The sequence below is a fragment of the Aquila chrysaetos genome, chromosome 15 (assembly GCF_900496995.4).
Source record: "Aquila chrysaetos chrysaetos chromosome 15, bAquChr1.4, whole genome shotgun sequence".
NCBI lineage: Eukaryota > Metazoa > Chordata > Aves > Accipitriformes > Accipitridae > Aquila > Aquila chrysaetos.
Window position 1 is genome coordinate 16117915 of NC_044018.1, and position 72089 is coordinate 16190003.

At 38.8% G+C, this 72089-nt stretch overlaps 1 protein-coding gene across 2 annotated transcripts; it reads left to right on the plus strand.

Annotated features, from left to right (window-relative positions):
* Positions 1 to 959: 959 nt before the first annotated feature.
* On the plus strand, positions 960 to 55544 carry NOL10 (nucleolar protein 10). Of its 2 annotated transcripts, XM_030037472.2 has the most exons (21): positions 960 to 1084; positions 1565 to 1610; positions 2370 to 2468; positions 3268 to 3345; positions 5207 to 5244; positions 9046 to 9182; positions 9926 to 9991; positions 11439 to 11499; positions 12026 to 12111; positions 12458 to 12536; positions 13801 to 13950; positions 16272 to 16338; positions 22539 to 22591; positions 40934 to 41060; positions 42722 to 42801; positions 42972 to 43070; positions 43710 to 43799; positions 45551 to 45724; positions 46115 to 46362; positions 51670 to 51772; positions 55121 to 55544. In XM_030037472.2, the coding sequence occupies exons 1-21, from the start codon at positions 1019 to 1021 to the stop codon at positions 55238 to 55240; spliced, it is 2067 nt and encodes a 688-aa protein (XP_029893332.1). In that variant the 5' UTR covers positions 960 to 1018; the 3' UTR covers positions 55241 to 55544. The 2 variants fall into 2 exon arrangements, with proteins under 2 accessions (XP_029893332.1, XP_029893333.1); XM_030037473.2 differs by lacking the exon at positions 3268 to 3345.
* The last annotated feature ends 16545 nt before the right edge of the window (positions 55545 to 72089 follow it).

Consider the following 72089-nt stretch of genomic DNA (forward strand, 5'->3'; position numbering starts at 1 on the left):
TCTAGCACCCTCACAGGCACCTATATTTAGGTGTGTTGATCTCCCATGAATCTCAGCTATAACGACCTCTAATACAAACTAGAATAGAGTCCTTTCTAGTCACGATATTGCTATCGTCGTTGTTGAGATGCATCGTCCAGGGAATACTGTACGTTAGACTTGTTTGAAACAGCTTCAGTTTGCATCTTGTACCAGAGTTATGTATCGTTGTGATTAAGAATTCAGTTGTGATTTTCATTGTTTCTTGAAGATGTATATGGATCGGATATACATTTTTTCAGTCCTTGTTGTTGCTCTTCTAAGTTAGAATAGGAATGGTCAGAACTTTGTGTGTCCATTCTTTTTTAAATGGTGGTGCTACAAAGCAATACAAATGGGTCTTTTTACATTTGCCGGCAAGGTGCTAATCAACCAAATCCTGGATTCGTTGTTTTCCACAGATAATGGAGATGGTTTGCTGTAGGGCAAGAAAATCAACCTCCTCCACCAGGCCTGCCAAAGCAACTCCTGCCTTTGTGATTTAACCGTAAGGCTGGCCAGAACGGCACCACGGCCTGCCTCACGGCCGGCCGGCTGGCCGGCCGGTGCTCTCCGGGGGTTACCAGACGGGGCCTCGCCTGCCAAGGAGGAGAGCCGCAGGCCTGTTCCCTGCCGCCTCCAAGGACTTCGACGCCCGGCAGCGTCTTGCCCAGCGGCTTTTTGAACATGAGAAACAGCCGCCTGGGGAAACTGGTGGCAGCCGAGTTGTTTGGCTACGCGCGCTGGCGCCGGCAAAGCTCGCTTTCCCAGGGACCGGCTTCTTCCCCATGAGAGGGAGGCAGGGGGCCAGAGCCGCCATCACCCGGGCTGCCCCTTGCCGGCTACCCCCCGCCCCGCCGACGAGCGCGGCCGGCCCCGCTCCGGCCCACCGGCAGGCCTCCGCCGCCGGCGGCGGGTGGAAGCAGCCGCGAGGCGGAAGCGAGCCGCCTTCCGCTTCCGCTTCCGCTCCGCCCGGGAAGAGGCGGGCAGGGCCGCGGCCATGCAGGTCTCCAGCCTCAACGAGGTGAAGATCTACAGCCTCAGCGCCGGCAGGAGCCTCCCGGAGGTGAGGGAGCGGCGAGGCGAGGGCCGCCGAGCCGAACCGGGCCGGGCTGGGCTGAGCCGAGCCGGCGGGGCAGCCCGGCGGGTCCTGCAGCAGCAGTCGCCGGCTTTGAGGGCGGGCTGTGCGGCCTGGGCCGGAGCTCCGGGCCGGGCCCGAGCGGCTGGCTGAGCTGCCCCTCCGCCACATGCGCTTGTGTGGAGGGTGGGGGTCGTTAACTACAACCAGCTCTAAGGAGTTTTTAAGCTCAAACTGCGGCTTGAACGCGCGCATCTCTAACCGTAGGTCTGTCATTCTGCAGGCCCTTAAAAAACGCGACTTTGTAACTTTTCTTGGTGTGGAGCGGCTAAACTTCGCAGTGGAAATTTTAAAATAATGGAGAAAAAAAGTTAGCGGCCTAAATGTCTTATTCTTCCAAACTTCAGGCAATTCTCTAGTTCCTTTATGAATAATGAGCTCAAGACTGATTTGTACGTTTCCTTTCAGTGGCTCTCAGACAGGAAGAAAAGAGCTTTACAGAAGAAAGATGTGGGTGAGTTTTCCCATCACAGGGCCCTCGCTGATAGTCGGCTACACGTATACAACGTGCGGGTCCAGAGGGAGACACTGTGCTAACCGATATGAGGAAGTTACGCATAGCTCGCATTTTAAAAACTACAAAGTCAAAGCTAGAAATAGTTACTTCAACAGCCTGTGTAGCTTTATGTGAACAGAATATTACCAATTTTGTTTTAAATTTCAGACATTAAATATTGGGGTTGTAGATTGTACAGAAACGTGATGGATGGACTCCATCTATAGCTTATGATAAAGTCCAACTATAAACTCCTCTATGGTATTATGCTAATCTTAGAGTGCAGGAACACCATTGTTTTAGCCTAAACTTGTTATACAAAATAAAAATGGCTATTTACGTACTATAGGAAGTGTTGTATAAGAAACTCAACCAACAGAAAAATGCATAGAGTTAACAGGAGGGTGGAATACATTATACAACATGTTAGTTGTGTAAAATATATTTGCTACTACGTTATATAATAATTTGTTACTTAGTTACCTCAGAACAGACATTTATTTTGCATGGAGGTAGCCTGCTTTTCAGGGTTAACAGACTGTATTAATCTGCTTGTAATGTGTTAATTATAGTTAAAAGATCTTTATACTTTAAAAGATCTTAAAAGATATTCCCTATATTCAATTAACTCAGCATGCTTCCATAAGAAACCATTACAGTTTTTTGGACTGATAGAATTACGCTACCTTTACAAAAAAATTTTTTTTTTCTTTATAGATATCCGTAGAAGAATTGAACTTATTCAAGACTTTGAAATGCCCACGGTTAGCACAAAGATTAAGGTATCAAGAGATGGACAGTATGTTATGGCAGTTGGTGAGTTAACAAAGTGTCTCTCTGTAGCAGAAGCCAAAAGTGCTAGAAAATCTTGATTGCGGAATGACTTAGTATTTCAGGTAGAACTGATAAGAGATCATTTTTAAATGCAGCATTGAACAGAGCATTGGAAACTTAGTCTTAAGATGTGATTGAGTGGCTGTCTTGGTAGGGGTATTGTGAAACACTTCTTTTTGGAATACCGATGTTCTTAGAATCATAGAATGGTTTGGGTTGGAAGAGACCTTTGAAGATCATCTAGTCCCAACACCCCTGCCACCGGGGGTTTATAATACAATTAAAAACTGAACTGTTTATAGTACAGTTAAAAACTAAGTTCCTAATTAACTTTATTCTATGTACATAAATTTGCTTTAAATAGCTTCTGAACATCATTGTTTGAGTATTGTTTTAAAGGATGGAGGATAATGCTACGTTTTGTAACTGTCAAAGCAGGATCCAAACATGAATACTTTAGTAGGTGTTAATAGTGTAAGGAGACTTGGTCTTTCAGACTTGCTGGAAGGTATTATTAAATTCTGTATGATGTATCTGGTAATCAGAAGAACCTACATACAGGTAGGGTGCTTTCAGGCGCCAGAGACAAAAAACAGGCTGTAAGGTTATGTTACTAAGAGGCGTGTTTTTCCAGTCACAGAGACTTTGGTAAGATCAGAATGCTTACAGTTGAAATGCAGTAAAGCCTATATATGTAAGACATTATATTTAAAAAAAAAAAAAAGCTTTAATGTTATCTTTTTGTTTAATTTTTTTATTAAAGATCAAATTATTCTTTCAGGAACTTACAAGCCAAGGGTCCGCTGTTTTGATACCTATCAGTTATCCCAGAAATTTGAAAGATGCTTAGATTCTGAAGGTTAGTATAAGCTATGGCTGTTAGTGCAAGACACCTTTCATATACAATTCAGGTTGGACTTGAGTAGAAATTTCTGTGCCTGTGCTGAGGGGACAGGATGTACTTTGGGGGAGCACAAGAATCTAGAGTAAAATGTCACTTAGTCTTTATCTCTGTATTTTTCCCTTTTCCTCCTCCTTCAAAGTTCCTTCCTCTCTTGGAGTGGTGTGAGGAATGTAAGATTTACCTTGAGCCAGTAAGTGTGGGGCTCAGAGAGTAAATGTGGCTAAAGTCTGCACTCTGTTTGGGGAATGTGAGGCAGGTACGATGGCTGGGTAGTGGCCTTATCTCCTTTCTTTCCCCTTCTGTGAAGCAGTAAGGTAGGAGAATGCACTGTGGTTGCGCGATCATTACTGAAATGAGTTCTCACTGGAGCCCGAGCTCAGTAGGTGAGTGACAGGGTAAAGAGAATTCCCTGAGAGTGGGATGGTTTGTTCGTTTGGTTTGGTTTTTTGTTTGTTTTCTTGGGAACAAGGTACTTAGGGATAGATGGTAGCATGGCCAAGGCCCTAATTACACCTTGTGTGCTACTAATTTGGAGGGAGAACCGCTATGGTGAGGAAAGCAAGGAGCCATCTAGACAACAGGAAAGGGAGAATCTGCAGGCAGTTAGACTAGGGGAGGAGGTCAGAGCTGCTGTGGCTCTTGAGTTTTAGGGTGCATAGATTTGGTGAATGGTGTGGTGGGGTTTTTTTTGTTTGGTTTGGTTTTTGTTAGAAGTCTGATGGCTGAAAACTGGAATACAGGGCTGACCGAAGCAATGAGGGGATGAGCATAGAGTGGCAGAAGTCCTAAATCATTACAGAAGAATGAAACTGGTCTAACTGTGATGTGTGTGAAAGTGATGTGAAAAATTAAATTTGAGAACTGCTGCATTAGGTCAGGAAAAGGGGAGTAGAGCGTGGTGGTGTTTCTTTACCCTGTGCCTCAGGACTACAAGGAGCCGTGTAGGGTGAAGGGACGGTGCTACAACATAGTGAGAAGGGAGGTGGTAGGGGCAGGGGTTCAGAGAGGCTGGGGAGAGGAAGGTATGGCAAGAGTGAGACCTGCTTTAAAAGAGTAGGAGTCATTGTAATAGTAAATGCTTGCTGGTAATTAGAGCTTAAAAGTAAAATTTTTTTCAACTGGCATCTTACTAGACTGCAAAAGTATGTTTAATTTGAAATGTAGCATAGAGTCACTTCAGGTAACTTTAAATGAGCTACCTCATTTAAATGGAACAATTTAGCTGAAGCAGCTACTCCCTAATGTTCCCAACCCAGCTCATTTAAAACTAGGCAAAGTTCAATATGTTGCAGTGTTCAGCATGGATAGTAGCTTTCAAATTTGTGATTTTTTTTTTTTTTTTTTTTTTGAGCCTTAAAACTTTTTCTGTGGAAGTGCTGACCCCTTAGAAGGATCACATGTCCAGGTTTGTTTGTAGTATGTCTGAACTCATGTTACTTTTTATCATCCTTGATGGATTACCAAAGGTCCATGGACCACACACTCACTGAAAACCATTTGATTAGACCTTCCCCAAGCCAATAAATACATGGTTGAGCATTGTGCTGAGGAACGTGTCAAGTACACAAGAATGATAAAAAGATTACAAGAGGCTTCATATGTTTCTAAATTTTTAGAAAACTACTTACTATTTTGCAAATAAAGTTATATAATTAAAGATTTTATCACAATGCCTGCATTATGCATTGACACCTGTGGGGAATACTTACATGACTAAAGGTTAGCATGAGTGTAAACGTTTTCAGGATTTATGCCAATGTTTGCAAATAAGTTTGCTTACTTAGTTGACTTAAAATTCTCTTGCTCTCTCCTCTAGTGGTTACGTTTGAGATTTTATCAGATGATTACTCAAAGGTATGTTTAATGTTTTCAATGTATAAATGAAAAAATTGTTTAATAAGTATATTAAAATGCATTTTCATATATAGCAAAGGCAGTCAATCAACACAACTTTTGGAACAGAAAAGTTTTTTTAAAAAAGCAAACAGGATAAACATTTTTTTGTAGCTTCAAAATGTTGTTTGTTTTCTTTGCCTCTTTATTATAATTTGCCTTACCACTTTTAAAGTCTTGTCTGTAGTAGAGAAAAACTTCAAATAATTATCTATCCTACAAACAAAATAATGTGAAAAACGGAATTAGTTATTCTTTCTAGAATGACATTTAGTCATAATCCCTTGTCACAAGTGATACACAGATACACCATTTTTGAGAGGTGGGATAGCTATAGGTAAGTTAATAGCCTGATTTTTCGGTGATGTTGTAGCCATGATGATTAAAGCATATGAATGATGCCAAAATTGTGGAGAGAAGTAATGTCTTTTTTTTTTTTTTTTTTTTCCTTTTCTTTTTTATGAAGTGCTGTACCTGGAGGAAATAGTTGAGTTCTTGGGACCATCAGCCCTTTTTCAGGCCCAATACCGTTAGCACTTCTAATTCTGTTTCACACCTGGCTGTTTTCTTCAGCTACAGCAGTTGGTGTGATAAAAGGATGTTACCTCTTTCTGTAAACTTTGCTGATTCATGAAGGTGTTATGTTCCAAATTAAATATGAAATTTAAGCATACAATTTTGATAATTTCATTAGGACAAGCTTTTTTTTTTTTTTTTTTAATTTTTTTTGTTAAGTGGTTATTTTAATACTTGTTTTCTGAGAAGAGACCTTAGCATTTCTGGTACAGGTTGGTTTTAATAAATATTTCTATTCGATCAGGGATGTTATCATCTAGCCTTCTAGCTTTAGTCTTTTCAAAATTTATCCCCTCTGAGATTTCCAAGAATGTGCATGAATTCAAGTAGCAGAAGAGGGTGACTGATACAGTATAGTAGCCTCCCATTTGTCTGTCTGTGGGAGAATGTCTCTGGTTGTACAGACCAAACAGTTATTTGGGAGGCTGAGGAACACACTGTGTTCTCAAATGTGTTTCTGACTGCTTATGAATAGTATGGTTTGTGTGTGTTTTCCAGCTGAAATTGGTACTATATTTCAGACTGAAGCCCTACTTTCACAACTTAATACAAAGTTGTTTTCAATTTTATTTTCCTAAAACTTACCAAATCATTAGAAAGAAAACTAATTGCAGGTAGCTGTCATAATGTTTTGAACATGTTAGAAAGAGGGAACAATATTTGAGAAATTACACTTGAAATGCTTAGAATCATAAAAATACTGATTGGAAGGGGGCCTTCAGATGTCATTTAATGCTTGAACAGGACTGTCAAAAACTGCAAGCATGGCAGTTTCACAAATTCACTGAATAAATTGCTGCAATGCTGCACTACCTCATCGTAAAGAATTTTTCCTGCCTGTCCAACCTGCCCAGGAGAATCTGAAATTTTCACTGTTGCTACTGCAAAGAGTTTGACTCTTCAGTTGCTGGCTGCTATTAGGTTGTCCTGCAGGGTGCTCTTTGCCCGACTAAACAAGCTAAGATTCTTCCAACCCTTCTTTGTACGTTTTGTGTTCTGCCCCTTGTCTGTCTTGGTAGTCCTCTTGATGCTCTCAACATCCCTCTTGAATTGGGTGGCCCAACACTAGACACACTGCCTCATGCTTTAGTAGTGCAGGGAAAATAGCTTCTCCCCAGTCTGCTCCCACTATCCTCAGAAGGTTGCCTTTTGAGGCTTATTTGCATTTTCACAGTGAGAGCATGCTGTTGGCTTTCATTCATATTGGTATCCATAAGGCCAGTTACACTTCTGTGCTTTCCTAAGTTTTAGACTTAAAAGTTCTAGACTTGGACTAAGTTTCAGACTTAGGAGAGAGCGATACCTCTTTTTCCACAGCCTTTTGCAAAAAGACATGTATTTCTGCTTAGTATTTTTGCCACGCATCGGTGACTATACTTTTGCTACCCTGAGGTAGTTTTCTGAGAGTGACCAAAATTAGTTTAGTATGAAGGAAAGACAAACATGATTTACAGTGAGTTGTATCCACTGCTAATGAAAGAGGATACAAATATCTTCAATATTGTAGAAATTTATCTTAAAACAGAAAATTATTAGAGGTAAGGCAGTTATTAGCAGAATATTTGATTGCTTTTGGCAACCTTCAAAAACTTTCTAAAATCTTTTTGGAGGTAGAGTGGGTGAGAAGAAAATTCGCTTTTCCCATTGAAACCAAACAGCATCTTTTCCTGGTAACAGGTTTTTGATGGCTTACTGGTAGTGAACTAAGAGAATGTGATATTGATATTTTTAAATTAAATATGGTTTAAATTTGTGTTCTCAAAGTTCACGTAGTTTATGCATGAAGATGCAGACATTTCTTGTTTTGCAATGATGATAGAGAAAAGATTTGATCTGGGCATTGCTTCAAACAGATTAATAAAGAGCTTTGCTTGTTGTAAACCTCCAGTTAAAAGTGTAAAGGCATTAGGCACACAAGGGATTGATTGGGATATATATGAAAAAAATCATTCTATAACATCAACTGTGCACCTGCATCTGTAATCTTGTATGAAATCGTAGTTTCGCTTCTGAAAGAAGATACTCAGTCTTAGATGAAGATGAGCGAGTCCATGAATAAAAGTTGAAACACTAGGGTTTCTCATATCAGAAAAAGTGTAAGTAAGGGGGGACTTAATGATAAATAGGCATGAAGTATTAGCCTAGGTCAGTGCTTTATCTATGTCTCGTAAGGGAAGAATACACAGATATATAAATAAAGATGACAGATTCAGAATAACTTTTGTACCTCACCTTTCCTGAGCTTTGCATCCTTATATGCATTGCTAACAATGTAGTCCAGCAGTAGGAAATTTAAAATCTTCCTTATCTACTACTTTTAGAAGATGCATGGACTATACATATTCCAAACTAAACTAGCACTTTTCTAATCTAAGCTAAATAGGGATGAGGCTCAGAGTCAATAGTTAGCCTGTGATTATCCATATCATTTAATTGTTTGCATGTATTGTGGCATAAGTTTGGGCCAGGCCAACTGTTCCTCCATCCGACACTGCCCGGGCATGGTTTGAGGTACAGCATCAGTGTAATGGATGGTGTGGATGATACTGTCTCTGTTTGGAGTGCGAAGAATTCCTTCATGTGGATATGAGTTGTGCCATGTTAACTTGCCATCAGGACTACAGGGGCAGGTTCTGGCCTATTTTGTTTACTAGTATAGGTCTAGCCTTCCAGGACTGCGATGTTTGTCTAAGTTTCAGAAAGAAACAACGTGCTTATTCAATTGACAAACAACAAAAAAATGCACAAAGGTCATTGGTGTCATTTATTGGGATGCTGCTCTACATCAGGATGTGGAGTTCATGTGCGTAGAACTATGAATGTATTGGTGTCTGCGCGACATTGTACCTGGAAGAAATGATTAACTCTGGTGTCTGAAAGAAGTACAGGTGTTAATTTTGGTGCAGCACAACACTGAGATGACTGTACTGCTTCTGTTTGCAGAGTCACTTTCAGGGTGTCACATATACTCTTGTGAATATTAATTTAATGTTTATTAATAAAGCTCTTTGCTGTGGCTAGTGAGAATGATGCACTAGTTGATTCTGTCATTTTAATGGAAATTATTTAAATGCATTGTGATAGATCTGTGTGAGCTTGAAAAAAATAGCTGCAGTTTGTGCTGTAAGACAAGTTGAGGAGATTGTCTGCTTCTGTATGTTTCAGTGCTTTCTATTTTATTTTCAGATTGTCTTCTTGCAGTGCGACAGGTTTGTGGAGTTTCATTCGCAACATGGCCATTACTACAGAACAAGAATACCAAAATTTGGTAGAGATTTCTCTTATCACTATCCATCGTGTGACCTGTATTTTGTAGGCGCAAGGTACTGATTAAGTGGGTTATTTTGTTTCACTTTTGTTAGCAATGTTTTCCAAGAATAAAATGAACATTAAAATACCAGAAAAGTTAAAAATTGGAAGAAGTGGCAATTCCGTCCAAATTAATAATGGAGACTGTTTGTGAAGAGTGGAAAATGTAGGAAGACTAAGATTAATTCAGTTTCCTGTACTGTTTAAAGACTTTTATACTTTGATTCTTAAACCAGGTACATGATGTATTTGCAAATTTGTTATAAAAATTGCAATTCAATGTACTGTTTTAAAAAGTGATTGGCATCTAAGTAAGGAAAATTAAATAACTTTTTCTATCCTGGTTGGTGTTTTGTTGCTGTTAAAGTGTGAGTCAAATCACATAAAATAATTAATTGAATTTGTGAGAAGATGTAGTAAAAATAAAATTAGGTCTTTAGGGTTTCAAACAAAATAAGTAGCAATTCAAGATGTAACATAAATCATAGGAAATTAAAAGATCTTAAGAAAGGAATTAATGCATCTTTTCCCTGGAAAAAAGAATAATTGGTAGGATATTGCAGTGTAATAAATATCTTTGGTGAACATGCACATTTTTCTCTGTATTTTTAACACTGAAGGATAGATTTGTCTTATGTTTTAGATTGTGAACTCTGAAAATTGTATATGTGGTAAAATTAGGCTGTCAGCAAGAATTTTTATAACTCCTTCTAACTTAGAACAGTATTTTCAGTAATTTTGGATTTTTCCTTTGTAGTTCTGAAGTATACAGGCTAAATTTGGAACAAGGAAGGTTTCTGAACTCCCTGCAAACTGATGCTTCGTAAGTTATCTGCAATGCGTGATGTCTGTCTTCTTTCCACCAGGTGGAAGCAAACTACTAGCATGCTCACCGTCAGTACTGTATCTGAATACTGCCCAAACACATTGTAGAGTTGAAAAGGAACATATGCCGACTCTGAGACTCATTTTATTTTATGTTCTGTAATTCTTTGTTCTAGTTTTTACATTTTAATTGAGTTTCTTCTGTGTATATTTTAAAATTGCTTAATATAGACTTGTAATAAGTATTATATAACTTGATCTTAACAGCATTTCATTAAAACTTTGCCATTATTGCTCAATTTAGCCATCATATAGAGATACACCCACAGGCTATGTACTTTCCCAGACATGTCTTTGTCCTTCTGCTCCTGGAGTAGCCCAAAGAGAATTTTTCTATCTCCAGCATGTGTCTGATTCTTTTGAAAACACTACCAGAGCAGGAGCTGGGCTTCTTTTATGTGGGGAGAAGCAGATGAGAAGAGACTTGACTAGATAAAGTGGCTAGTTGGTGGGCAACAGCTGGTGCTCAGTGGGTAGGATAGCTTAATGGTTGAAGCAGTATTTGGGAAGGCACAATACAGAAACTGAGCAGCAGGAAAAAAAGGGGGAAAATCCTGCAGTGGGAGAGCTGTAAGGGTGTAGTGTAAAATCTGAATTGGAGAGATGACACTTGAAGTTGTGAGAAGGTTGTGAGGTGGGGGAGTTGGATGAGTTACAGAATTAGAGGTGGAGGGCTTTGAATAGAAGAAGTTGGACAGCGCCGGGATGAGTGGTGTAAGGAGAAATATTTGTACTTTCGAAAAATTGTTGGAGAAATACAGGGCTCTTGGGTGCCCTGTTGAGAAGTAGGATACTTGGGTGAGAGAAACGAAGATAGGCCATTCATCAGAATATGTTGGTGATGTAAAGCTTCAGAACATAAGTAATCAGGAAGACCTTTTGACATAATTGAGTTGTTTAAGAATGTAGTGGAGCCGAGTGGTATGGCAAGGCTTGGTGGTAGGTGGTGGTTGTGGGCAGAGAAACACAGAATCATTCAGGGTGGAGAGAACCTCAGAGCCCACCCTCCTGCTCAAGGCATGGTCACACTGAATTCAGATGAATTTTCCCAGGGGGTCTTGAAAACTCTGAGGATGGGAATTCCACAGCCTCTATGGGCAACCCGTTCCAGTGCTTAATTATCTGCATAGTGTAAAAATATCCTTACAACCAGTTGGGACCTTACCTGTTCAAAATAATCAGCGCTGTCTCTGATGGCTCCAAATTCTTGGTGAGCTCCTCTTATGTATGTATGGGAAGCTGCTATTACATGGCTATCCATCTCTCCCCTCCAGCTTTTGCTTTTCCAGGCTGAGCAATAGTGTACATGATTACAGAAATCTTTCTAGTTGTTCATGTGTTAAATTATTCTGAGGTCATTAAACTTGCTCCTTTTTCTCTTTTAGAGAGAGTAATGTCTGTGACATAAATCCTGTACACTTCTTGTTTGCTATGGGGACGGCTGAGGTAAATGTTTACATTCCTTTTATAAGAAGGGCAGTAGTGCTTGATTCTTTTTTTATATTAGTTTGCATGAGGCTAAGAAGAAATCATGACAGGAACCTAATTAATTAATTTGATCTCATTTGCTATGTTAAGTATGGATCTGTTAAACAAGATGACTTCTTAGACAAGAATACTTCTTAGAGGTATTTCTGAGCTACCTTGGTTTCTGAAATGCTCGAGATTTTGCAGATGGGAGAGAAAATAATGTTATCTTGCTTTACAGTATAGCCATCTGTAGAAATTAGCTAGCATGTGTACCCTCTTAATCTTTGGAAATTTAGTGTTAATGATTTTGATTCAGATCACATTTTTAAAGAATATAAATGAAATGTGTGGAGCTTGTATGGCATTATTAGAACAACTCATGTCAGCCTAGGAAATTTGATTAATTATTCATAGATTAAATAATTCATAATTTTATTTAAACGTTTTCAGAATACCAGACATCTGTTGCATATGCTTGAAACCTGTTTTCTAAACTGTTTAGGGTAAAGTGGAATGCTGGGATCCTAGAACTAGAAATCGAGTTGGGCTGTTGGACTGTGCTTTAAGCAGTGTGACAGCAGACACAGAGTGAGTAAAGGCTACCTATTTTAAAGTGTGTTCTGGGTTTTTTTAGAAATAAATCCCACTTTGCATTAAAATGACCTGCCCATGGTCTTCTCTTCTCATTGCTAGTGTGAATAAGGGGTTTTCTTAGTCATACAGGAGTCTCTTAGTTATTGATCTCAGTAGTAGTGGCTAATTTTCTATACAACCACAAGTTTTGAATGTAAACAATGCAGCTTTTTGAAGTAGTATTTCTGAGCGATATCTGTAAATTAATTTCCATTAATTATCTTAGCTATTTTTAACATTTAAAAAGTTATTTGCAGCCTTTCTTGAAAGAATGTCTAACTCTGAGCATTGTGCTTTGCAGGATAGATGGTCTACCATCCATTTCAGCACTGAAATTTGATGGAGCTTTGAATATGGCTGTTGGAACATCTACTGGGCAGGTAGACTTAACTTCATCTACAACAGTTCTTAGGAGATCCTCTTCTTGCAGTTGCCAGTCCAAGTCTATCATACATTGAGTGTACTTCTTGTAATGTAAATAGATATTAATGCAAGTATTTAGAAGAGCGTAAATTAAAAAAATAGAGAGTAGTAATAGTCATTCTTAAACTGCAGATTAATTTTGTCAAATGATCTTCTCTTCAGACTACTGTAGGGACCACTTAAAATCTTCACAACCTACATACTGTATATATAACTTCAAATTCTACAGTTTTCTTAGGACCTAAGAGTCAAGTATGCAGGGAAGTTGCTGCTTTTTGAGACTGTATCAGTACCTTCTCAATGCAACATATGTGCTCTTCCCTTATCTTGATGGGGCTAAAGAAGCAGAAGTGATTGTCTTTCAGCTATTGTTTTTACTGTCTTATCTTTCTATAAAGGATCATTTTGATTCATTTATTCATTATTGCCATCATATTTTTAAAGTGGAGTATGGGGATTTTATTCTGCCTTCATCAGTCTTTTCATGGGTTTAGAAAACTGTAGCTTGCTCAAGAGCAGATATGTATGTAAGAGTTGTATTTGTGATAATGTTAGTATACATGCCAGGCAAGTTTTATTGGAGATTATATGTTAGTATACATGCCAGGCAAGTTTTATTGGAGATTATATTTTTTTATTACACAAACTGATAATGTTTTTTCCCCCCAAATTATTAGTATTCACACTTTGCGTGTGAAAGGTTTAAGGTCTTTCTCGAATTCCGCAGAAAACTTTGGAGATAAAAATGTGGGTTTCTGTACTCTCTACTTTCCTTAACAAAAAATTACATTCTGTGGTGTTTTACTGAGTAAAAGTCATACTCACTGAATGTGGAAGGGAGTCTGAAAATTTAAATCTTGTAAGAACAGCACAAGAATCTGAAAGTGAAATATCAGTTATTAAGAAATACTAAGAGCCTTGAAAACAGTTTGTTTTTTCAATAGAAATTAAAAAGACTGTAGAAAGATGGTGAGCTCTTAAATTTGCTCTTATTTTTTCTAGACTGAAGCATGCTGAGGTTAAAATATATTGCCAGAATAAACTGGGCTCACTTAATAAGCTGTTTTCAGAATTTAAAATTATTTATTTTACATAAATCCTGTCCATGTATTTAAGTAAAAAAATCTCAAGTTTAGTTAAATCTTTAGTGAAGATACGGTGTGCATGACTTCCTCTTGATCTTGCAATATTGTAAGTTTAATCTGTCTCTTATTCTTAAAGGTTTTGTTATATGATCTCCGGTCTAGTAATCCATTAATAGTCAAAGATCACCACTATGGCCTGCCAATTAAGTCAATTCAGTTTCAGTGTCAGTTGGATTTAATTATCTCTGCAGATTCTCGAATCATAAAAATGTGGAACAAAGATACAGTAAGTGTTTTTATGTTGCTGCACTCAGATTTTTTTTTAAATTTTTACTTTCTTTTTGTTTTTTCATGCAGCTTGAATAATAAAGCTGAAATTCAGTGTAGGAAGTTGGGTTTTTAATGTGTCCTAATTTACATAGCATTTTGTCCTGTCTGACTAAATAAACCAACATCTGGGAAGTTATTCAACAGCCTGTCAGGTATAAAGATATAGTCTTAGGTATTTTTTAGCTGTTCGTACATGTCTGCCTAAGATGCTTCTTTCAGTAGAAGGATTTAAACATAAAAAGTAGTATCTTAGCTATTGCCCTGGTTTCTGTATTTCTCACAGTGTGCTTGAACACATCCAGTTACAATTTTTCATCAGAGAAAACATGGTCTTTCGAATTCCCTGCTTAAAGAAGGGCTAACTTCAAAGGTAGATCCGTTAGTTTATGACCTATTTAAGTCAGGTGCTGCTTATTTTCACAGAAACCTATTTGGGTATTGAAGCAGATACTATGCCTAGATCCAGATAACAATGTGCATTATGCTGTATTAATGGATTATGTTGCAGCAGGCAACGTCTTTATCCCTGCCTTTTGCAACTCTAACTGAAATTGAAATCTAATTTTCATAACACTTTCTTTCATTATATTATGCTGTTCTTTTTCTTACCTTTCCATCAATGAAGCTTGCACAAAATATGTTACCCCACAGATTCATAGTAATACTACTGTAACTTGGTTCAGTTTGAGGGACTATCTTTAGTCATTGTATTCCTTCTAAAAAACATGCTTCATCTATGCTTTTCTAGCTTTATAGTGAAACATATCAAGGGCAGTTGTGGTAGTTTAGAGGCACTCTTTTCTGACTATTCACGCAGTCATTTCTCTATTGTTGTACTACTTCATGAACTTTCAACAGCCTCTTTTATTTTTTCTGTGATCGCAAGCATTTTCTTGTAAGCTCCTCTGCAGTTATTTTTTTATTGTTTAAAAGAGCAAATACATTATTGGTTATTATTTAAAACATCTGCAGTGGCCTCTCTCCATTTTTCCTAGGTATGTGTATTTCCCTCACTGAGAATGAAACACTGTAGGTTTGTCAGGTGGCCTCTACAGCGGGAAAAGGGAGGGTTTCTTACTGCTGGAAGGCAAGGATAGCTTTGGACTCTTTCCTAGAGTATGTTCCAGCTGGCTCCACCTCTCCCAGATGTTGGTTCCTGACTATCTCTGGCTGGAAACCAACTGCAGAGGCAGACTGTGGGGTGGAGAGCATATGGCTTTGATACCAGAATAGCCCCATGCTGAGACGTGCCTTGGGGTGGGGAGCATGAGGCTTTTGTCTGCTAAGACCGGGGTGGGGGAGGACTCTTATTAATCATCCGGGAGAGACCAGAGGTGGGTGGGGTAACAGCATGTAACTGGGAGGGAAAGGAAGGGCCCAGAAAGGTAGGTGGGATTGCTGCAGGGAAAGAAAAAAGAGGAATAGGATCAAAATTTGCTGTGTTCCTGTCCCTCATTTAGAACCGTGTAGGCATGTACTCTCATGCTTCAGATTCTGTGGCCCAGTTCTTAGAGACTCTTCCTTTACTGGCTGTCTTGTGTGTTGGCTTGTAAGAGCACCTGTATTTTGTCTGGGTTTTTCAGACTCTGTTCCAATTCTAATTTTTTTGAATGTTGTTTCCTGCTTTTACCTCTTTCTTAAATAACTTTTATAACTTCAATTCTGATCTAAGCTAAATACCACTGGATGCTTTTACTACTTTTATTTTATATTTAGACCTCTTTAATACTGAGTTTATAAATTATAAATAAAGTGCTGAGCTATATTTTATTTCATGTAGACGTGAGCAGGGTAGACGAGCCAAGCTCCAGAATCAAATTCCACTCCCGATCCGTCATTTCAGCTAATGATACTTACCAAAATAAAATGCTTTAAAACTACTACGGAGTTGAACAAAATGAGGGTTACACTGAGAATGTGCCAGGAACTTAGGGACCTCACCCCTGCCCTTTGCAAGAGATAAAATAAAGTAAATCTGACACATGTATTTTCAACACAGAAGTGTGAGCTGAGAAATTAGAGATGCCACTGTACGTTGTTGTGTCTCCAGTAACCAGTGAGCTACATTCCTTGTAAAAGATCAGAGACAAAATGCAATATTGAGTTCCTTGTGTTACGTTCAGATACTTCAGTAATGTTTTATTGCTCTGCAAAATCTGTTCCATCTTTATTCCATCATATTTCTTAGCTTCTGTGATGGCTATCCTTAATGTTTAGATTTACTAAATTTAATTATGTTTGGAGTTCTTTGTAATATTTTTCTTCCTACAATTTCAGGGGAAGATATTTACTTCAATGGAGCCAGAATATGATATCAATGATGTCTGCCTGTATCCAAATTCAGGTACGTTAAATATATTAATGTCTTGCTAAGTTCAAAAGGGAGAGCTCATGTTAACCCAAGCTGTGGTCTTTTTTCTGTTTAGGTGATGCAATTGGGTCTACTTTCCTCCTTCTGACAGAGCTAGGAAAAAATGGTTACTGGTTAGTCAGTGTCGTTGTTTCCTCTGCATCTGTATTGAATTGGAGCATCTTTGCAGTTAGAAGCTGCTGTGCTGTCAGTTGAGTGATTGACCTCTTTTGCTCTTTCAGATATCTGAGGTGTTTTATAGGAATAGGAATTTTGGCCTTTTGTCTCTTGGCTAAGTCCCAGATGAGTTAGAGCTTGCTTTCTAGAGCTAGGAAAAATCTCTTTACAGCAAGTTTACAAATTTTTACAAGTGTTTACAACTACTTGTGCCCTCCCTTAGATTGAATACTTTGGTTTTAAGTGTAGATTCCCAAGTGCACAGATTTGCATGCTTTTTGTGACTCTCTTGAAATTTGTTGTGTCTCATAACATTATGTTTAGAGGTCAAAACTGAGGGTCACTTTTAACCAAAGTTTCCAGATCCTACCTTATAAGTAAAAGTATTTTACAAAATGGTAGTTGCATGTGCACGTGTGCTTTGATTGTACCTCAGATTGCAACTGACCTTAATTTTCCCTGCTTGATCTGAGTTGCTTGGTTCTTAACTACTATGTGATACCTGCTTCCTTTTTAGAAAGCAGTACTGAACAAGATGAAATAAAAACTAGGGCCACTAGCACGGCACAGGGCAAAATTCTTGATCCCCAGAATGCCTATGTTGCAAACTCTTCTATTATCTTAATTTTAGAGAGAGGTAGCAGTGAAAATAGAGCGACTTAGACTTTGGTTCATACTAGCAGCTCAAATTCAAGATTGTAGATAAGTGAGTTTGAGATTTCTAACGAGTTAAAACTTATCTTGTCTTTTCTGCCAGCTTCAGTTAAGAATGTCTCTCTTTTTTTTTTTTTTTTTTTTTTTTTTTGTAAGATGAGCACTTAAATACTGATCCCTGCTGAGATGCTGGGCATTTTTGACCTTATGCAGCAGCAAAACTGTAATGGTCTGCAGGACCCTTCTGATGAAAATATTAACTTATTTCCATGCTGCTCAGGTTTAGCCCCCCTCTGAAGCAGAATGGTGTTTTACTACTTAGAAATTGGGCTAGGTTTTTCTGAGCCCTCAAAAAGACATTGATACCATTTTTATTTGTGTTCCATATATTTGTTTTTCCCAGATTAAAGTGCCAGAAATAACATAAGCAAAGAATCGAAGCCTGCCAAAACAGGGGCTTTATGGCATGGTGCTGAGGGTACATCTCGTGTGCACTGGTTTTGTGTATGAATTCATTTGGGTGTATTTGAGAATAAATATGTGGTACCAGTGTGGACTGTGCAACATGGAGGCAGATAAAATTGATCTCCTCTCATCTGTGGTAGCTACAGAGAGAGGTAATTGGAGTGAATTATCATTAGCATTTTGTCCAGGTTTTACGTTTGATGAGTTTATTGATTTGATCCAAAAGAGAACCCAGGAGTGAATTAACATCCATGCAGCATTGATAATGAAGGGCTCGTGACAGGGAGTGTAACAGAAGTTAGTTACTTGACTATGTAGAATCTTAGCATAATTCAGGTTGGAAGGGACCTCTGGGGGTCATATATTTCCTGCTCAAAGCAGGGCCAAACTTGAAGTTAGACCCAACTTCAAAGTCTGATCGTGTTGCTGAGGTCATAACCAGTCAAGTTTGAGTATCTACAAGGATGGACATTACTCAACTATGGACGCTCTGTAGCCTCTGTGGTAGGTAGACACGCCTCAAGTGCTTTTGCAGAAACTATTTTCATGATACTCTACAGGAAGAATCTTGTAGCGCAAAGAATTGAATGCACCTATCTCCCTAATGTTCCTTATTGGACGTTACTTTTTCATGTGTCTGTGCTATAGATCAGTGATCTAGATTGTGCGTTCCAGTCCTGTCCCATGTCTCTTCCTTGAGTCAGTTCTGCTTTTCTTATTGTTCTTTCTTTGACCATGTCTGTAGGGGGACAGGCTGATGTCTTTTGGTGAGAACTGTTGTCGGATGAAAACTAGGTTGTATTTTATAATCATATGGAGACAGAGGGAAAAAACTAGCACATGTTGCAGTGGAAATTAAGATATTTAAGATAAGAGGTGGTGCATTGCATGTTTGTCATAAATACTCTTGCTCCAGAATTTAAGATGCCTAGCACCACCTCATGCTTTTTCAGAATTTAAAGAATAATAATGATTGAACTTCTGAAAATGAGGAAATACTTTCAGTAATATGAGCTTGCAGTTGTGGAAAGCTGGAAATATAATATCATTTAAGTACCAGTACAGCTGTGGCTCAGTGCTCTCATTGGTGCCCCAGCATTCTGAGCACCACTGGATGTTTGCGAAGCCAGCATGGCACAGGAAACCCAGGACATCTTTGCCTAGTTTATGTTTTAACAGTTCATGTGAAACTGCTGCTCAGAAAGCCCCTAACCTAATCTCTCCCTTATGAAATAGTTTTCACACTGCATTGTCACAATTAAAAAAAAAAAAAAAATTAAAGAATTGAAAAAGTGAAACTACATTGTAACATAAAACATTCTGAAATATTTCTGAAATAGTGACTATATCAGTGGATAAGGGAAGAGCTATGGATGTCATCTGTCTGGACTTCTGTAAGGCCTTTGACACGGTCGCCCACAACATCCTTCTCTCTAAATTGGAGAGAGATGGATTTGATGGGTGGACTGTTCAGTGGATGAGGAATTGGTTGGATAGTCATATCCAAAGGGTAGTGGTCAATGGCTCAATGTCCAAATGGAGATCAGTGACAAGTGGCGTCCCTCAGGGGTCTGTATTGGGACCAGTACTGTTTAATATCTTCATCAATGACATCGACAGTGGGATTGAGTGCACCCTCAGCAGGTTTGCAGATGACACCAAGCTGAGTGGTGCAGTTGACACGCCTGAGGGATGGGATGTCATCCAGAGGCACCTGGACAAGCTAAAGAACTGGGCCCACGTGAACCTCATGAGGTTCAACAAGGCCAAGTGCAAGGTCCTGCACATGGGTCGGGGCAACCTCCGGTATCAATACAGGCTGGGGGATGAAGGGATTGAGAGCAGCCCTGCGGAGAAGGGCTTGGGGGTACTGGTGGATGAGCTGGGTGGACATGAACTGGCAATGTGAGCTTGCAGCCCAGAAAGCCAACTGCATCCAGCAGGTTGAGGGATGTGATTCTGCCCCTCTGCTCTGCTCTGGTGAGACCCCCCCTGCAGTCCTGCGTTCAGCTCTGGGGTCCTCAGCACAGGAAGGACAGGGACCTGTTGGAGCGGGTCCAGAGGAGGGCCACAAATATGATCAAAGGGCTGGAACATCTCTCCTATGAAGACAGGCTGAGAGAGTTGGGGTTGTTCAGCCTGGAGAAGAGAAGGCTTCAGGGAGACCTCATAGCAGCCTTCTAGTATATAAAGGGGGCTTGTAAGAATGATGGAGAGGGACTTTTTATCAAGGTCTGTAGCAATAGGACAAGAGGCATAGGTTTTAAACGGGAAGAGGGTAGATTTAGATTAGATATAAGGAAGCGATTCTTTAAAATGAGGGTGGTGAGACACTGGAACAGGTTGCCCAGAGAGGCTGTGGATGCCCCATTCCTGGAAGTGTTCAAGGCCAGGTTGGCTTTGAGCAACCTGTTCTAGTTGAAGATGTCCCTGCTCGCTGCAGGGGGGTTGAACTAGATGACCTTTAAAGGTCCCTTCCAACCCAAACTATTCTGTGATTCTAAGATTTATGGTAAACTGTGGATCAATATAATGTGAATTATTTTTTTTCAGTAGTTTTGTAGGAGTTTTGTTGTAGCTGTTGTTTTTGGTTTTTTTTTTTTTAAATTAAATTATTTTACCAACCAGCTTCAGTATTATTACCTTTCATGGGAAGCAAATCCTTGTGTAGCTTTGACCAAACTACTTGATGACAAACTTTAGTGGATCTCTTAAACTAGTTATGAATCTCTTTTCTGTGATCACACATGCACAAAGTGGGGTTAGGGGAAAAAAGGTTTACCACTTGCTGAGTAGCCATGACTCAGCTTCAGTTAAGTTGTAGAATATAAATGAAACGTAACAGCATCTTCAGTGTGTAGAAATCTGTGCCTCAATTGTTTCAATTACTGTAAAAATTTTTTTAAGTTACAAATATGCATTTTTTAAAACTGCTTCTCCCATTTACTACCACTTCATACTCGTGTTTTCATTCCTTTAAATTGATGATACTGTATTGCAGATCACTTTCCAAAGATGGTCTTATTAAAATCTCCTCTCTGAAAAAAAGAGTTCTCATTTATTTCCCTTTTAAAGTGATCAAACTAGGCTGCTGTGTAGTTTGTTAGGGTGTGGTCTCTCTCCCCATAAAAACTGGTTAAAACTAACAAGCTGAAGCAATGAAAATGTGTGGAATAGACTTCTCCTTTCACAGAGTTGTTCCTTTTTTTTATTCTTTTATTTCCCTTGTATTATACGCCCATGTACTGTTCCGAAGTCTGTTTTTCCCTCCTTTAATTGTTGGTGGAAGACTCTCAAAGAGGAGGTTTTCCTTTTACTGTCATCTTTGAAGCACCTGCAGAATTAATTTCTGTCCTTTTATCTCTAGTGATTCATATTCAGTCAATGGAGAAATACTTTGTCTCTTGAAATAGTAGTGAGCATGCTGGTATGTTAAGGGAGCATGTAATCTATATACTATAGTACGTTGTGTGTGTTTATATGTATAAACTATAAATTCTTGATTTTTCCTTAAATTGCCTGGAAACCTTTCAGGGTATGGCTTTTAGCCTCAGTTTGCTGACTAAGCTTTCACAAATTTCTTGCTTTGCCAGGAAAGCAAGCCCCCTTTTTCTTCTGACATTTTAAGTCCAGCTGCATTGTGTATTTTTAATAAAAGGATTAGGTAGGAAGGATTACTCCACCCATGTTAATTGCGTTCCTCTAGTTGGGTGTAAATTATATTTCTACCCTCTGGGTGTATAGTAATTGACCCAATTATTCATAGTTTCAGTGGCATATGTTACAGTACTTTTAGATCAGAATGTTATCTAACTTGATTGCTCTTTTCTTCTCCATATTCCATCTCTTGTATTACCTGGTGATCAGCTACATTGGAGAGACAAAATTGAGATAAACGTAAAAGTATGTGCCAAATGTCCTTCTTACTTTCTTATGTAGAAGGAAATTGAGTGTATTTTTCATTTTGAACTTAACATGAAGTCTTGTGGCAGTTGGAGATTTTCCATGGGTTTTAATATTTCTACAGTAGTTTTTTATAATCAGAGTATTTACAACTGTTATTCATGATGTTTCTTAGGTGTATTCATAGATATTTCAAATTTTACATTTGCCCTGTTTGGCTAGTATCACTAAGATTACTGCGTTTGAAGCCACAATATCCTGTCTCTCATTTTGTGTTGAGAAGCTACTGTTGTGTTGATTTCCCAAGATGAAATATGAAGAAAGGTGTAAACCATGTTATGAATTATGACTTTGTTTAGAATATAGGTGTGTGTTTAAAAATAAAACAAAAACCCCAACCCCCTTGTATTAATAATACAAGTTTATGCCCAAGGTAGGTTTTAAGTGCAATACTAACTGGATTTGTTCTGAACAGTATTATGGGATGAACTATTTAAATTTGTTACGAAAATTGGCAGCTCACAGTTGTCAGGACTTAGGCTTGCTTGAACAGTTAAGATAGAGAGCAAAAGGGGATAAATATGTAGGAAACAAAGCTTCATTAATTGTGCTGCTATCAGGCCTTTCTTTCCTTGGCATTTGATGCAACAATTTATTATGGGTCCCAATTAGCTGTTCCATTGCAGGCCAAGGATATGTACTGTATGAGAGACATACAGGTAATGTGATTTCACCCCTCCTCTAACCCATGAAGGGTTTTTTCCCTACAAATACTCGGGTTGCCATTCTAATGTTTTTTGGTGGTTTGTTTTTTTTTTTCGGTGCCAGCAAATTTTCCATTTTTTCTGTTTCTTTTCCTGGAAAGATATTTTAAGTCCTATGTACAAATCTACTTCATGTGAATTAACTGCCTCAAGTATATACATTTTTTTTTTAAAAAAAGTAGTGTTATCTTCTTGTGACCAATATTTTTAAATGTGGAAATCTCTTTTTAGGAATGCTAATGACTGCCAATGAAGCCCCTAAAATGAATATCTATTATATACCAGTAAGTAATACACATTGTTGCTGATATTGCTCTTTAAAAACTCAGTTGTTTGGTGCCATTCAAGTATTCATGTTGGAAAATGACTTCTGCAAATTCATGTCTACATTCTTTGACTTTTCATGATAAAGGAAATTCAAGCTAACCATAATTAATTAATGTAACATATTGAATTACTGAAAAAACAGCCAGTAATTTGCCTTTTGCTACTAGTTCCAAAACTGGCTGGTGGCAGTAGGAAATTCAAGTGGAGCTTTGCCAGAAAAAGTAGTTTTTTGATAGCTGATCAGAAAAGAATTCTTCAATAGGGACTATATAGCTTACTTTCAAGATAATAATTTTGCTTTGTTGTGAAATAGTTCATTACTGTCTTTAAAATGTGATATATAGCGACAGAGTCATGACAGTAAATATTCTCCGTTCTGGCAAAGAAATGTTGTTGTGTGGCTTCAAGTATGGCTCTTGGCTGTAGCTTCTGCTCAGTGCCCTACTTGAATTGCAGCTTTTCACTTGAGAAGCTCTTCACTTGAAGGGCTTAACTGTAGGTTGACTCTATGTTATATCTCTGCAGGTTGGTTTTAGGGAGACTTAACAGCAAGCCTTCTGGTGTTAGGCTATGGTACAGAAAACTACACCTGCATTTCACTCTTTTGTTTTTGATTTTACAGTGCATTCACTAGGGGGTTTTTGGCCTGGTAGGAGATAAATAGTAGGATATATATGCGAATGTTATGTGCAGAATAGCTGACCAGACTCTAAAAATGTGCACAGTTCTTAAGTCATTTCATTCACATTCTGGACAAACTATAAGAGTTGTTAATTTTGAACTATTTTTTTAACTGTTTTTTAAATCAGCCAAGAAGTCTTCATTCAGATCATAAGTTTTAAATTAATTGTAAGGTAATTTTCTTTAGTTTATTTCTGGGTTGTTGTCATCCGCCTGCCCCCTCCCTGCCCCTGTATGATCTTGATTACGTTTAAGGCATTACAGTGACCACACCAAGCTGTGTGGTGCGGTCAACACACTGGAGGGAAGGGATGCCATCCAGAGAGACCTTGACAGGCTTGAGAGGTAGGCCTGTGCGAACATCATGAAGTTCAACACGGTGAAGTGCAAGGTCCTGCACGTGGGTCACGGCAATCCCAAGCACAAATACAGGCTGGGTGATGAGTGGATTGAGAGCAGCCCTGAGGAGAAGGACTTGGGGGTATTGGGTATTGGTGGATGAAAAACTGAATGAGCCAGCTGTATGCACTCACAGCCCAGAAAGCCAGTCGCATCCTGGGCCGCATCAAGGGAAGTGTGGTCAGCAAGTCGAGAGAGGTGATTCTGCCCCTCTGCTCTGTTCTCATGAGACCCCACATGGAGTACTGTGTTCAGGTCTGGGGCCCCCAGCATAAGAAGGACATGGACCTGTTGGAGCGAGTCCAGAGGAGGGCCACAAAGATGATCAGAGGGCTGGGGCACCTCTCCTGTGAGGACAGGCTGAGAGAGTTGGGGTTGTTCAGCCAGGAGAAGAGAAGGCTCTGGGGAGACCTTACTGCAGCCTTCCAGTACCTAAAGGGGGCCCACAAGAAAGCCAGAGAAGGACTTTTTACAAGGGCATGTAGTGATAGGACAAGGGGTAACGGCTTTAAACTGAAAGAAGGTAGATTTAGATTAGATGTAAGGAAGAAGTTCTTCACTGTGGGGGTGGTGAGGCACTGGAACAGGCTGCCCAGAGAGGCTGTGGATGCCCCATCCCTGGAAGTGTTCAAGGCCAGGTTGGACAGGGATCTGAGCAACCTGGTCTAGTGGAAAGTGTCCCTGCCCATGGCAGGGGGGTTGGAACTAGATGATTTTTCTTTGTGGCATAGACAGTATATATATACAGTATATATATAGAACATATATAGTATATATGTTGTATGTACATGTCTAAACACAACAGTATACCCCTCTGAACAATTCTGTAGTCTGGTTATGTTTACTTGTATTATTAGATTTTTGCATTTAAAGAAAGGTAAAATTTTATACACGAGTTCTTTGTGTGTCATTTGTGTTGGGTTGTTCTTCAGATGTAAATTATCTGTTTCTCTAATTCAGCTCTAACCAGCTTATATTTTGTTAACTGGAGCTGTTCCATACTTTGGATAACAAAGGGCAGGGGGACAACAAATATTTTTGTATTTAAGACGAAGTATTAGCTGTAGTTAGAAGCTGAACACTGTTTCTATTTACCTTGTTCTTTTTAAGGCTTAAAGAATAGCTCTCCAAGCATTTTTTAGTCTGTCGTCTTTTTAATTAATGGATTGGGTAAGACAAACTCCCAGATTTTCAAAGTCTGATGAGTTTTTAAAACTTGAATGGACTAGTTACTCAATTTAAGTAATTCAGACGGAAAAAGCATTCCTTCTGTCACTAAGGGTAAGGTTCAGCTTCTCTCTGAAAATTGTGCACTGAGATTTTTTTCATGCAGGTGTGCGATACGCGAACTTTACAGCTATAGTACTTTATAGGTGCATATTCAACATTGCCACTGAGCCAAAAAATTATTTCATTGTCTTGATTGTCACCAGCAATGAATGTTTGTTAGAACTTGTAGCCAGTAGTATTTTGAGTATTCTTGCATATACTGTAAACCAAAATGAAAAATACTTTTTTTTACTCTCTGAAAAATCTCACTCTCGTAGAATCCTTTGTGAATACTGAATTTATGTTTCTGAAGTCAGATAAGTAATTTTTAGCTAAGAGATATAAATGCTCCATATTAGATTTCAGATCACTTAACAGGCACTATTGCAAACCTAAATATTGACTAATACTATCTAGTAATTTTGTAGCATGCAGGCTATTCTAATGAAAATTAACACAAATCTTTTCTTAAACCATCTTTCTTTGTCACTGTTCTCTGATTATTGGTACCTGAATCTGCCTGAACTTGTTTGGATCATACCTTTTTATGGGTTTTACATTCACAGTGACACATGAGTATACAAATGGACCCAAATGATGAATGTTGAAGCATAAATGCAGATATGAGTTCTATTTTTTAAATACTGTTGTGTATAAGAAAATTACTAAATTTGCTTTTTGAATAAGCTAAACTCCTGTTCACATCAATGGCTTTGAGTTTGAAGGCTGCTGAAGATACGTATCTTAAATACTGTCATGACTTTTTTTTTTTTTAGTCAACAATCTATAGTTCATTTCAAAACATGGATTGCTTATTTTAAACAATAGAAAAGTTAAAGGTAAAAGTGGATAGGTGAGAAGTTACTCTGAAACAAAGAAGTCTCATGCTCTAGTAAGTGGCTTTTTTTATCCTGTCTGCCTTTTTATGGGCAAGACTGAAGGGGCTGGCACAGATAGCTTTGTATAATTGAATGGTTTCTTACTGCATTTCCGAAAAATCAAGTATGTCGCTCACTAAATCTGTTTTGGTTGGCTGTTTTGTTTTTTTTAATCTCCTTTTTAAATTAAGAAAATATAAAATGGAGAGGTTGTGTCAGCCTTAAGCTGCTCCAGGGCATTTGTTATTAAGGAAAACTCAATGTTATTAACGTGTTCATGCTACAGTTTTATTCCTTGATCTTTTGGGCTAGTTATTTGAGCTCAAAGATGCACACCTGTCCTTTGGTTTCTGTGTCAGTAGATTAGTAAGACATGGGTTTTTTCCATCCTTGGAACACAGTAATTCCTTGCACAGGCGAAGATGAGTTTAGTTGCATGTGTCTTTGGAGCAAAACTTTAAAGAACTAGTGATTTGCTGTATTACCTGATCTCTTTTCATAGTCTCATTTTCTGGCTTTTTCTAAGAACTAGGATTCACTGTTTTTCCAATGAATAGCTTAATTTTCTGTTTGTTTGTTTACTTTGAGATAGACGTGAATACTACTTAAAATGCATCCTCTGTTTTTGAGATGTTGACAAGAACTGAGTTATAATTCTTGAATTCCACAACAGAATAAATGCCTGGGGGAAATGCTACTACTATAAAGGACAGTTGTGTTTCAGAGTTCTTGGAAGTACTTTTGTGTAAATAGAATCCATTCGATTGCCCTAGACCCTCATTGCCCTGTAGTGCTAGTAATTATTCTCTCTCTCTCTCTTTTTTTTTTTTTTTTTTTTTTTTTTTTTTTTTTTTTTAAGTCTTCACTGGAACAGCTACAAGGAATTAACCATGGCTATGGTCAAGGAGGATACTTAAAATCTCAAATGTATGGTGCTGTGCACTAGCCCTCTAGTTTACAACCTAAGAAAAAAATCTTCAGGAGAAGAGATGCACAGAAGTCGGAGTCTTACAGAGCAGGAGTGCATATGTACGTGGATGGGTGCAGACAGACTCAGCATCCTCTGTCCTTGATTGAAGTTGGCCAGACAGTGTAGGACTGTGCCCAGCCTAATATACCCTGCCTCTCAGCAGGTTTTATTAGTGTGGGCACAGTGCTGTGCTAACACAGCTACATGAATTGTGAACTAGAGCTGGCTCATGTCCGGCCAGCTTGGAGTACGGTCTGACTGAGCTCATGTCTGACTGAATTATCTGTGTACATGTGCCCATTCTCTCCATTGTTAATGCCAAAGCTAAATTTCCATTGCAAAACCAAAAAATGACTCTTGAACTTCAGGATTATAAAAGAGTTGACAACGGATATCATAATATTGTCTGTAAATGAAATGGCATGCATCAGCTTTTCCTGCAGAATTTTCAACAAGATAGGTATGACATTTGAGACTAGGAATGTCTGAGAGAACTATGCGTTTCTTAAAAAAAAATTTAAAAAAATCACCCCAGTTATTTCTTTTGTGTGCAAAGCTGTTAGTAGAGGGGAAAGAAGGTGATCAGGTGATTTTTGGTTTATTAGAAAGGGCAGGCAGGTTTGCTTTTAAATGGCAAGAAGATGCCTTATGCAGGTACACAGTGCAGAGAGTGAGTAAAAGCCAAATTGAATCTGACCGTTAAAATGAAATGTTTGTTTTACATAGGTAACATCTTGAGTGGCTTAGCTTAGAGACTTTGTTTTTGTTTTATTTTGTTGGGCTTTAATGAGGGCAAGTGCCTCTGACTGGAATTGGGCTGTTTGCCAGTAGTTTAATAGTTAACTTGCAGTTTATGCAAACATTTGGAACCTACTTCTTGCCAGCTGGCTTCCTGGTCTATCACTTTGATGTGTGCCTCGGGAAGGTTGAAATGAAAGTTGTGTGTGCCTTGGGATACTTTTCAGTCTACTGACTCAGAAATGTAAGTTGAGTCAATAGTGCAACCAGGTCCTGGCCAAAGAAGTGAAGAGAGGAAGAAGCTCCACTGACACATGGTGGTCTACTGGCCTGGGATCTAAGATGTGTCAGATTCTCTTAAGTTTAATTGAAGCTGTCAGCTTCCATGGCATATAATGTTCTCTTTTCAGGTTGTACAGAAAACCCCCTACATGTTAGCTCCTGGATGCTCAGGGTGGAAAGCAAGGGCCATAGGTGTTATTTATTCTGAGTGTTTACTACTGGTTACATGAACATGTCTGATCTTAGCACAGACATTTCAAATCAGTCCTGTCTCCTTTATTGGACTTGAAACTTTGGGCTACATATACATACTGAAACTGAAACTTGCTCTATTCATTAGGCTGTTAAAAGAAGAGAGCAATTAAGCGTGTAATTAATTGAGTGTAATATTCTGTGTTCTGGATTTTTTTTACTTTCCTGCAGTCTTGGCAGAAAACTCCCTGTTGAGGCTAGAAGCAATGTACTTTTGGTGTAGAGAAGATATTAAGCTCCTTAAGAAAAAATAAATCCTGGAGCGTCTCTGGCTTCTTTTCAGGTGGTTTTGGAAAAATCATTTGATATCCTAGCACTGTCCTAGTTCAGGGTTGTTGGAGTTATAAACTGGAAATGTTTCAAGGGCAAGTATTTCTTGCCTACTCAATGATTCAGTTTCTCCAAGAATATCTTTATAATGGGTCTGGTTTCTAATACAATACCTGCTTTGGATATGTGGATCTCTTTATAGCTAGAAATATTTATGAATTTTCAAATTGGGTGGCTTTTCAACTTAACCAGCCATTCCTGGTATTTCTTTCCTTTCATACATGCTATTTTAAATTATTTTGTTTATCCTTTTTTTAGGTCCTCTACTTGCCTGGTTTAATTACTATTTATCACCATCTTTTTGTTTTGAATATGCCTCAAAAATGCTCATTCCTCAAAAAAACCCATGTTTTTTCCTTAGATTTAGGAAAGAAAGTTTTAGAAAAACTGTAGAAAAAGCTAGTTTTTCCTTAGTAGTTAATCCTCAGATAACATAATCACAGATTAAGGCACCAAATTCTACGAACTTGTACTGAAGGAGATACAAGTGAAGGCAGTTTTTTAATACCTTAGTTCACCCCCTTTATTTCTTTCTTGATACTAGTTTGGAACAATTCTGGATTGTAAATTAAGGATGAACATACTTTGGTTCGATTGTAGGTTTCCAGGTTAGCTGTTTCTAAACCTACTTGTGACTGAATTGACCAAAAAGTTGTGTTCAGTTCAGTCACAGACAGAAAAAGCATTTATCTGAAATAGATTAGTATTTTGTCTCAGCCTGGTGACAGAGTGCTCTCACTAGTTCTGTACAAGGGGTTATGATCATCAGATATCTACCCTTACAGTCTGTCATTTTTCACTTTAAAAGATGTGGGAGGTTTCTCATGTGTGGCACGCTCCACACTTACCTCTATGGTCATAGCCTTTCAGAACAATTTTATCACTCTAAGTCTTAACTTTCTCATCCTTTCATTATTTTTGGGTCTACTGATTGTCTTTTTTCTCCCTTGTGTCTTTATATGGTAGGGATAGAATTAGAAAGAAACACCTATCCACAGCTTGTACTTCATGCCCTTAAGACCAGTTAGCTGTTGTTTAAATGGTTTATGGGTGCTGTGAAGAGTTACAGAAAGATATTCTGAACTGATTTCTGGCTTCTGCATGGCAAAAGCTATGACGCAAATGATGCAGTTCTTTGTATATTTGTAGCTGTCGTTTTGACATTAATAGAATGGATTAGGACTAGAGTGTGAGATTTTGATTTCTTTTAGGACATTTTCATGTCTTTTGATTGGCAGTATTAGGCCATTCTGGATTACTGCTGCCTCATGTCTTGAAGTTCATATGATGAGGCTGTATTTTTTAGGAGACTGTTGTTAATCGCCTTCAATACAGCCCTTACCTAAGAAGTTTTAGGTAAAGTGGAAAGCAGCCATGAAACTCAATTGTGCTAAGAGATTTTTTTTTCTATCCTGAAACAATATATAGTGTAGAAAAACGTTTCATTCCCTGGGAAAAAATGTTGTAAAATAGAAATATAGTAGTCATGACATAGAATGGGAAATGTTGGTCTTTAACCTTAGCTTGCTCATTTTGAGAACTGTGAAATGACTGGAAAGCAGGATTGTTATGAAGTAGCATATACAGTTGTGCTTTGGGGCTGCCAAGTTTAAAAGAAAAAACTTTCCATTAATAAAAAGACACTTGAGTGCATCTTTGGCCTTTAAGCTAATTTTGAGTTTTGGTATATCAGTCTTTTAGAACTGTGTGTTCCATCCAGAACAGTCTAATCCTTTACACAGAAAATTGTGCAAACAATATAAAAAGAATGCCTGGTGAATGATATATTACCTATCTCTCAGTATTTACAAGCATAGGAAAAAAGTTGTTTATCTTCACAAACAGAAATGTGAGCTTCCTACTTTTAACCTAAACACTTTCAAACTGAAAAGTAACATGCTGGGCTTATTCCCAACAAAGGATATCCTCCATTTCCCATGCACTGGCTGAGAGACACTGTACCACTTATCACGCATATATAGAAGGAAAACACCAACGTGCAATAATCAGGAAACAATTTCTGATCTTCCTGTAAAACTTGTTTGAGATGTTTTTGGTGCTGATGATGTACTAGTTCAACATCATGTATAGATTATGAAGGTGTATGATCCCTGCTTACTGCTGTTGTGGATGATAGTACGATAGGCAGTATGTCTTCATTATTTTTTAATAGATAGCAGCATGCTGACTGTTAAGTCCATATACTTTCTTATAGTTTACATCATACCCTTCATAGAGCAGGGGAGAAAACCCTGCAAAGTAGTTTTACTGAATTACGGTGATTGCTCTGCCAGTTGATAGACTCACAAGTTTTTTAGTGTTGTGACTGTTTCACAAGCAATTGGTAGTGTGGGACCGTCTGTTCTTGAGTTCCTATTTTAAGAAAACAGGTTTCGAGGGGGAAGTGTGCTCCCCTTTTTGAGTGGTAGAAAATTTAAGCCTTGAGTATCTGAAAGGTATTTTTTATTTCTTAAGTTGCACTTGTTCCTTCCTTTGGGCCATCTATTCTTCACCTGGTTTCTGAAAACTTAGAGGTACAGTTGCTCAGCTTCAGTCAGTGAAGAGAGAAGCAGTCACAGATAATGAAAAGATGTAATTGCTGAAAGGAATTTTTACACTATACTATGGTCTATCAGTGTGTAATAAGAATTACTGTCTTTTTTTTTTAGCTTTTGGATCAGGAAAGACAAAGCATGTGAGAATTTTCTCTGTGATAATTTCAACTAAGTCTTTATTTCATTATATTTGAAAGCAGAGGCAAGTGACTCGTGGCTTATCTGTATTGTAATCTGTGCTGCACTCAGTAGTGAACCAAATGTGTTGTGAGTTATGACTATTTTATACAAAAATACTAACAAAGTTGTGAGGACTTAAGACTTCTATCACACAAACCTGAGAGAGAAATAAAACCATCAAATACATGAAAGTTTTCAAATATATATTTGAAAGATGTTTCCTACTCAAAGAAAATTATTTCATATATTATATGAAATTTCCTCTCTCTAGCATTATGCTCTGTAAAGAGTAGGTTGGTTTATGCTGAGGTTATCTTCATTATCTGTCTGGAGGAGTTGCACATTCCCAACAGGTAGTTGCCTTTCCTTCCCTTTGTGTTGTCTGGCAGTAGTTGTATAAACTCACAGAGCAGCCTTCCTCCCAGGTTTGCAAAGAGCAATTAAGCTGCCATGATAGGGAGTTATTAGAAGCTCACACGTTCCTAGATTTCTAGTAGTTTGTCAGTTATGTAAGGTAGACGTACAGCTGGAGTTGCCGTTACCTTTATATCCGTAGCATCCTTCAAATTTCTCTAAAATGCAGGTCATGCTCTGAACTCCAGTACAGTAAGTTTTGTTTTCATGACTGTAAAGATATATATGCTGCAACATTCCTTGGCATCTGGCTTGTACTGTAAGAGCCCTGTTGTTCCTGTCCACTTAAAAGCATGAGGGGCAAGTCCCCACACAGTGTGACGGTTGGGAATTTTCCTGTCCCATCAGAGAAGTGGAGAAGGGGACTTGGCAGGATTTTGCATTTCTGGCTTATTCTTGGTTCTTCTTACCTGTTAATTTAGATTGCAATTAGAGGCTATTATTTACATACTAAAATCAATGAATGTGTTACTCTCATCTCTATTAGTAGTGCAAGTTTTTGTCCATCGATGGCCCATACCTTTAGTATTGCAAGAAGTGCTATTATATTTTGAGAAACAAATTTCTGACCGTGTTGGAACAGGTGAAAGCTGTGTAGAAGTTCTCTCCTTGTGTAAGAAAAAGGCCACAGCAGTTACGAAGTCTCCCAGTTGCCATTGCCTTTTCTGCCTCCCCTGCAGTCACAATTGTAAATGCAGGGGGAGAGCTTTGTGAGGGATTTATTCTTCAAAGAGTATCGTGATAGGGTGGTTTTTTTTTTTGTTAGACTTCATATAAAATGTGGAGGTGTGTGTGTTTGTGAGGAGGGGGTTGTGCTGGTTCAGTGCCATTGAGTCACTGAACAGTAAATTGGCTTCATGAAGGGTCTAACGAATGCCAGAACCTATGCAAAGGAATTGGTAAGAGCACGTAGTCAGATGTGGTAGGGAACGGGATGTGTGGATGGCCAAACTAAAATGTGGTTGCTGCCTTTTATCATCAGCAAGACATTAAATCAGCTGATCATACCTGATCTGCACCTTTTTTTTTCATGGATAAAGAAACAGACTATCAGCAGATGTTCATAGCTAAATAAATCCTGTGAAGTGAGTCTCAGCTGAACTTATTGCACAGTATTTAAGTGTCTATTATTACAGCAGATATGCTATAGAAGCTGCTGTATTAGAATAAGAGCAGACTTTCAGGAACTTTTAATTCATTTCCAGCTGATATTTATGGGAAAGTGCTTGAAGCAGGTCGTGCTTGTAACATCCTTTGAGAAGTCACTCTCTCCTTACCGCTTGAGCTTCATTTGATAAGTTGACTTAATGAGAAAGTAGTGCATTCTTGTACTTCAAGTTTTTATCTATTTTTCTGACCTCAAATTGTCTCGGCTCCAGTTGTCTAAAGACCTAAAATGTGCAGGGAGTCTGATAAAAAGTTCCATGGCAATAGTGACGAGTGTTTTATCTTTTGTGTATGTCAGCATGTCAGAACATGACAGGGACATTGGTGAGAGCATCAGACTCCTTACTCTTAATGCCATGGCTGGTAAGTTACAGATGGCTTGTGAGAAGTGTCCCTTTTTCTTCCTGTCTTGTGAGGAAGAAAACTATTCTGCTAAATTTATTTACAATTTTAAGGAGTAACTTTCTTTGCTGAAATATTATTTGTTGCTCCTGTCTTGGAGGGCATTTTCTTCCCCAACAATATGACCAATAGGACTGTTGCCTCCTTTGAAAGATGATGGCTTCACCAAGAAGACCCTTACAGTGAGAGCAGACCTGTGACTGGTTAACTGACTGTAATACCTGTCAGACCAGAGAATATGAGATTTAAAAAAAAAAAAAAAAACAAACACAACACTATAAAACCAAACTGCTTAGGATTAGAAAAAGAAGTACTTACTATCTGATAACTACCAGGGCAGAAAGATTTAGTATCTCATTCCTAGAAGATGTGTGCAAGTTCCTGCAGCAGTTTTTGTTTAACACTGGGAAGATCTTAAAAGCAACGTTTCCTTGAACATGCTCTCTAAGGAGTAAAACCTCTAAATTGTTGATTTGGCAGCTTCCATAGCATAGTGAAAGGTACGAAAACCAACCTCTCTGATTAATGAATCTGCCAAAAATGTCTGGATGCGCTGGAGTTAGGATGAGAGAAAGAGCCAATTCGTTGTATAGTTCAGTAAAATTTATGAGTGTGTGGGCTTAAAACCAAATGCAATGCTGTTGTCAGTAGTATGCCGAAAAAGAAAAATGTGCTGTTCAGTCTCTCTTGGTCATAGCTGTACTCCAGTGAGCTACTTGATGGCCATAAAAGCATGAAATCTACACCGTATAATGTAGGGTGAATGAAGGCATGAAATTATGAAAAATGAAAATATATGGGAGATTTGTTTGGAGTTTATTCCCAAAACTCATTTAATTTAGAGAATTAAAGAATTTTATTCAGTACACTAAATGGGATTACTCATGAGATTAACAGGGCACAATTGGAGTTGATTGTAGACCGTTCATAGGGAGAAAGTAGATTAGAAAGGAATGGCAGAATAAAATTCAAAATCACAAATTGTTTGGAGCATGTTGGTTGCTAAGGGAAACACTGTATATGGAAATGTAGATAAAAACATAACAAGGTAACGTGATCCCAAGGCTCCTTTCTAACACAAGCAAATTTCCTGGGCTCTCTGAATCTCTTGGGCTGGGTATGACTGAAGCCCAAAAGCACAGAAACAAGAATGGAGAGCCACAACTTTTCATGCCTACAAGCTAGAAATAATCCATCTGATTTTTGAGAGTTACCAATTGCAATTGATGTAACCTTGACTGCTAATGAGGTACAAAAAGGTGTTCTTTCTTCTCTTGCCTTTTCAATGCATATAGATGGAAACTTTTCAAAGTTATTACATATTGAGATCGGTCTAATTCTTAAAATGAGAGAACAAAACACTGAAAACAGTACTCTTAAAATGAATAGTAATTAATTACTCATGTAATTGCATTAATTAAACTTGGCTATGCAATTAGGGAGCTAATTATGTTTAAAACACAATTGCACATTTCAATCACTGCCCACACCCTGGGGATCACCCATTTTTTCCTCCTCCCTCATTAGACCTTCTGTAATCTCCTTCTCCTGTTAAATGGTGTGATTGAAGCTGAGAACATGTATGCATAGATGTGCATTTGCTTTCTGCAGCAAATGTGTCCTGTTAAAAGCTTAAAATGCTTTTATTGTGCCATTTTATTAAAAAAAAAAACCACCAAAATTAATATTTTATTATTATTATTCTTTGTCGCCTCCAAAGAATAATTTTTGTCTCCTACAGGTAAATATGTACATGAAGTCATTGAGTCATATGTATAAAATATATTTAATTTAAAGAAATTATAAACTAGAAAAGAATCTCTGTTAAAGTGCTTTAAGTTTGGGTTTGTTTTGGTTTTTTTTGTTGGGTTTTTTTTGTTTGTTTGGTTGGTTTTTTTAATGGGAATAGAGGAATGGAGGAGCTTGCTTGGATCATGGGAGTCTAGTCCCATCGTGTCACAAGCAATCAGATTGTATAATCTTTTCCATGAATATGTCAGATTTGATCTGAAAATTAGTTGTTTGTTTCTTCCTCATTATCTCTGTTAACAGGCTGTTCAAGAGTCACATTCCTTTGATGCTTAGCTAACTTTTCTAATTTACAGTGTCACTGTGATAACTTTGCATGTATTTACTCTTGTGCAAGCGTTACTGTTCCAGAAATCATCCTAGCAGCCTTTCACTGTACTTGCTACAGTTTGCATTCACGTATGCTGAATATTATTGCCTGGAGTTGTACAAGATCTCTCCACTGAGTCATTCCTATCCTATGCTAATACAATGGCTTTATATGAGTATTTTATTGTCGTGTGATCAGTTGGTATCATTTTTTCCTATTCTGTTCTTCACAGCTGATAGCGATTGGCTATCCATTTCCTCCAATTTCCAGCATCTTAGTTGTCAAGGTAGCTTTTTTCCCTGAGAGATTTTGACCCTTCTTTTGTGCTGTGTCATCAGCAGATTTTACTGGCATTTTCCTACTATATGTGGCAGTCATTACTGAAAATATTTAACAGGATAGTCCTTGGAGCTTCACTTGCAACCTACTTCCTGTGCAGTAACACCCCTTTCAGCATAAACTATTTCTCATTAGCCGGTTCCTATCTTGCCTTACAGTCATTAAAATTCTTGTCTTACTATTTTGCACAATACACTGTACCCAGAGCTCTGTTGAAGGCCTTAAAAATATGCTATTTTTGTTCTAATTGACATTATTCAAATAATATGGCAGTGAATGATTTAACTAGTACATTTTTGCTACCTGATAAAGGTCTTAGAGTCTAACTTAAAATCCATAGGAGGTACCACAACAAACAATTTGAAGATTTTTGAAAGAAGGTTTTACTTCCAAAATAAGTTACGAAAGAGCAATGTTGTGATGTATTTTCATACTTATTTGTTATTAACCGTATTATTATGGTATGGCATGATACGGCATTAACGTTAATTCTTGTGAAACTGGAGTTTCTCTGATGCTGGCTGTTGCTGTCTTGTACAGCCACGGCAGCTTATACTTCTGCTTTCCAAAGTCTTTGGAAGTGTCTCGTTGAATGATGTCCACATACATTAAGTTAGTCTTCTAGAGGGAATTCAGGCAGTGTAAACTTTGCAAGTCTAGTTAATTATTTTCAAACCTGATTTATACTGTCTGTGAACATTTTGCATATTTTTGATTGCTAAAATACATCAGTGAAAGTTGGGAGGAGTTTCTGCTGGTTGAGTCTTAATATATTTTGGCATCTTATTTACAGCTGACGAGTTTATCACTGCCTTGTAGGAAATCCTCCAGGGACTTACTATTTAATAACCTGAAGAATAGATTTTGGAACCTGTTTTGACTCCCTGAGAAAAGAGCAACTGTTCACTTCACTGGTGTAGAACTGGTCCCTGAAACCTTCAAACACATACTTAACATATGTCTGTATGTGCGTTCAAAGTCGTTTAATTTAAATCTCGTGACATCTGACTCTGGAATCTCCTACACATCCTGGGCTTCTTTTAAGTCGTTGAGCATGTTTAATACTAGTTAGGATTAGACTCAGTTTTTCTGTGGCTCTAAGGGCTCTGCGGTGCTGGCTGTTCCAGATTCAAGATAAGGAATATCTCTTGTGGGTTGGGAGCAATACCTACTCTGTCCTAGGGTTCATTAATTTCAGGGGAATTACGGGCCGATGACGGGATGATACTTTTTACAGAATTTCTCAGGAGTTAGGCATGGCTGTAAGTGCAGGGCATTGCAGAGCTGTGCCGCATAAGATTTGTGCTGCTACAGGACTATTAAGTTAAACGTCTTATAAAATAGAATACAAAGAACTGTGGTTTTTGCAGTTATTTTACAATATTTAAAAAATATTTTTCTGTGAACATTTTTCTCTCCCTTTTCTTGAACAGTTTGGCCTTGCACTTGTCTCTGCTCAGTTGCATGCTTGATTACTCATCATATTTTGTGTTTTCTGCATCTAAAGTTAAAGAAGAAAAGACATTCTAATGTGTACTAACAAAACTTTGGCATTAGAAGGCACAAAACTAATAATTATAAAGTCCACATCTTTGCTTCTCATGCCTTGGTATGAGGCAGGAAAGGCAATGGCGAGGTGTCCGCGTTGGCTGTGTGCCGCGGCGGGAAGGCCCCTGTCCTAAGTCCGGCCGCGTGGCTTGCCCGTGGGGAGGAGGGGGCCGCGCTGCCTGGCTGCTCCTCGTCTCCGGCCCGGCGTGACCCAGCCGCCACTCCGTCTTGCAGCGTGGTGGTGGGACACGATGTGGGATAACCGTGTTCTGATCACCTCATGGGTGCAGTTCCCGGTCGGTTGAGGAGAGCGCCGGGAGGGGAGGAGAGGAGGAGCAGCCCACCCAGCTTGCTGCCAGCGGAGCCCAGCCTGCAGGCGAGGCTGCTCTGTTCTTAGGCAAAAATATTTTCAAAGGCAGTCGTCTTGACTTTCACCAGCAGTTGGAGGAAATTGTCTCGAGAAGTGGTTATCCTACTAAAAATAGAATAATAATGAAAATAGCAAAAATATAGGTTTGGTCACTGTTGGTGATGATGTCTGGTTTTCCTGTCCTAAGAAATACTTGAGTAAAAGCCGAGTGTAGATGTGCACTCATTTAATAATGATTTTCCCATTAGCTGTGTGCAACTTTTCTAAAACTTGCAGGGAAACCTATTTGGTATATCATAAATATTTTAAAAATGAGATCTGTCAGTTTGATTGCATGTGATTACCTACCTCAATAACATTTTCTTATTCTTGCTGTGAATTCCAGTGCTTTTTTCTCCCTTAGATGCGGTAGAATTGTACGTTCCCAATCAAAATCGACAAGTATATTAATTAGCCTACCCAAACTCCACACCTTTGTGGCTGTTTTGCTGGTTTTGGCGGGTACTGCACAGCAGGCTGAGGTGGTGGCAGGGGTCCCGAGGGGTCCCACCTGTGCTGCTGCGCACCCGCTGTATGGAAACCTGGGAGCTGGGGGGGGGAGGCAGGATTCACCACCCATCCGCCCCGTCCTTGGTGGCCAGGTGCAGGCCAGCCCTCTGAACTGTCGCATTTGTACCTGGGCACAGGGATGGCGGAGCCTGCCATTTCAGACTGCTCTCGGCACCGTCCTGGGACGTCTGTTGGTTGACAGTGGGTGAGAGAGGAGCATTAAACTCGCAGTTAAAATGCAGTGGCAATTAAATTCTGTGAAGAATTACTATTGCGAGAGAAGGACACTTCTTGTTTATGTTTTTGTCATTGTGGCTGGTATTGTTTGCCTTTACTATCTTTAAATTTCTTCCTAAGCTTTAAAAAGTGTTCTGTTTTAACATACAAAGCAAAGCTCCTAACGTGTCTTAGAATAGGTAGGCAAGTGGTTTCAGTAGGGTGGGAGAGAGGGAAATAAGGCAATAAAACATACACAGACATCTCTGTAGGGTTTTCCTTTCTGTCAGTTTACATGTGAAATTTGAATAATGGTTGGACTTTCTATTTTTTCCTGGTATTCTGTCGCTGCTTTTTTCCGTTAATTATCTTATCCCCCCCCCCCCCCCCCCCCGCCTTGTTTTCTATGATCTGATCATCCAACTCACTCCACAGATTATAACAAATAATCGGGTCTTTTGGTTTTATGTGTTTTTTGTGTTTTTCATGGCACAAGTTACGTGCTATGAAAGGTCTTACTCTCAGTATCAGGTTTTGAGTACAGGGATACTTGGAACAGTGAGTGGAGCTACAGCTGAAGAGCAGGTTAACTGTTTTCCCCTCATTTGTGAGACTTCTGCTTTATTTATACATTCAAAGATTTACACCAGTAAGGATCCCATGGGGGGATTACCCTAACTGCTTGGAATGGCCTGAATTCTAATGAGTAATGTGCACTTTGTAAGGCTTGAGCAGGTAGTGTCATAGACGTGGAAGTGATGAAAAAGGTTTATTGAAGTGATAGAGATCTTTACATCATGTGTCAGCAAGATGGAATGAAGGGGAACTTTTTATTTAATGGGAATGGACGTGAGTCAAGGATTCTCTAATCTCATTTCTAATAATCTTCAGCAGAGAAACTTGTACTTAAATTTTGTTACAAGCGAAGTTTTGTTTAGTTAGTAAGCAACTTCTTTTTTGTAAGAAGGACAAACGGTTTCATCCAAAACAAAACTATAGGTAAACTTCAGAGAAGATTCCTCCACCCCAGTCATGCTTTGATGTTCTGGTAATGAAGCACAGATAACTGATTTCTTGAATGTCATGAAAACCAGTGGTACATTTAATATATCTAGACTGCTTTCTTATTAATATGAAAGTTTGGCATTTAGATTTGAAGAAGTGGGTTTGAGGGAAATGACTGAAAAGTTTAAAATCTGGATGGAGAGAAAAGCTTCTGCAATGTTGGTAAGAAGTCAGTATGAATGTTTTGTAGTGTTTAAGCTGAGTATTACTGGAGCAGACACAGGGATTTGATTAATTCATTAAGTAGGTAAAGTCTTTCCTGTTAGTGACATCCTGGGTCTTTCCTTAGAAGCTCTTACTAATTGGAATAAACTATGCAGCACTGTAAAAAAGTGCAGTTTTTCATTTGGCATGTTGTGGTTCTCAGCTAGTTCTGAAATCTTACCAAGATAAATTGTACTTGATACAGAGACAATAGTGGTGTAGAATACTGGAATGTTACAGTCTAGAATATTATGGTCTAGAATACAATTTTTACAATTTTTTGTGGATAGTTGTCTTCAAAAGAAGACTTTTGAATGAGTATTAACACACTTTAAATGAACAGCATTATCTCATACTGTTACCACACTATCATGTCAAGCTATATGTATTTTATATACATAAAATCACTTCTGCTTGTTTCCATAACCAAATAGGATCTTAAAATGATGTCGTTGAATCACAACCATTCTTGTAGTTGTGTTGACTGCAGAGTTTTTAACATAAATTTTTAGCAAACAAATCAGAAGCCTCATCCGAAGTCCCACTCTAGGAGTTAACTGGCCACTTTACGTTCTAAAATGTCAGATGATTTGCTCTAGAGAAAAAAATGTAGCGTTGGATTTTTCCATTCGGCTAACTCACCTACTAAAATAATAGTACTGGAACAGTTGAGTATGGCTGCATGCATCAGGATAGAGAGGAATTTCAATCAGAACAGTGGGAGGGAAAAGTGAAGGGAGCTAATTGTTAACTTGGGAAATTGGAGGAAGCTTATATGGAAAAGTACATTGATAGTGCAACATAATATTGTTCAAATAAATTCTTTGCCTCATGGTGGAAATATGCAAGCTTTTTAGTATTTCCTATTTTCTGTTCATACAGTCTGGGTTTATCGTTGAATAAAAATACATGAAATATACCTGTGGTGGTTTAATTAAAATAAATAGGGCAGAATAGCATTTAACATGATTGCATAGTGAACCTAATGAGTTCAAGATCCAACAGTGCTTTACAGATTAGTTACTATCTAATGCAATTAGTTCATAATTTTATCTATAATGTTTGGCTCTGAGCTTTTAATAAATTAATCAGACTGGGACCACTTGAAACAGTTAAACCTGAAACCTCTAGATCATTGGTCTCAAATAAATGACCTAAATTAAAATAACACTTGCATAATCTATAGTACTCCTTATTGGTAATGCAAGCAATAGGTTTAATTGTGTTCTCTGACTGCTGTTGCTTTTAAGGTCTGTTTTAATTTCAGAGGGAATCATTCTCTATTCCATTACAACACAGTAGGTTGAAAGCCTAACTGTAGGTTTTTTTCTCTAAGAATATACAATGTTACAGCTTTCTATAATATCCACAGGTTTTAGGACCTGCCCCAAAATGGTGTTCCTTCTTGGACAGCTTGACTGAAGAACTGGAAGAGAATCCAGAGAGCACAGTTTATGATGATTACAAATTCGTTACCAGAAAAGACCTTGAAAATTTAGGTAAAACAGTTGAATATCCTCTTTAGCTGACTTCTTTGTTCAGTTTTTGATTATTTACACATATAAGTGTTATAATTTTGATGTGACATATGAGGACTGTTAGAAAGTCACTGGCAGTAGTTTCCTCCAGTCTTCTTGGTTATTAATATACCAGACTGATGGCTGTATGTTCCCAACCAGTGCAACACTGGGTATTTGTGTTTCTCAGATTTTTATCCCGTGAAGATGATTGATATTTGCTGATTTGTCCAGGAATCTGTTGTGTGTGCTTTCAGACACTAAATGAAAGGCATAGGAAGAGAAGTTGGTTTAGTTATCAAAATATTTTTGAGGTGCTCAAACAGTGTGGTGGAACTCACAGCAAAATCTGCCAAAGGCTATCCTATTTGAATGTAGTGATTTCCAGAAAACACAAATCATTCTGGGGCTAATAGAAACAGAGTTTCAAGGAATTAGAATGCTGAAAGTTATATAGCAGAGAAGGTAGGCGTGCTTCTCCCAAGGTAGTTAGTCCTTTTCTGTCTGCTGCGTGTTTTGATTGCAGTGCTTTGCTCCAGTTTAATTAACCTCTGAATATGGGAGTTGGGTTTGGCCTGGCAGGACGCCATACAAGGAGGAGGTCATCCAAAGCACCTGCATCTTCAGCTTTACGAGTTCTAGAGTAGATGGTCTGAATGTAGCTCACAGACCCCTATCCCAATTGTAAGGGAATAAGGTAATGTAGTGTTATCTACACAGAGACTTGACTGGGAATACTTATTCTGCTTTAAATTCACTATAGCTTAATCAAATTCATTTCCCTATAGATGCAGGCTTTCAAATGAAGAACCAGCTTAAGGGATATTCTATATTGCATATGTTAGGGTTTCTTTGTATTACTCACCATTAGCTGGAGGTACTCTCATTTTGAAATATGCAGGAAGATTGTTTCCTGCAAACAGTTAACAAAATTTTTAGAAACAACTTTGCTTTCTGAGATGCGGAGCAGTTTCTCACTTCTGTATTTTTGCAATTAGTTCTAGAAGAATTTTATTAATTCTTAATTTCTAAAGATTCAGGGTCTGTAGAGGATACTTTGCTATAAAAAGCTTTTCCTTTTCTCAGTCCTGGAATTTCGTGAAGATACATGGAAGGAAAATCAGAGAACTGTTAAGTATTTTCATTTTTACTTAGGTTAGGGCCTAGGGTGACAGTTTTATCACCTGATGTGGTACTGTATTTTTTTCCAACATGTTGATTCTTCAAAGATAGTGACCCAAGGCAAAACTCTTTAATTAAAAACATCTCTATACCACACTAAAAAAGTGATTGTCAAACACCTATGGACTTCCAAAAAAATCCTCTCGGAATTTTTCTTCATGAACTTTTAAGGAGCGTAGTACATGTGGGTGTTTTTAAAAAGCGCACAGTAACATGTGTTATGACAAGAAAAATGGATTTTCTTGTTCTGAAGAAGCTTGAATTTCTTGCTGGCCAAACTGATTTTTTTTTTTTTTTTAATGTTTTTACTTAGTCTTTACGTAATGGATGTGACTGTTAGATTGATGTGTTGCATTAGCAGTGCTTGTTTGTCTTGAATCAGGTAAGTGAAGTGGCTAGCTTGGAATAGGAATTCTTTGTATATGAAAGCTCTTTGAATTCCTCTGTAACTTTTTTCCCAGGCCTTTCTCATCTCATTGGATCATCATTGCTCAGAGCATATATGCATGGCTTTTTCATGGACATAAGACTTTATCATAAGGTAAATAAGGCTGATCTTTGTCAATTTTTACTCTTAACAATAAAATATGTGTGTTGGGTTTTTGGTGGGGGGGTGGTGGTTTTTGTTTTGTGGGGGTTTTTTCCTCCAAAAAACGGACTGTCTCTTGTATTTATGGTATTTTCTTTTTACTTCCTCCTGCTTGTTCAAAGGCAAAAATGATGGCCAACCCCTTTGCCTATGAAGAATACAGAAGAGAGAAAATAAGGCAGAAGATAGAAGAAACACGTGCACAGAGAGTTCAACTAAAGGTAAATCCTGTAAACAATGAGTATAGTTCTGGGAAAACTATTCACAAAGAGTAATATATTCTTAAGTGTATCTCAGAGATGTAATGACTTAGGACTTGATTCTGTTTATCATCAGAGACACAAAGTAATTTATAGAACTTTTTGAATGGAACCATAAAATTCCCATGCATGTGATCCCCACAGATGAGAAAGCTGTAAAAGAGCAGCTCACATTTGCCACTTGAGTGAGTAACCCACTGGTAAAACTTGCAGTTTCTACTTCTTTCATTGAACTAAATGATTTAAGCCATTAAAACACTGGATAACTCTGGAAAGAGAATATAAAAATAGTATTGCGTTTGTAACTAGTAGCTTTCTAGATTGAATTTGTTCAACATACAAGGAAAAATAATTGCTTTTAAAGTACTAAAGCTGATGCATTACAAGGAAAAAATGATACAGAAGTTCTGGTTAAATTTTCTTCAAGTGCTGTTGCTTAACTAATACCTAGAAATATTTGGAACCAGTCAAGGAGCTTTTCAGCAAGAGTTAGAAGAATGAATAAGAATACTCTCTTCACCACACTTAAGAATGTAATGCATATAGGGGTTTGCGTGTGTAAAAGAGTAATTTACTGATTAGTTGCTTTCCTCTCTTTAGAAACTTCCAAAAGTCAATAAGGAGCTTGCACTCAAACTGATTGAAGAAGAAGGAGAAGAGCAACAGGTTACTAAAAAAAGGAAACAGAAGGTGAGCTTTTGTTTTGGAGACTTCTCTAACTGGGATCACAGAAATAGTAATGCTTACAGTATTGATTTTTTTTTTGTTGTTGGGGCTTTTTTTGTTATCTGGCCAAACAGATTCAAAGTTCCATTGTTTCTGTTTCTCATAAATAACTTATTCTAGTAGGTGGCTTTAAGGTGTACTTCACTGTAGCTGCAGTACCAAAAAGGCCATGTAGTAACTTAAAGCTTAAAATGATGAAATATTCACTGTGAAGTGATATGGGCTTCACAGGACTCCAGAAGCTAGCTAAATGCAGAGTCAATACCAAAGTTGTTCAAAAAAGACCTGTTGTTTGCATTTGTTGGTATCTTGGTGGTGACCATGACAAGATAGATGTTATCTGTAAAACTGAAGATACAATTGCCTGTCTTTGTACGCACAGTTGACTACATTTTATAAAATAGCCAAAATGGTTTGCTCTTATGCAACCGGAATTCTTCCTGATGTTCAAAATAATCAATCTTTATCCTAAGCGAAGTCTAAATGACCAAATGAGTTAATGTTTAGTATCGGGGTGTGGGGGAGGGTTCTGTAGGTAGCACTTCATAGGTGATCATTCTCACAGGCCTGTAGCATTCGTGAAAGGCAGGCATTATCTTCCTGTGGCATCTAATGAAATCCTGTGTGTTACAGTTACTAGGAAGCATGAACTACTGGAAAAGTAGGTGGTGGTAAAACCTTAAATGCAGACTAAGCCAGTGTTAGGATGGAAATACAAGTTCAATAAATGGGGGCTGATTTGTCTAGGAGTGCATATAAATTGTATTATTAAGTGGACTAAAAAGAGTATGTGTAAAAATGCATATTCTGGTTATTTTCCTGAAATGGCATTAGAGTCTTATGAAAAGCAATTTATTTTAGGCTTTGGGATTTAGTTTTTGGCTGTGTGACTACAAGTCACACATTTGCAACAGTTTCTGTGTTTGAAATCTACATTTGTTTTCTGTATCTTCCCTGCCCCCTCCCCCCCCCCTTAGGTAACAATGAAAATTCAATGCTAGGGTGGGATAAATGTGCTGGTGTAATTTTGGCAATGTTGAAAGATCAGCTTTTTATATTAAAAAGCTATGTACTTAATAATTTTAAAAAGATGACAACAGGTATTTGCAGAAGCTGAAATTGTAGCTTGAACTGTTCCTAATTCAACAGTAGCATAATTTAAACTGAATTCATTTTACTTTGACATGAATGAAACTGCCTTTTTCGTTCCGTATGCGAGGGCAGTGAAGAAAAAGTGTGTAAGGTGTATAGAAACACTCTTATGTATTTACAGTAAAACAGTAGTAGCATTGCATAAAGACATGTTTACCTTGATAATTTGTTGTACATGTTGTACAATCATCCCCGTCAGGCAGGGTATTTGCCTTGGAGGTACTGCTGATTAGTCAATAGATATCAACACGTCTCCAGACTAGCTGGCTTGAATGTATGAGAAACATTAATTCAAAAATATTAGTAATTGTGTATTTAAGGTGTCTATAGTATGCATAAAGAAAACCAACCTGTCTTGCTTACAGGTAACTTAGAATGATGTTTATTTGATCTTTGTGAAAGTAATAAAATATAATAAGCATAAATCTTGATTTTATATGACCTGGAAGGAACTGGCATTTCACATGCTGCTTTTGAATTTTGTTTAATTAAAAGGTGTTACTTACTTTACCAATGTCCGTTTCAGAATTTTATAACTCACTCATGCTTTGCTTCTTTTCCAGAATCTGCCTAGCCTTCTCAAAGATGATCGTTTTAAGGTCATGTTTGAGAATCCAGATTACCAGGTGGATGAGCAGAGTGAAGAATTTAGGCTACTTAACCCACTTGTTTCTAAAATAAGCGAGAAAAGAAAGAGGAAACTAAAGATCTTAGAGGAACTGGAAGCACAAGAACAGGTAAAATATTTTCCACTTGGATTAGGACAAATCCATAGTTTTCTTTGTTTCAAGCATTCAGATTTTTCACCCTAGAAAGAAGGAAAGATGGAGGCAATGCAAGAATGTCTTATCAGCTACAGTAATTAAGTGCAATTTATAATGTTATTCTAGTTTTTAGATGTGAACAATATTGTGTCTACATTAATGTAGGTTTGAAAAGCGTAAAACATGTAGGTGGAAAAAATTTTATAATATATCTTCTGCTTCATTTGCTGTTACTGCTTTTGTTCAAATTTTAGTTCTCTTCAACTGTGTCTATGTAAAAGCTGTCACGTACTCTCATTGCAGGAATGGTTTGAAAAGAAAATTAGTTGATGATTTCTTATTTTGTACTATTTTTGTCTGCAGGAAGAGGAGGAAGAACCAGAAGGAAAAGCAAGTGATGCAGAAAGTTCTGAGAGTTCAGATGATGAAAAAGGCTGGGTTGAAGAGGTCAGGAAACAGCGCAAGCTTCTACGCCAAGAGGAAAAAGTAAAGCGGCAGGAAAGGTTCAAGGAGGATCAGCAAACATTACTGAAACCTCATTTTTTTGAGATTAAAGAAGGAGAGGAATTCAGAAGCTTCAAAGACTCTGCCAAAAAACAAAAATTAATGAAGTAAGACTAATGTTCCTGTTTTAATAGCTGGGGGTGGGCAATTCTCAAGTATTTCTCTACAACGCAGGCCAGTGGCATTTTGGCTCAGAAGCACTTACTAGTAAAGCCACATCTGGCGACACAGGGATATAACTTAAAGCGACGTAGTTGTTCAAAGCTTTGTTTTGTAGTTAAACAAATATGATGTTTAAAGTATGGCAGAGATACAACACAAATGAGATGAGTAAGAGATTAATATTCTGATCCAGGTTTGGGGATCCATTAATCAGTGCTGGTGAAGTGCTGCTCTCACAAATAACAACACTGATGTCTGTGAGACTGGTTATATTTGTCCACCAGTGTCAGTATGAGGTTGACAGGCTGGATGTTTTTCATCTGACCCTCTAAAAAGATGTAGAATACTGCATGACTAGACACTGTTTTGGAGGAAGGATCAAGGTGGTAAAAAAGAAAATACTGTTTTGTCTGGGAATTTTTATGGCATCCAGAAACTTTCAAAAAACTGTGCTGTCCTGATATTACCAGGTTTTACTATTTCTGGTTTTCTTTTTGCAATATAAAATAATCAGACTTTTTTTTTTTTTTTAATTTGGATTTCCTTAAATTGATGATCAGCCGGAGTAGTTGGGTACTGTATAAAGAGCACGTCAAACTAAAGGACTTGCTTTTGAGGTGCTTAATGCCTGCAAATCTCACTTTTTTTTTTTTTTTTTTCCCTTCAAAGATGAGATTTAATAGCCTTTTATTATTTGGAGCACAGATGCTAATATTGAAACATTGAAAGACAATAGCTTCAAAGTTCTTGCAGCACAATGGATACAGAGCAGAATTTTGACTAATGTTGGAAACAAGTTGCTGGGCTAGATGGATCTCGTAATAGCCATTATGTCTTTACTTAGAATGAAATGATACAGTCAAAGAAAAGGAAATGAATAATACATATAATGGGGCTGTTTCTTTATGTCACTAATGACTGACTCTACAATCTAGTTGTTTCATGATGGAAATTTTCTGGAGATATGTAAAGAAACATTTGATAAAAAATTTAGCCTGTCCCTTTAAATGAGCAAGTTTTTAACTGGAATTATCATGTAAAATGGTCTTCAAGTATTACTGAGACAGTATTTCTAGATAGTCTAGTAGTCTATTTTTTCCATGCTGTACCTGTAAGACCTCTTTAAATAGAAGTAGTAGTTTTTATAAATTGGCATTTATAGCAGTTCTGCAGAACTGATTCCCATGTTTTCCTTAGCTGTTTTTTATCAGCAAGTGTTTTCACACAGGGATTTTTCTTTGTTCTTAATATTGAGTATATCCATTCATTCTGGACTCTAACGTTATTAGATTTCTCCATCAACTTGCTTCTGATTATTTTTCTTTCTTTCTTCCAGAAGATGAAACAACTTCTTGCTTTTGTCAGGTTTTCTTCTTTGTCAGGAGAAAATCCACTCTGGACACTCTGACAGAGTATTGTAGGTTAAGGATATTTTTTACATTGTACTTAGATTTATAGTCATGTTAACAAGTGACTTGAAAGGAGCCTGAGATACTGGTCAAATGGCCCTGTATTCTCATTGCCATTGAAATGCTTCACTAAAAGGCAGTATGGCTGCAGCCTACTCATGTACTGTTCTTTTACACAAATTCGGCTGCTGACCTCTAAAGGAAATTCTCAAGGACACTCAACTTGAAGTATTAAGATTTCATTTTGTTCAAAACATGGAAGGCTTAAATGTGAACAAGGATACTGACAGTTAAGTAAATAAGCCAAGACAGGTGTTAGGAAGAGAAACATTTGGAAAAAATTATTACAGTGTAACAGAGGACAAAGTAAATTCTTTCATCTGCTGTGTAAAGGGAGAAAAATTATTGCTTCAACTTGGGAAAATTGAAATCAAATACCACAGACCTGTCCAGTGAATGGAGGAGTATCAGTGATGACATAAACCATGGGAAGACTTCTAAAAGACTGCTTTTAGGGAAAAGAGAATCTGTCTTAAGATTTGCTGCTAATTCTCTGCAGAATATTTTGTAAGGTATGATGCATAATTAGGGTGGCTTAGGTTAGATACCCTCTGCGTGGTAGGTGCATAGATGAGATGTAATGTAAAATGTTAAAAAAAAAAAAAAAGAGAGAAAATTGAGGATAGAATAAGATGACAAAAAAATGGATGTGACAGAATTACATCCTTTATGTTTTTCTGAGTTGCTCTCATTGAATTGTCTTTCCATAATTTATTTTTGTCTAAGCAATTGGCTCTATACTCAGTGATCCCATTTGTGCTCATCCAAGCGCTGTTCATAGTGCGGAGTTTGATATTCCTCAAATTCTTAGAAGAAACTAAAAATTAACAGCTGGTATCTGTTTCTTATAATGTATAGCTGATATGATTCTGTAATCATAATGACTTAGTCTGTGTTGTGAGCTACTTGTTTGGTTAATAAGCATTTTTGCATATTATAATTTTATGAAGAAAATACTTAAATATGTTTTCAGCTGGCCTTATTCAGTGTTAAGCAGTCAGCATAAAAATAATTAATTCAAGTAATGTACTGAAAATTGGAAAGACTGTAGTGGCATGTACCATCTGGTGAGGCTGGCATGTTTGTCTTTGATTTGATTTATCCAAGTTATGGAATGATGGTCTGTGACCAATATAATTAAGTACCTTAATACCTTCACTATGCATTTAATGGCTAGGTGTTCTTTTTTTCTCTAATCATATAATGTTCTACCTGAGGAAACAGTTTATGACTTATATAAAACTGGGTGTTTCTTTCAACGTGTTCCTGACTCAGCACGGCTCCAAGCCCAACTTCTAAAGCAGTGGTGCATACTATAAATTTCTTCATAGACCAACAGTCTACGCGTTTCTTTGCACAGGAAAGCTGCAAAATTTAGTCATGGTTGTAAAAAATGCCTTGTCTCAAATCTTCTACATTTCATTTTCCCCTTTTTCACTCTTAGGCTTACACATGAAAACTTGTGAAACTGCTTTGTTTACTTCCTGCATAAGTTCCTTACATAGTAACTTAAAAGGGATGCATAAAAGGAAAGGGTTTTTATCAGTGTGCTGAGACCTCTTCTGATTTTCTTGATGTCCCTTTAAAAGGTTTGTTACTGAAGTTAAGAGCATGTCAAAATTAAAAACTACAGTAGTCATACTTTATAAAGTATGACAGTCAATGTATGTATCTTCAGAGGTGGCCAAGAAAGTCAACAAAAGCCAACAAAAGCATAGTTGACATTCCTAGGTATTGCTAAAGTAAAACAGCAGGAAAAGTCCTGAAAAACTGTTCTCTTTATAACGAGGAAAAAAAATGCCTGGGCAATTTTTTTGTTTGTTTGCTTTTTTTACTGTGGGGCAGGGGAAGTTGCTTTTAATAACACTGTTAATGTATCCCTTGAATCAATTTGTTGAGGATGATTTAAAAAAAACCCCAAAACCAAACAACCCAGCCATTTTAAGTGTTTGTGTATCAATGTGTGCAATTGACTATCATTTGAGGTCTGCACATTTTCAGATAAATATAGCCATACCTGCAATTATTCAGTAAAATTGCAACCCCACAGTGTTTTGCTAATATCTCCTCATTTTAATTTTTCTCCTGACTGAAGCAGTATCTAGGCAGTCATGCTAAATAATTGCTGGGTAATAGCCATATTTCTCCGGTTCACTTTCAAAGGGGAGAAAAATGGGACTTCACTTGAATGTAGAAATCCCACCACAATGTTGGTGACTGATCTTCTGCCATAGTTAGCTCTAAGGCTTAGCTTGTCTTCCCGATGCACACAGATGGAACAAGTTTTTACATGTACTCAATGAAAAATATACTACAGAAAAGAAACACAATCAAAGTACCTAGTCATGAGAAATAAAGTAATTCTTGACAGTAATTTTTCATTGTTAATCTGAACAGTCTTTGTTACATAAAATGGCTCATTAACCAAAATTCAGTGGACTTCAGAGACTTCATGCATAGGCCACCATCCATGAGCCCTTCATCCACAGTGAATGCCAATGACTTTGGTGGCTGCTAATCGTCCGTATTTTTATGATTACTTATTTTCCACTTTAAAACTTGTACAAAAAGTGTCTTTTAGCCTTCTTCAGAGATCTAATAAGGCACTTATAGCAGCATCTCAAGTTGCAGAAGCTAATTTCATTTACAGTTAGGGGAATGTTTTCTAAGCGCATCACAGAGTGAGTTGTCCGATCATACAAGCCATGTCATATTCTCAGGTGGCACTACCTCCTCGTAGGGCCCACATTGTAGAAGAAGGACTAGCCATGTTAGGACTCACAGGTGCCTTTAGGGAGGCTGGGTGAAGCCAGCACCATCCCTGCCTGCCTGCCTCACCCCTGTGCTGGAGGCTGTGCGGGAACAACATGTGTTTCCACTCCTCAGCTGTTGCAATTTACAACCCAACTTCCTGAAGTCAGCAAGGGTGATATTAAATATCAGCTCACAACCTGGAGCAACTGGGGCATGTCCATGTGTCTCGCTTTTGTAGGGGCATTTACTTCCAGTGGGGGAGAGCTGAAAGCAGTATCGGTTTCAACCACAATGGCTACCTCCTCCACAGAAATGCTAGAGTTCAGTGCCTGAGGGTGAGGCTCTATACCAGCTTGCTCACAGAAGCTAACTGATGAGTACCATGAGCTTGAAGGCATACGCTCATGTGGAGCTCCTCTCTGGGGTCAGAGTCTGTCTTATTTATCACGTTCACTTGTTTGCATTGTTCTTTTATTTAGAAAACTATTTGCATTAGACTGTTACAGGCATACTGTCCGAACGGTCATTTTTATTTGGACTAAGTAGTTTGTCTCTATCAGTGAAGTGATTCATTCAGTAGTGAATTTGTTCTGATGTACAGTCAAGATTATTTCCTTCCCTCAAAAGTGTTTCCAATTCAGAAATTATAAGATTTCAAGAAACCTTACTGTTTTTTTATTTGTGTATGTATCTATTACTGCAGCTGAATATTCCTGACTTTTTCTGACATTTCATAGAAAACTATAGCAATAGAAGGGTGTGGTTTCTTTCTCAACTAGAGTCCTGTTGCTTTTTTAGCAGAAAAAACAATGAACTTTACATAAATTTTAAAATGGTTTCTACTAAAAGCAATATCTGGAGGGAATGATTTAAACTTGTCTTTCTCTTCTGTTTACTGAATGTCTATTTTTTAGAGTTATGGCATTTCAGAGTTTCAGAGGAATCGAGATTAGTTTTGACTGCATTATCAGCGTTTATTATAGTAAAAAGATGGCAAGAATTGGGATTAATGTTAATTATTCTCTGCAGGAAAACTCTTGAAGATCGTCTAAAGCTTGAAGAAAAACTTGGCACGCTCAATGTGTCTGATACCACAGTAGGCAGCAAACAGGCAACATTCAAATTAAAGAAGGTGAGCTATATATATAATTTTTTAAGATAATACACAAGTAACTTTAGGTTTTGCATGAAAGAACAGGAACTTTAAAACCGTCAAACAAATGTCCCTCTTCGTTTCTTTATAAGCTGCCAACTCTTCTGTTTCTTGCCAAGAGAATGAAAGCCTCCGGTAGTACACTGTGTGTACTTATAACTCAGGCAGCACTCATAAAATCTTACGTTCCGGTGGAAAATACTGGCTTCCATCTTTTAATAGTTTATTTGCAGACATACCATCAGAAGCTTGTGACCTTACCTGACTTCTGTGCCAGGACTGATGAGGTCTTGGTCTGCAGGTCCAAACGCAATCAGGATGCTGTAGGTGACAGGCTTTCTCTTGGTTGATAATGTTGCTAGGTCTCAGCATGATAAGAACAGAGCTTCTAACCACTTTTGTCATTGAACTTGTGTAACACAGATCACAAGAATGAGCTCTGGTCCTGTTTTACTTGCCAAATTCCATTTGAAGTGTGTAGTTGACTGCTGCCTATCTACCTTTCCCAAAGGGTTTTGATTTCCCATCCTAAGGAATTTTGTAGATTGCAGGCAGGTGATTACTTTATAGTGTGGGCAGAGTTAAATGCATGTGTGCATCTGCTACTGCTGTAGAACACTTAGGGAATTTTTACTAGAAAATTGCTTTAGAACTGAGGAAAGGACACATTATAAAAGCTGAAGACCGATATTAATTGATACTTGAGCTGACAAAATGTACTTCAATTAAAACTGGTTTTCCTCAGGTAAGCCTCTTTGCTGTAATACATTTCTCCTTCCCAGTGGTCAAATATTTTTCTCACTGGTAAAACTGCTGTCACAAGAATGGCTAAGTAGTTATTTGATTGTCACATTGGGTATGCCTGAAAAAAAAAATTTTAAATAACAAAATTTATTGGACTATTTCTACCTTACTTGTTTTACCTGATTATTGTCTGTTTGCAGATGCCCTTTTTCATCTGTTTTTGATTCCTGTATTGCTGGAATTTAAAATGTGTTGACTTTAGAATAAGTCACAGATTCCTCTGCAGTGCTGTGTAGGATAACTATTCTGGGGATTTTACCAGCTGCTGTAACTGATCTGTCAGTGTCTTGCAGCTAATTAAATGGGCTTTGCAGGGCTTCGAAAGCACAGTCCTTTTTATAGTAGCTTTAAATTAGGAAGCACAAAGCCACAAGGTTCTTGCAATTGATGGTGAACAATAGCCTATCACCTTTTGCTAACAGCTTTGTGAAGATTTGGGAGTAAGGTGGAAGAAGACAGAAACTGCAGTGGTTCAGATTGCCATTTTTACTTGATTCCGTCAGATATGCTATAGCTTTTGGTTTTTTTAATTATGTTGCTGCTAACATATATGGATTTGTTTTCTCTGACTGTTAACTGATGTTGCTTTATTGAAATACATATGTTGTGCTCATTTGCATTAAAAAGACTTTTAAAAGTCTAATTAAAAGAAAAATAATGCATCTACAGTGGAAATCTTTTCTCCTATCAACAGAATAGCAAAATAAGACTTAAGTCTTCTCTCAAATAAACAGACCCTGTGTATATATTCTGAAGTCCCAGGAAATGGAGCAGGCAGAGCTGGGAAGAAGGCACGCTGTGCAGTATGCTGTGACTTGACACTTGTTTTCAGAGGATGCGGAGATGAAGTTGGCAAGCTAAAAGGGATTTTAGTGTTACTCTGATCGTCAGCTTCTACTTTAGTGATGCCCTTTCTTTAAAGTGCAGGTGTATTTAGGAGTAGGTAGAAAGGTTTAGTGGGGGAGAGAATTGTGCTTCCATGGGACTGATGTCACTCAACCTTGTAAGTCGGTGGAATTGAGACTAAACTTGGCTGCTGCAGTTGTGGTATGTTAGCAGCCTCCCAAATGCCCAGCAGCCACTGACAGATACAGCGCTGAAATTCTTTGTTGTTGATATTTCACAGTTTAGTTTTCAGGGGATTTTTGTATGGTTCCTACAGTGTGGTATCCTGTTTTTCAATTTCAGCATGCTTTATGATAGCAAATAGATATAACAAAATAGCAGGGTTTCTAAAATACCTAAGTACTTACAATACTGGGGAGGTATAGAGGACATATTTTTAAAAAACCCAAAGTTTCAAATGCAAATCAAGATCATTCAATTTCAGTATACTATGGTAGCAGTCATTCTTGTAATTACTTGTATTCAGTAAGATTTCTCAAGACCATTTCAGATGAAGTCTGGAGACAGAGAGAAACTACTTACTTTTTCACATAGTGGGTTTCTTGTTTCCCTACTTGCAGTGGAAACGAGTCAATAAATTTCAACAATCTCTAAAGACCACTAGTTTTTATTACGCTGATGCTGGTATGGGCTTATTGCTGCATTTGGTAAATTGGTTCATATCTCACCTCAGTCAAAATGTTGTCTATGTGTGCAAATCTTTAGCTCAAGTTTAAATGGTACTTTAATGGGAGATTCAGGAAGACATGGGCTGACATATGAATGCTGCTGATTACAGAATTAGGTGCAATGGGGATACTTTTGTCACACTGTGAATGCACTTATCCCGTGCTGCTGTTGAAATTGCTCTAATTGCTGGAGTATTTTATCGCATGGAGAGTTGCCTGAGCTTGGCTAGTTCAAGTTGGCTAGTTCCAGTTTATGCTTAGTCTGAAGACAAGCCTTAGTCTTCCAAAGAAAATAGTAGTTTATGGCTGTAAGAGGCATTTCATCTATGTGGTATGTAAATGAAATGCTTTCAGCGTGTTTTTGATGAAGAGAAGAAACATTAATAGAGCGTGTGCCACAGGAGCAGAGGTTTTAGATGATTTTCATGTGGGAAGTCTTTCTAGAATTGCATACAGCATATCAAACACTTGCAAGAACTTCTAAGAACATTTTTTAGAAAACCTGTATGTTTCAGCAAATTTAACTAATTGTTCTGTCTTTTTAAAATCCATTTGTGCAAATATTAAATGTGGTAACACTAGTTAACCAAAGTAGATACTAAATAGCCTCAAATTGTGCTCTACCTTCTTAAGGGCATTAAAAAATAAATTCTGGAGTGTAATTTTACAGTCTGTTGTTAGGCACTGGTTTTCATCTGAAATACATGATTTTATTCACTGTTTTTTGATATCTTTGTCTAAAATGTTTGCTCTGAATTACTTGGGATGATAATGCCTAGGGATACTCAGAATCAATAGGTGTGGTATAAGACAAGATAGCAGGGGGCCATTTACAGTAACATTGCCAAATTTTCCTAATGGATTTCTGACTTGATATATAGATACTTGAACAATGAGGTGATACATAAGTTTACAAGAACCTAAGTCTATTTTTGTTTTAATATTCTAGTCAGAGCAACAAAAGAAACAGCAGGAAGCTGAGAAACAACATCGTCAAGAGAGGAAAACTCTTAGGCGTTCTGCTAGTCATCTCAAGAGCAAGCGTGGAAGAGGACGTCTGTTTCATTGATTTATTTTATGTTATTTTTTTAAGACACTTCTTTTATCTCATTTTTCATTTGAAAAAGGGACTTTTTCAAATTGGGACACAGTACCAATGTATTTATATTTTCATTCATTGATGAACACAAAACCCAGAACTTGCTAAACCCTGTGTTAATTATTGAAAAGTTTATGAAAGTAAAAGTATTGACCAAAGGACACTACGAGTATGGTGTGTTATAAACTACAGTGTGAACTGTATTTGTGCGGAAATAGCCAGCAACTGGTTATTGTGTAACCCTGGATGTTTTCTATATAAGAATTTATGTATACACCAAGGCTGCCTGTCTTTTATTTGACTTAAGAGCTGTGGGTTTTTGCTTTCTGAAATCTTTATTTGTGACTGCTTAGATAGAAGACCAAGGGTAAGTTATTTTGTCTAAAAACTTATCTATACAAGGGCACAACAAATTTTTCTTTTATGGTTCTTGAAGGATGATGCACAATTATGCTTTTCAAAAACTGACTTTATATTCTTGGGCTTTATATTCTTGGGTTGCCTTAGTAGCCAGGAGGAGGTACAAACAGTCATCATGAGGGCAATTGAGAATGCCTGATTTAAGTTCCTATAAGTCACTCTATAAGGAAACCTCTTGCCACACCGATGTACAAAGGGGAATCTCAGGATAGTCTTACTAAGTTAAATTTTGTGAATATTGCCTTTACTCAGAATCCTTAGGACCAGGATTAACATGTTTTGGTAAGCCAGCCGTGGTTCAACATAGATCAAGTGGCATATGTTCACCTAACAAGCACATTAAGGCCATGCCAGTAGCCTCCTATGCTTCAGAAAGTTAGTTTAGTTAAATAAGAAACTAGAACCTATGATAAGGAGATGATTGATTCTTTTCTATGTCGTCTTTTTGGTTCCCAGAAGAATGCTTGTTGCTAACCAGGATACAGCATCTCTTCTTGATTTCATTTTTTTTATCTTGCAAACTCATCATTTACATAAGTAGTTCACTACTTAAGCAAAGAAATTAATTTTTACCTTTGATCCTCAAGGAGCTTTTTAAAAGGCTTTATAAATTGTCTCTTTGCTAAATCCAAGAAACTGAACTTTGGATCCAACAAGAATCACTGAATCTCCCCATCACTGTAAATCTCTTTAAGAGACTTGGAGGTTCTTAAGTGTTTTGCTTTATAAACCAGAGAGGTTATTAATCTGGTCAGGTCTCCTGGACAGTATTTACTGTAGAATTTTTGCAGTTATTTCAGTAAAAACTTTGGTTTCTCATAGCCTGATGCTTTTTTAAAATTTTTTTTTTTTAGATGGTAGAATAATCAGTCACATGGTTAGATTTATTTTCTTCTCCCTGATTTAATTTTACCTGCTTTAATTCCTTGCTTCTGTTTTTAATTATATTGTTTCCTGTAATTTAAAAATGCCTTTTGCACCTGGTATTTTCATCTTTAAAACATACATTGTAATTGTCACCTCTCTGTCTTCGCATTCAACTAAAAGATGAGTGTCTCAATACCTATTTTTTACCTCTAGCTGTCAAATTTCTGCATTGTCCATAAGCTTCTCATGCTTTGTATTTAACACAGAACTATCCAGTATTCAAATCTGTCTCACCCATGCTGTATGTCAAGAAGAACCATTATTTCTCTTTAGCCACTGAGAAAATGTAATGCAGTTGTGGTTGCTCCAGGGTATGTCCCTCTTTTTGGAGTCTTGTCTTTTGATAACATTCAAGCCTTTGAAATCCAAATGCAATGACAAGTTAAAGTTTGTACTAGTGCAACATCTTTCCCCTGGAGCATTGTGTTATCTCTTAGAAATTATCTCCATGCAATTCAGGTGTGTTTGCTTTGTATACATGGCTATACTGAATGTGGAAAGATTAATGGTGGAAACTTGCCACAATTCTGGTTGATACAGGGAGAATTGGGGATTAGGTGGACAGAACTGGCACTGTAAGAACAGGAGTTTGGAGGAGTTTGCTCCTTCTCATCATGGGCCTAAAACCCATTATGTTTGATCAAGAGCTAGAGGTGCATTTATGGTTTAAGGCATCCTTATTTCAGCAGTGATTTTGCTGGCTGTCAAGAGCAGTAAAAAAAAAATAAAATCTGGTTCATCTGCGGGATACTAGTGAACTGGGTTTGAAATGGTTAACTTTCAGCTTTAAAACTATTTCTTCTGTTTTGAGTATCTCATGACAGACACTGGTTTAGGTCAGTGTATGCTTTGTTTTTCATACACTTATGGAGTACCTCATGATAATACTGATCATGTATTTAGGTTGGAGCATGTATGATAGAGCAATATACTTCATACTGCTAGAGAGAAGGCACATGCAAACTGTACTTAGTACACCATTTACTTCATATAAAGGATATTTGGCACATACTTTAAATGCTGCTTAAATATACTAGGCATAATCAGTGAGATGCCTGGAAAAATAGGACTCTGACTGTGATTAAGGCTAATTAGAGATAAAAGTGTAAGTAAAAGATACCAGCTATTCTGGACAATAATCCTAGAGAATTGGAGGTCACGGATAGCATTTGTGAATGAAAACATTAGAGTTGGCTGAAGAATCTTGAGTATTCATGAACAGCATATGTAACAACTGGTTGTGATGTGCCCTCCAAAGAGGGAGACTGTACTGTGTTGTAAATTTGTCTGCTTGTCTTTGCCTAGGAATACCTGCCTTGTGGACAGTTCTTCATTCAACAGTTTCTTCATTTGTGCACTGGATTGCTCAGGGCTTGCATGAGATCGTGGTGGAATAGAGCATTTGTGTAAGGTAAAGAAGAGGCAAAGCTCTGTGCAGCCTCCATCATAGCTATGACTGAATTTGTGCTCTACTAGATAATCAGTGGCTGATGTAGATTTTGAAAGACCAGAGAGAATTTAGCATAACCAGGTCTGTGGTGCCAAAGGTGTTTTCCTGCTGCAGCCATGTTCCTGAAGGAGAGACATGTCATTCTAATACAGGCAGAGGGATATCCAGCATGTCTCTAAAGCAGGAAGATGTATGAATTTTTAAATTATATACTATTAATTGAACTAATAATTAATCTCAGGCTACTTTTTCCCCATGAAACAGCGGCTGTAAGAATCAGCAATACCCAGAAAAATGGGTTTCCTAGCCTTGATCTGACTATTAAATATTTGAAAGAAGGCGATGTTCTTCCTATTGTTGCTCACTTTGGGTCAGAGGTGTTTGATGTTTGTATTTTGCAACCAGTGAGACATGGCTCTTCAGTGTGTCCAGCACTGGAACTCTGGAACACAGGTGAGCTATAGTTGGTGGGCTGTGCCAAGCTGCCTGGCACGCATTCGAACCCAAGTGCTTTTTGGTGGAATAGGGATGAAGATTCCTTGCAAGCCTCGCTTTTGAGGTATTGGGGAGCAGCAAGAGTGGGCAGCTCTGTGAGGGAAAGCAGGCTGGGAGCTCAGGGTGACAAGGGGCAGGGGCAGTGACCCCCTTACAGGAGGTGCAGTCCTGCAGTTATCAAGCGAGAAGAGCAGTAGGGTGACAGCAGTGGGGCTCAACCAGCAGACACACAGACCAGTCCTTAACGACAAGGCAGGTCCAAGGTCAAATGATGAGCAGATGTGGGTCCGTGAGGTACTTGGGCAGGCATGGGCACACCTGCAGCATAGCTTAGGCAAGGACTAAGGGTGACGCGGCTCCCAGGCAAAGCAGGGGCAGGTCTCTGGCAAAGCCGCTCCGGGCTCTTTCTCACACAGCTCTTCTCATAGCAGTCTGGTCCCCGGTTGTTTGGTCATGCTGTTGCCAGAGCTGGCTCTCAGCAGAGACAGCCAAACCCTTGGCAAGGTGGGGGAAGAGCTAGCAGAGCCCTAGGATCCCACATAAGGACCTGGCATGAAGCATGTTTAGATTCTTGAGGTTGATAAAGCAGGTTAATGTCCTTGAACAGCTATTTTGGGGAAGATTTAAGACTCTTAGTAGTAGCTGACATATTAATGCAAGATTGTTGCAGCCAATTAACTTCATAATGCAACCAAAGCAGACATTTCTGAGGTATCAGCCTGACTACATCAACTTTTTTTCAGTCAACAGTACTTCATTTGCTGTACTGCAGGAATTGGTATTGATCCAGTATTGCCATTCCTAGAAGCTGAGCAGCTGTTGGGATCCTTTTTTACATTTAAGGCTCATACTCGAAGGCAAGGGTGATTAGATGCTGTAGCCTCATGGAAACCCTGACTGTTTCACACTTGTGAGAATGTAGTGGTGAGAATCAGTTTAAAAACTCCTTATAAATAAATTTACAGATAGTTGTTAAATGTGAGTGAAATACTAGCAAGATAAAGAAAAGACCTGGATCTGATGTGTCACCTATACTTCAGTACTTTCTTACTCCACAAGTAATATAGTTACTTCAGATAGGCTATTAGTCCTTGAACAAACAGTGAACCAAAACTATTTGTGTAATATTCTTTCCAAAATGCTATTGCCAAGCCAAGAAGCATGCTGTGTTCCTGTGGCTGGCATAATTGTCTGAAATTGAGAGCATCCATCAGTTTATACAAAACAGTGAAAGAATTTATGGTACCACACTGCTGGCTTTTAATATCTGAACAAAATAGCAAAACATGATTTTAAAATATTTCCCTGCATAAACAGCAAGTGTATGTAAAACGTACGTACACATTTTTATACTCATGGGGTTCGTTTATGTATGGAGCTTAAAGTAGGTATGATTTGAGATTACCAGCTTCAGGAAGTGTTGTGAGGAAGGGTGTAACAGTTTTCAAATTACTCCATCTTGCTTTGCAGTAGCCTTTTATATTTGTGTTCTCCCTGTTTCCAGATGGGAAAACAAGTAATAGACTTGAATTCTAGGAAGAAAGGACCAACTTTCAGATGCAGGACAGTGAAGCAGTACAACAGCTTACCTGGGGACATTGTGCAATGTCCACCGAAAGACTTGCAATGACAGATTAAACATCTGCAGGAACCCCACAGGTATAGTGGAGCCTGCCTTGAGGAGGAGGAAGGGATTAATGAACTTCAGAGGACCTCTCCAGTGCAATGACTATGATTGGTTGTACGGCATAAGGAAGAGGCATGCAGCATTAATTGACTGGAGTAGTTTTCCCCCTTTGTCCCATCCTTCAACTGAATCACTCACTAGTTCTATCTTTTCATCTCTTTCATGATGATTAAATACTTTGCTTGTTTCCATAGCTAACATATTTTGTCTGATCTTGGGAAGTATGGGGGTTTTAAGCTGAATGAAAGCACATAAATCTATTAATAGACTTTAGCTCTTGATCATTATCTCTGTGTTTCAAAGCCCATTTTACTCAACAACTGACTCTTTGTGATGAACATGAAGTAGTCCTATCACCAAAATGAACAATTTATAGTACAGCCTGCAGAAAATAATCAGATTTAGCAGAGCTTGTAGTTTACATAACCAGAGGAAAAAGAATTCCTGCATTTTAAAGATTCTGTAGATGGATAACTGTAAACCTTGCAGTGTGGTTCGTAAGTCATTCTCTCTTTAAAACTGCGCATTGCTAATTTCCGCACCCATTCCCCCACCTATAATTTAGGCATTTTCTCTCTGCCCCATTCCTCTGATGACTCTGCTTATGTTAACTGCATTTTAGTATTGCTTCCTTCCTCCTTTGTTTTTTAATTTGGCCCAGATCTTTGATCCACATGGGGCCTAGTGGCAAATTTCTATGGATAATATGTCACGTGTTACTCTGCATTTGTACTGTAAGCGGCACTTCTGTACAAAATACTTGTGAGCATCCCATGGTGCAGACAGTTTGCACACTCACATCAGCAGAGGTAAAGTAAGCTGATTTCTGTATAAGTGAATGAAAACTGCAATGACTGTAATTCATCCATACTAGTGTAAATTCAGAAATGTACGTCTGTTGCTGACTGTGTTTTTCAGGCTCTTATCTTCTATTCTTTGCATAGTGTTTTAGACTGTGGTGCATGTGCAAGGAGTGAAGATTGACCCTGAGCATGTTCAGAAAGGAGTAATTTTTCTCTTACAGTTTGAAAGAAGTAATTACAGAGAGAAGTGCTGCATTTCCTTTGAGAGTTACATTCAGTTAGAGTTTAAGTACAATAATTTTACAGCAAGATCAGGTATGAGTTTAAAACACTATTGTTCCCAGTGTGGTCGTGCTTTACAAGTGACATTTGGGTCAGTTTACCTGTGAAGGCAAGTCCTTGTTCCCATTTAATTCTTCACTGAGTGGGGCAAAAGTGAAAATCCCATTTCCTCATTAAAGAGAAAACTAGGCAGTTGAAATGGGAAATACCAGCCCAGCCCTAATCAAAATTTATACTCCCAATTCCTGGAACCACCCTTCCCTTCCCTACAGCGGTTTCTGCCAAAGCTGCTCTGTCTCTCCTACTTATTATCTCTTCTTTTAACGTCTGGCTATTTCTTGTGGGGTGCCTGTCTCTACCCTCCAGTTTTTCTATTAATATCAGGATCTATAGTACAAATTTGTACAGATACAGCACAGATTTGAGAATGAGCCCTAAAATGGTAATAGATAGGTTGTGTACAGAGACATCGTGAGCAGAATGGATTTGTATGAACTTGGAGATGTGGAGAGCTGTGACATCAAAGTGCACAGTGGGGGTTCAGAGAGCTGGCACGCACTCCTGTGCACATTGTTGGTGATAGGCGGGGGGAATGACCCCAAAAATTTCCACTCTTACTGCTCTGTGTGCATCTCTACCGCTGTGGTAGCTCTACTTCAGTAAGGGTCTGGGTGTTTTGGGTGGGGTGGTTGTGTTTTATAATTTTTAAGACTTTTACTATTGCATTAGTACAATTGCAATGTACAGTTACATACATGCACAATTACATTATGTACAATTACACAAAAGGTTCAACATTCAAAAGCATCCAAATTATATATCATCTGACTTCAGTAACGAATCTTATGTCCGTTCCATTTACCAATATTTCTTCTGTAAATATATTTTCTTATGTATTTTAACCTTTGTAATATTGCAACTTTATATCACAAGTGGAGTGCATACAGTAGGGGTCATAAAAGACCACATACTTACCTGTAAGGATTTAATCATTTTATGCAAATGAGAATGTTGTGAAAAGTAATTATCTTGTCTATTAGGATTTTGCTGATATTCTTGTAAACCGAATCAAAAGGCAAGTTTGCAGCACTCCTGTCATAGCTATTGTGTTTTTCTCCTTTCCCAGATATAAACAGGAGATTGCCTAATGGGACTGACACTGTTGCACTGAAAATAATGAGGCAATATTTTAAACAGATCTCCACAGCAAGTAAATATCCTCTATCTGAGATATTTTAGACAGGTTACAACAAATCACTTTTGCACAATGCCATGGTAACTACATAGCTGCAATTGAAATATTACTAGAAGCAGAGCATAGATGATCATGCTCCAGTGCTTAGTATGGGGCCTGACGCTGTTCAGTTTACGAGTATGGGCGTGGGCAAGGACATTGCGTGTAATATCCCACATATGCATGTAGCTGGCAACTAGTATCACTAAATCAACTGTAGTTTAGCCAGTTAAGGGAAGAAATTAGAAGTATTGATAAGTTTAGAGAAAGTTATTTTAGGAGAATTCAAAGGAGATGATCCTTTATTTCCACAGTCAGTCTCTCAAACCATGAGAAGTTCCAGTCAAAACTGGAAGAAGATGGAAACTTCTCCAGAGCAGAGATTAGGCACAAGGCTACTTCAGGTATTCAAGAAACGCTTGACCTCCCTGGAATGGTGGGAGTGAAAGCTGACTTCAGTGAGGGCAGGGCTGCTAGTATATGGTGGATATTTAATGTGACCAAAGCAAGGGAGATGTTACACCCAAGTGGAGAGAACAGTGTGCCTCAGGGTACCGGAGGATGAAATTACCAGACAGTCAAGGCAGGCAGATCCTTCTCTCCACCATTTTTCCAGAGGATCTCTCTTTACTTTCCCTTGTTATATGATGTATACATGATGTCTACTGAGGCAATTTCTAGAGAGTAATGTCCGATGGTGGATGTCTGTCTTGGTCTCTAGTGATACTTGCATGCTTCCTCTTAATCACAGAAAAGTAATTGACCATTTGTGTCAGTTAAGACATATTATTTCCCCTTGCCTTTGAAGAGCTGGGGAAGCAGTACTCCTTCCTTCAAAGAGGCCACCACTACCCATGAAATTAGAGGAATTTCTCATAGGAAGAGATAATTTGGAAAAAGGAGTAACTGTCTAGTAAGGCAGTCAGTAAAGCAGATGGGAAGGAAAGGAGAGAGGAGAGGTGGAAAATCATTTGAGATCTGGCCAAATGTTTCTCCTAAAACACTTTCCAACAGAGAAAAGAGCTTATCAATGTAAATGTCAAATTTTCAAGAGCTGAAACTAATCTGTTCTGGTTTGGGGTTTTCAATGAGGACTTTCTAGCTTTTAATTTTACTACCATTTTCTCCTACAGGGTACAGTCCTGTCCTGACCTGCTCTGGTTTCTTGCACTTCAGTGTCTTTTAAAAATGGGATTCCTCCAGCTAGCATGACAATGTTACCAGAACTGGTCAGGTAGAAATAGTAATGCAAACTCTTTCGAACTTTTTTTCCCGGTTCCCCACTCCCCCAACATCTGGAGTTATTGGGGGTTAGGTAATTGGCCACTATCTAATCACAAGGCCTGAGTCAGTGAGTGCCCGTGTTGAGCAGCACTCCAAAGTGCCTGCAGCTTGTGACTGCTGAAGTGTTAAGCTGTCTGAACCCTTTCTATCTCCCCTTCCTTCTCAGTAGGCATGTTTAGACACCGACAGCATCAAGAAAGTGACCCACAGCAGCTGTCAGCAACAGGTTTCCCAGCCTCTGTTCAGCTGATGGAAAATGGTTTTAGTGAATACTATTCAGAGGACAAAACGGGTATAGGAAGTTTGATAGACAACCTCTTCGTTTCTTCAAGCTGTCTTTAGCTGTTAAGTCCTAACAGCGAACCAATTTCTGCACTAAGTAGGAATAGTGAGAATGAAAATTATTATCAGTGCTGATGTGTTTTCCCAGTGTAGCTGGGATTTGGTGACAACTAACTGATAGGAGCTAAGTGGAAATAATTTCTTAATCACAGGAAACTTTGGAGCTTCTGGCTTTGAGACAACCGTACTTCTGGCTTACTTCGTGCATCACTTCATCTATTTCAGCATACCGAGTAATGCATTTTAGAGCATCTAAACTAATACATCACGATACAAACCAGGCTGAAGAACGAGATGGGCTGAAGAATTTGTCATTGTGTAAGGTACTTGTACGGCCAATGAACTTCTACTGTATTAGACTGTGTAATTCCCATAGGTCAAAATTTCTGTCTCGTGGCTAAGGCAAGAATTCGGACTGGCCCTCCAGGCTTGCTCAGAGTTCAAAGGTGCTTGAATCCAAGAACATAAGCCTATCTCTGCTTTGACCACAGCTCAGAAATCTTCAGCACAAGGCTGTCCTAAGAGCTTGGCTACAGCCGTGCTTCTAGCCTTCCCTCTACTGTGCATTCTCTGGACAATCTTCCTGCTCTTTCTTGAAAACTTTCAGTATGTTCATGCATTTTGAGGCTAATGTATCTAGAAATATCTTCAGTGTTTCAGAAAGGTACCACAAGATCCCTGTGGGGCCTAGGCAGTGTTCCTTACCACCAAGTTGAAAAGCAATAGAACCAAAACTGTCCATAGTAGATTTTATTTTCTTCCATAAATATTAAGGGTGTCTGAAGTAGAGCAAAGCTGGCCACTGGGTTCAGAGAAAGGAGGACTAAGCCCTAAGGCAGAAGGACATAAATAAACAAGGGACAATAACAGTTCTGAGGCATTTCAGTGTCAATCTCTCAAAGCATCTGATGCAAATGCCTCAAAATAAAGCAAGAACTTTGAAAGCTACTCAAACAGTTTTCTTTGAACACCCTTTTGCATGTGGATTATTTCAAGCATTGAAAGAGGGAAATTCTGTTAGATCAATGGGATCTCTTGTGTTTTTACCAGAGAAGCAGTGATACCATGAGAGCTAGCTATGGTGACCATTGCTCGAAATCCCTCAACAACAGATCCGTAGCTTGTGTTGACTAGCATGTGATTGTTGAGAAAGATTTACTTTTCTCTCAATTAGAAGTTCTTTCTTTGGTACATAAGTAAAGCAGCCCAAAGGCAGAGAGTTAATTTGAACGACTGGTACTTAATTTGTATTGGCTCTTGTGGATGCTGCCTTACGTTAATTACAGGGAACCCATTGCACAGGATGAACTGTTACTGAATGATTTCTTAGATTTATTAAGCATAAGCCAGCTTTCATCCCACATGCAGGGCTTTGAACTGTTACTGAATAATTTCTCAATTCATTTTCTCTGGGCTTTTATTCCACCTGCAGGTCTTGTCTTTTCCACCTACACAGCCTCCAAAACAACAGGGTCAATCCTGCTGCTTTGATGCAAGCGACACTCTTGCTGACATCAAAGGAGTTTTGCCTGTGTTGAGATGGTGTTGGTCATATGTTTACTGTGACAATTGCAAGGTACCGTCTGGCTTACTGGTTGCCTTTTGGTTTGGGTTGTTCTGGTGCGTGGAGTTGAGGGGAAAGAGTGTGTAGTATTGGGGTAAGGGAAAACAGCTGTTTAGGTGTGGTGAGTTCACTATCTCTAATGGCTGCTGCCCTGACCCCTAACGATGGCCACGCAGAGTAGCCCATGATTCCTGCTCTGCGGCAGAGGCCAAAGGTGAGTCGTGCACAAGTCTAGCAGGGCGCCCTCCTTGGGCGGTCAGATCTGCCATATGCTTTGCATAGACCCAGTTCCTGGCGGCCACATAATTTCCCAGAGTGGAAGGAGGATGCAGGAAAACACTGGAAGCTCCGTAAGGTTTCTGCTGCTCCCTCGCTTCACACTCATTCCCAACGTATGTGCTATAGTGGGTCCCAAAATCAGAAGGGATGAGATGAGGACCGTGTCTCAGAAAAGCAAGGTGAAAGTTTCTGAATCCACTGAGTGGTTCTGTCAGAGCACTGTCTTAAGTGACGTGGGAAGGAGCTGAAATTTTGGTCTGCTCTGATGGACGAGATGTTTTACACCTTTGCTTTGATTTCCTGACAGTATGGTACATTATACACCAGGAAGGTGGTTAAATGCAAATGGTTCTGTATTACACGGAAGGCAAGAAAAAAAAAGGTGCATTCCCTGCTCTGAAATCAGTGATTTAATTAGAGACAGTATTTGTCAAAACATCTCTGTGACCCAGTTGCTGTTGCTAAGGATTTAAACCAAAGACACACTACTTCAAGAAGATAGAATTTGAGAGAGGAAAAAAAAAAAAAGAGAATCTTCAAAAAAAATTTATAAATAAACAAAACAATTCACTGATTTTTTTTTTTTTCTTCTTCTGTTTTACTTCTGATGAGCTAAGGGAGACCTACTTTTGTGTGCTTTGTGCCCTACCCCAGTAAACCTGGGTAGAAGAAAAAGCAACAGCTGTCACTATGGCATGCTGCGACATGGCAGCGGCATGTCGGCTGTGCAAAGTAATAGACACAGGCGGGAAAATCCAGTCAGCTGCAGGGACACAACAGTGAGCTCTCAGCTTGTTATTGGTATACAGGAAGGATCTTGTCACTGGAGAAAGTTCTCTGAAAACATTGATTCAGTGTTCAGCAATAGTTAAATGTTATTGGAAATGAGAGGAGAGGAAGAGAAAAAAAAATAAAAATCTGTGCTATACATAAACCCCCAGAGCTCCTGTATCTTGGGTGTTATGTTTAGTTCTGATCACCTCACTTTAAGAAAGGGTGTGGTATAACAATGCACTGAAGAGAAACAGCATTTTTTATAAGAGACATGAAGAGCTTCCTTGCAAATAAAGATTAAATAGTGTGGGACTTTTCGGCTTGGAAACAGACAGCTGAGCAGCCATAAGATAGAAGCCTATAAAATAGTTGGAATGGTGTGTAGAGGAAGGTTACAAAACTACTATTAAATATTCTTCATAATGTAAGATCCAGGTGCCATCAAATGAAATTATCAGGTAGCAGGTTTAAGACAGACATACGGAGTATTTATGTATATGATGAATACGTACACTGTGAAGCTAATATCTTAGGCTATTACAGAGGCCAAATGTAGGTACAAGCCCTAGAAGGGGTGAGATATGCTCACAAGTGATAAATCTGCTGAGATTTACTGTACCTGAGAACCTGGATGCCATCTCCAGCTCAAGAAATCCTTAAATCGGTAATTGCCTGAAGCAGGAAGCATGTATTGAGAAAAAGATCATGCTGTACTTGTCCTGCTCCTTATAGCCCTCCTTATGTGTCTGCAATGGAGCAGGTAACTTTAGTCTGCCTGTATTTGTATGTTGCTGTGAGCATGCTGAAGGCTGTGAGATTACCATCACAGGAGCTTAAGAACGGATTAGCTAAATGTCTCTCTGATGCAGGGTACGTAGAGCTTATCCTGCTCCAGAAGGGAAACTAGACTCAGGGACCTCTGAACGTCACTTTGATCCCATTTCCTGCAATTTTATGGAAACGGTGAGTGAAAGTGCCTATTTCTCCCCTTCCCACCTCTGGGCTGTCATCAGGACATGACAGAAAGGGGTCCTGGGTGCTAAAGGGAAAGAAAGGCTGAAGCAAGGGCAGAGCCTGCAGCCAGCACCTAATCTTCCCACCGTTGCAATCGCTGTGGAGGCTGAGGGTGAGTTACGCCTCCGAAGTCCACGAGAGTGGACACGCCAGGATGTGACTCAAAGGCCAGGCTAAGCCATGAGCCGGGTCTGTAGGCGCTGGAGCCAACATCGTGTCAGTCTGCTCGGTTACAGGCAGTCTGCCCACAGAGGAGTGCAAGTGGCAGAATGAGGTTGCTTCAAGCCCTCGGAGAAAGGAATTGCAACCACTGAGCCTGTAGGTATGAGCTGTTGTTATAACATCGCAGCAGAAGTGGTGAAGACCCAGATGAGGCGCCTAAGGAGTAGGTTCACAACACATCTGGCCCATGAGCTTTCCATGGGAAAAAGGACAGAACAGGAATAGGCTTACAGGACAGATGGCAGTCTCGTCCCTACAATACTGCCCTTAGTTTCTCCTTTTGGAGTGATTGTGGCTTTGGACTGTAAGCTAACCTGCAGGACCCTGTTGCCAGTTGCAGGGTGATGGTGGTGGTAGGGAGGGCAGCTACAGCAGATGCTGATGCTCATGCATTTCAGAGCGCACGTTCTTCAAGGCAATGCCATGGGGAAGTTACCACTGACTGAGTCTCCCTCCCTCTCCCTCTCCTCCAGCAAAACCAATCCCTGTAGATAACATTGAAAATGGACAGCAATAGACTTGAAGAGCTAACAGACTATGCTGGGAGGAAAACAGGAGAAAAATTCAAGTATTACATACTTGCAATTAGAGATTAATTGAGTTCCCAAAGAACTCGAAGAACATAGCAAGAACTGGCATTTGAAAATCACAGCAGGCAAGGAAAGGTATAAGCAAACAGTGAATTAGTGCATATTCCCCTATGTCCTCTTTAAAAATGTCTGAAGATTTATGTGAGCTACAGCCTTTTTTTCCAGGGACTTACTCTGAGGTCCTCCGTTATTAATGGACAAGTAGTATTGCCAAGAAGATAGCTGAACCTCTAACTTTCAGTCCAGCTCATCAGCCCTCAGTCCAGGAGACTGGAGCTGCGTCTAACCACAAATACCCAAGCCTGGAAATCCCTTCTCAGAGGCAAAACAGCTTCCAGGTTCTGACTAGCTGTTGTGAAGAAACCTGAAGATGCTTTCCATGGCCATATCATGCGTGTTATGAGGCTGAGCAGTCAGAAGTGTTTGATGGCTCCTGCCCAAGTCAACCTCATAGTGTCTACCACATATAAAGTACGAGTAACAGCCAGTCTTTGAACCACAAGTAAACTACTTCAGTGTGGTTCCATTAAGGTGTGTTCTACAAGTAATAATTGCAAACAGCTCCCTGCAGTCCATAAATGTGTTCCACCTCCACAAGCCCTCTCCTTTTCGTATGGGGCAAGATCTTCCCCTAATGCTTTTGAAACCAGAGCAACAAATGAAAATATTTCCAGCTTGTTTTTAACTGTTGCTGACAACTTCTGAAGTGATTAGAGACCTGCGTTTCTTTCATTTGGTTATTTTTTATTTGCATTCATTAAATGCAGGCAAAGCACAAAAAATTAGAGCGTAAGGGACGTGTTTGTGGAATAAAACCTGGTTGGAAGAATGCCAGTCTGACTGCTAGTAGTCTTGAAGGCGGCACTTCTGTAATCCTGCTGGAAAATAGAGCCTGACAGGACATAACCTCTGCCATTCCAAAAGTACTTCTGTATTTAACATAGGTAGACCAAAGGAATCGCATCTATTTTAGATAGGCACATCTTGGAGCCACCGCATGATAGTTGCAGGAGGGAGATGATGAGGTATCAGCCCATTATTGTTTGTGTGTCCTTATGAGCTTCCAGCATTAGGGAAATCAAAGATTACATTGCAACATCCTAACTGGGATCCTAATGAGTGTTTATAGGGAGCAATTTTTTTGTTAAAAAGCACGGGTTTGGCCTGTTTAAACTCTGACCTGAATTCCTGAGATTTTTTAGGCCGGGCTCTTGAAGGATTTGGGCACCACTCACAACAGGGGCAAGAGGTCTGGGGTCTCTTACACAAGCTGGCTAGAGAAGTCTTCATCTCTGAGGAACAAGGCATTTTGGGGGTAGGGCTCCCCTTCCTTAGCAAGCAGGGCAGGTGTACTTTACACAAAACTTTAGCTTGGACTGCAGAAGGAAACAAGTACTCTATAGCCTATGGTTAAAACATTCCTCTATGAAGCGTTGCTCATTTGTGCCCAAATTCGTATTTAAATATTTTGCAGATCCCAGGACAGCTTCATCAGGTGAGGTTGGGATAACTCCACTCAGAACGGTGTATGGAAGTGGTTAACACACACCGCTCAGAGGGAGGTCTCCATCCTCATGCCTGCTCTCACACAGCAGAGGAGACTCCAAAACCAATTCTCTGTCGTGTCTCTTCTTCCTCTCTGTACTAGCTCTGAAAAACCTTTTGGACAGGTTTGTCACCTGCAGCTGTGAACTCAGCCATTGGCTTTTGCTGCAGATAGAGCAGGCCAAACCTGAGTTTTCCATTTTCTTGAAATTAATTAAAGTCAAGCATTTTCTGTTTCTAGCCCACCTAAAATGATTTGTATTCATTTTTCTGTTCAACCCTGCAAGCCCCTCCTCTGTTCCCTTCCCCAGTAAAATTTGCATGTCCCTAATCCTAGGATTTACTTAAGCAACTACAGAGGATCCTGAAATGGCTTCTCCTCCAACTGCTTTGTCTCCAGCTGGAGACAATTACCGATTTGTCCAATTCTCACCACATATATTATTAAGATCAAAGGCAGACCTCAAAACATTAGCAACTAATTTCAGTGTTATAGTTCTAATAAAATAAAAGCGGGCCACTATTAGGCAACAACTCTTTTGTATGTGGTAACTTCTTCATTGAATTCTGAGGTTTTCTTCCTTCCCAGATAGAATTAATCATAGCTGCAAGGATCTATGGATTACTGCTGCTTTTAAATTTGCAGCGGGGTGGCAGATGGGAGTAATTTGGGTATGTCCCTGGCAGGAGCAAGGAGAGAGGCAGAATAGTGTTAATAATTCAGTTTTTCTTATTCTAATAAAATTCTGCATTCAGTGTTAAAGACTCTTTTTGCAAGGGTCTCCTTTTATCACAAGGCTTGGTAGCAGATGTTGATTTGTTCTCTATCAGTGCAAGCAAGAGGAAAAGAAAGTGCTACAGTTCTGTCTTCTGGACAGCAGATTTGGATGAGCCCAGGGAAGAGTTGCCAGGTTTCAGAATTGAGGAGTGCTGAACCTGGAAGGTGGAAAGAATTAAGGGGGTAGGGAATAACGAGTCTGATTAATATAGGAGACAAAGGCAACCGTAAATCATTTGCCCTCACTGAACTAGAAGATAAGAATAACTGCTTTCTTTTAAAGTATTTCTATGTTTAGGCCCTGCTTCCCAGAGAAAACATCTACCCTTTCAGCCCACAGCTCTGGCAAAGAAACTCGATGGCCTTCGAACCTGGGCTGAGCAACCGTCTGTGAGGCACAGTGCTGTGATCAGCCCTGAGGCTTCTACCCTGACCCGCTGCTAACTCAGGGACTCTGATGACGATGGAAGGTCTGAAGCAGAGCCTGCCAGCATGCGGCCAGCGGACCCCTGGCCCTACCAGCCTGTCTCGGGACACTCCGCCTCCTGCTCGTACCCCTCGTAACTGGAAAAAAGCGTGAAAGGAGGCAGAAGCTGGTTTTAACTGGGAAAAAAGCGTGAAAGGAGGCAGAAGCTGGTTTTACTGTGGGGCTCTGCTGCAGAGACCCAGAAGTCCGAAGCACAGGCTGCAGAATGGGTCTGGAGAGGGAAAGGTGAGCATTAATTCCCTCTGTGGTACAGGTCTCGTAAGCTCGAGATTTGCCAGCAGTTAGCGCAAGCAGACAGGTAAATCAATGATGATGAGAGGACTATGTCTGAAACCACCTCGTCTGTCTTGTGTCCCAGTGCTCAGGTCAAGGCTGGAGTAGGACCGCTCTTGCCAGCAAGATTCATCGCCTAAGAGGAGCCTGTCCCTGGGACTGTTGGATACAGCTACCCAGGAGCGAGAGGCGTTAAAGGTGAAAGACACAAGCGTGGGAGCAAAGCCTAGAAGCTGTGAGAGCCTAGGATCCATCTTTCCATCTCTTCTGAGGTGTGAACTAGCCTCTGAACTGCTGCACACAAGGTGCTCGCTGGCATTTCCTCTGGATGCTTCTCCTCTTTTGTAATGAACGTGGCTGCTGCTTTTT

What these genes read in the sequence shown, in the direction of transcription:
- NOL10 (XM_030037472.2), top strand. Translation starts at nt 1,019, where the DNA reads ATGCAGGTCTCCAGCCTCAACGAGGTGAAGATCTACAGCCTCAGCGCC. An exon ending in CACAGAGAGTTCAACTAAAG is followed by an intron (nt 43,071 to 43,709) that starts GTAAATCCTGTA and finishes TCCTCTCTTTAG; the next exon opens with AAACTTCCAAAAGTCAATAA. An exon ending in AAAAAACAAAAATTAATGAA is followed by an intron (nt 46,363 to 51,669) that starts GTAAGACTAATG and finishes TATTCTCTGCAG; the next exon opens with GAAAACTCTTGAAGATCGTC.